The 69,310-nt window shown below is 49.7% G+C and overlaps 3 protein-coding genes across 7 annotated transcripts; 2 read left to right on the top strand and 1 right to left on the bottom strand.

Annotated features, from left to right (window-relative positions):
* Positions 1 to 18,116: 18,116 nt before the first annotated feature.
* On the top strand, positions 18,117 to 35,406 carry LOC111153308 (Rho guanine nucleotide exchange factor 40). 5 transcript variants are annotated; one of them, XM_022512252.1, is made up of 23 exons: positions 18,117 to 19,203; positions 19,808 to 21,053; positions 21,189 to 21,356; positions 21,497 to 21,617; positions 22,202 to 22,298; positions 22,408 to 22,488; positions 22,618 to 22,734; positions 24,289 to 24,384; positions 24,471 to 24,586; positions 24,936 to 25,062; positions 26,853 to 26,975; positions 27,089 to 27,232; positions 27,716 to 28,326; positions 28,447 to 28,681; positions 29,008 to 29,094; positions 29,669 to 29,884; positions 30,598 to 30,768; positions 32,213 to 32,390; positions 33,159 to 33,263; positions 33,498 to 33,641; positions 34,146 to 34,276; positions 34,685 to 34,731; positions 34,982 to 35,406. In XM_022512252.1, the coding sequence occupies exons 1-22, from the start codon at positions 18,949 to 18,951 to the stop codon at positions 34,724 to 34,726; spliced, it is 4,611 nt and encodes a 1,536-aa protein (XP_022367960.1). In that variant the 5' UTR covers positions 18,117 to 18,948; the 3' UTR covers positions 34,727 to 34,731; positions 34,982 to 35,406. The 5 variants fall into 5 exon arrangements, with proteins under 5 accessions (XP_022367960.1, XP_022367961.1, XP_022367959.1 ...); XM_022512253.1 differs by having other exon boundaries at positions 19,808 to 20,525; positions 34,134 to 34,276; positions 34,864 to 35,358; XM_022512251.1 differs by having other exon boundaries at positions 34,864 to 35,358.
* Positions 35,407 to 36,227: 821 nt separating this feature from the next.
* Positions 36,228 to 39,452, bottom strand: LOC111153275 (zinc finger protein 219). The gene is made up of 4 exons (XM_022512195.1): positions 39,325 to 39,452; positions 37,648 to 39,055; positions 37,207 to 37,338; positions 36,228 to 36,971 (listed from the first exon to the last, which is right to left on the bottom strand). Exons 1-4 carry the CDS (start codon positions 39,328 to 39,330, stop codon positions 36,370 to 36,372), a joined length of 2,148 nt encoding a protein of 715 aa, XP_022367903.1. The 5' UTR covers positions 39,331 to 39,452; the 3' UTR covers positions 36,228 to 36,369.
* A 7,443-nt stretch (positions 39,453 to 46,895) lies between these two features.
* Positions 46,896 to 49,868, top strand: LOC111153140 (transmembrane protein 253). Its single transcript, XM_022511930.1, has 7 exons — positions 46,896 to 47,003; positions 47,349 to 47,459; positions 47,551 to 47,607; positions 47,902 to 48,012; positions 48,124 to 48,270; positions 48,635 to 48,711; positions 49,445 to 49,868. The coding sequence occupies exons 1-7, from the start codon at positions 46,896 to 46,898 to the stop codon at positions 49,866 to 49,868; spliced, it is 1,035 nt and encodes a 344-aa protein (XP_022367638.1).
* Positions 49,869 to 69,310: the final 19,442 nt, after the last annotated feature.

The following is a 69,310-nucleotide window of genomic DNA, read 5'->3' as shown; positions in this document are numbered from 1 at the left end:
TGGGTTAAGCCTCTGCCTTTGGCTCAGGTCATGATCTCAGGGTCCTGGGATCAAGCCCCACATCAGGCTCTCTGCTCATCAGGGAGCCTCTCCGCCCCTCCCCGCCCCCAACCGCCTGCTGTTCTGCCTACTTGTGATCTCTCTCTCTCTGTCAAATAAATAAATAAAATCTTTTTAAAAAAAGAAAAAATTTATTTATTTGAGAGAGAGAGTGCACACACTCATGAGTATGGGGAGGGGCAGAGAGAGAGAGAATCTCAAGCAGCCTCCGCACTAAGCACAGATCCTGATGCAGGGGTCATCCCAGGACCCCAAGATCATGACTTGAGCTGAAATCAAGAGTCATACACTTAACCAACTGAACCACCCAGGTGCCCCAGTAAATGCTTTTTAAAATGATAGCTAGAATTCTTAACAATGTACTTATCGCTGAAGCAGACCTTCATGAAATTGTGGTTAGTAGTGTCTCTTTCCTTCTGCTGGTGTGGTACAGCGTGTGCTGACTGGACCCACAAGTAGGGCCGTGTTTAGTACCACTATACCATGCTTGACACCATAACACTCCATCACACTGAATATATTTAATATACATATTCCTCATTCAGTATCATTCTTGCCAAAGTGTATCTGAAATTATATTTAAAGCTTTACATCTGAAATTGACTACAAATACTTTGCAATTGGTACTGCTCCTTCTGCAATTATAGTACTTGAGAATTCTTATAAAATGAGAATATCTAACCTAAGATTGTTTTGCAATGTAATAAACTTTTTATGAGTGCCAAATTTCAAAATAAAGTCAACTTTGTTACTGTGATAACAGGTAAGTGCATATTTTACAGTTGATTTTGGAAGTTGACTTTTCCTGTTTTGGAGAGATTGTAATTTTCTTCCCGGTCTTCAATAGCATAGGCCCTTGAAAACCTCCCAAACCCTAGGCACTGAGCCTCTGGTGCTTAATGGGTAAAAGGGCCCTGAGACTGTGGCAGTTGGGAAGAGTTATGATGATGACTAGGACCAAACACATGATCGAAGGAACCCCTTTCCCAGGCCTGCCTGAGTGGGGTTGGCCAGCTGCAGGCTCAGCATCTACCTGAGTTAAAGCATGTTTGCAACTTAATTGGATTCAGAGCTTACAAAATCTGTGGTCAGTTATCTCAGTCAGCATGGAAAGTTCATGCCAGTCCTTGGCTCGCCCCACCTCCCCCATCCCTCCCATCCCCACCCTCATTCCAAAGCCCAGAGGTTTGGGTCTGCAACTGTTAATGAATAATCACTTGGTGATCCTCCCAAACCCATGGGAGAAGCTCAGCTGAGGGCCTGCAAAAGAGAAATGACTTCTGGATAAATAAGTATATATTTGCTCCCTGGGGCCCAAGTCAACTGTTGGCTGGATAATGTTCTCCTGGGCTCAAAAATCAATGTTTTGTGAGCTTTAAGGGGAGGAACGCATGAAGAGATCCCTGCCGTGGAAAAGGTGAGCTTCGTTGGTGAACCAGGCTCCACCTCGGTGGCAGAGGGACAAAAATCTCAGCAGTTTACCCTCTGGCAACGCAGGTCCTAGGAGCCTCTGTGATTTGTGCCACTTTGAGGAGCATTTTATCTCAAAGGAATGAAGTGATAAGTGTGTAAGTGATAAGCTGTAGCCCAGACCAAGTGTGCCAACTGCAGTCATTTGCTTTGTCCCTTGACGATTGTTACAATATCCCCTCACTGCCGGTCCTGTAACTTACTAAATATATACGTAGGGCGGTCTTTTGGGCATCTGACTCTTGGTTTCCGCTCAGGTCATGATCTCAGGGTGGTGAGGCTGAGCCCCATGTGGGGCTCTGCCCAGGGTGTGGAGTGTGCTTGGGACTCTCTCTGCCCCACCTCTCAAATAAATAAATAAATATTTAAAAGATACATACAGAGAAAATATTTATATCGATATAGAAATAAATCTTTATATAAATATATAAATAAATCTTTAAAAGACATACATATATCTATATATATAAATTCTTTGGTATTTTAAAAATTTTTTTAAGTTTTATTTATTTATTTTAAGTAATTTCTACACCCAACGTGGGGCTTGATCTCATGACCCTGAGATCATGACCTGAGCCAAAGGCAGATGCTTAACTAGTTGAGCCATTCAGGCACCCATTTTATTTTTTAATTATGATATTTTTTAAATTATGATATTTTTTAAGTAATCCCTACATTCAACGTGGGGCTCGAACTCACAACCCTGAGATCAAGTCGCATGGTCCATAGACTGAGCCAGCCAGGAGCCCCAGTATCATCCAGTTTTTAAAAATTCTATCCAGATATTGTTTGCAGCTGAAGACTCAGCCTGAGATCTGTGGTCTCTATTGGAAAGGGGGAGAAAGAATTTACCTCCTTACTCTAATAGACTTCCTCCTAAATGTTATCACAAGATCAGAAGAGAATTACTGAAGGCAATGTTCATGCACCACCCAAGACCACAAACAGAGACCTCACTGTGTGCTCTCCCTATGGGAACCATTTTCTTCCTCCCTTTTCAGCCTGGCACCACACCAAAGGGGTGGGTTAAAGTCAGAAAGCTCTTGGCCCCAGCTTTGCCATTCATAGGTGGCCTCTTTCACAAACTCCAGCTCCTTCAACTGGAGGGAGTTGATTAGGATATGTCTAAGGACTCTTCCAACTCTGACACTCTATCATTCCAAGACTTTCTTCAACAGGGCAAATGTCGGCCACAGAAAGAACCCAATGCACCATGGGGCTTGGCCAGCTGGAACAGGGGCTCCTTTACTGGAAGTGACTGTTTCTCTAGCTTGGGTGAGAAACTAGGCCACAGAACAGGAAGAAATAAGCTTCATTCCACCACCATAACACTGACTCAGGAACACCTGAACTAGCCTGGGAGAGTGAAGTACGGACCCTTAGCCCATTTTCCTTTCGAGATTCGTTTCCCCTATGATCTGATTCTCAGTGCTTGAAAGAAGAAACCTGGGAGTGTGGAAAGAACACAGGGCGTTGGAAACCGAGAGGTGTTGATTAAAATCCTCTTTCTGACTCTCTTTAACTGTGGGGTGATAGGCAATTTCCTTAACTTTTCTGAGTCTCAGTTTGGTCATATGTTAAAAAACGTAATCATACTTGCCTCATAAAACTCTTATGAGAGGGGCGCCTGGGTGGCTCAGTGGGTTAAGCCGCTGCCTTCGGCTCAGGTCATGATCCCAGGTCCTGGGTTCAAGCCCCGCATCGGGCTTTCTGCTCAGCAGGGAGCCTGCTTCCTCCTCTCTCTCTGCCTGCCTCTCTGCCTGCTTGTGATTTCTCTCTGTCAAATAAATAAATAAAATCTTAAAAAAAAAAAAAAAAAAAACTCTTATGAGAGATAAACAATGTAAGTATTTATTGTAGGGCATAAAAAGGCACATTATCTTCTGGGACTGAACCATAAAACGTCAGTGGTGCTCTTAAATGTCTGAGGCCATGGAGGCCCTGCATAATTGCCTTAGGGTACGAAATTCTTGGAGGGGCAAACAGGGTTCCCCCCATGGTATCACACTTTCCCCCTGTGCCATTGCTCCCCTACGAGAGAGAGCAGCCGCCAGAGCAGGATCCCGCCCTCTGCCGCTGCCCCTGCTGCTCGGGCTGTGGGTGCCTGAGGTCCCAGCCAGGGCCAAACTCAGTCACAAGACCTCAGCTTTGCAGTTTGAGACTCAGCACAGAAAGTGCAACCCAGGTCCCATGGATGCAACACAGTGACGGGAAAGGTCAACAAGTCTGCAAGAAGGGCTGTGAGAACTGCCACCTGGGCCAAGGGCTTGTGTCCTTAATTACATGTGAGTTCATTTCAGGGAGGTGTCCAGACCGCTCCAGCAGCTGGCCACTCCTTCCACCATGGCCTGTGTCCCACCACACCACAAGGATGGCCTGGTTCCAGCTGGTAACAATGGTCCCTGTGCCCATGGTAATACTATCTAAAGCCAGGTGTCCCCCCACCATCCCCACCCTAAGCTCTGCAGACTCCAGACATGGCTGCTGAATTCCCTCCCTTGAGTTCTCGACTAATCCTTCCCCTCTTTGCCAATACCACTTCCCTCCCACACACCCAATTTCACATACTCTTAATTCCATAGGGGGTTTTATGGATGCTCCAAGTGATGAGGAAAGAGGAGACATTCTCTTTAGCCCTTCATTGTTGCTTGTCTTGCTTTCTGAGTTTGGTACCATGAAGATCTCAGCAAAGGTGGACCTAGGTTTTGTGGGCCTTAAGGTGTGCATGATTTTGGAGACCCTCTTAAAAAAAAGGAATATAAAATGGCAAATGCCAACCAAGTCAGGGCCTTGGGAGGGCTGTGTTTGGACACTTTAGAGCGATCCAGGCAGGGAAGATTATTTAAGGAAGAAAGGCAGGAAGATCTGCCTGGGTTCCCTGTACCGGCCCAAGGTGTCTGGTTTTCATGCAATAAAAGACTCTGTTCTTCCCCCTCCACCCGCCCCCCTCCCCCGCCCCCGAGTGTGTGTTAACTATCCCGGGGGAAGTACGGAGGTTTGGAAACCCCATCTTACCTGTTAGTCATCAGCTTTTCCTTTCTGCAGGAGGGAAGGAGGGCAGCACCTTGAACAGGCGTGGGCTTGGAGGCACAGCAGGGTCAGCCTCCCACCCACTTGAGAACTGCCTGGTGGTCCCATCTCACTTAGGGGAGAGGAAGGGGAGGAAGAGCAGGTTGTGCCCCCAGACGCCAGTCAGATCTGAGGCCTGACCCCCACCCCTTTGTCTGTCCTCATGCTTCCTTGATACGATCCAGAGCAGGGACCTCAGCTTTCTGAAGTGAGTCTCTCTCCCTTGGGAATTTCAGAATCAGGACCTTCCCAGAATGTTGATCTGATCCTAATTCGTGCTTCTTGAACTATGAGGAAGGAGGAGTTTTGTGTGCAGTCTGCCGCAGACCCACGCTTTCACAAAATACAAAAAAGTGAATTACTAGAAAAATAAAATAGAACATATATGTGTAGAAAACACAAGGCCGAATTTCTTATCATTAGATTCAATTAGCATAAAATTACTCTATCAAATTGGCATAAAAGTGTCTCGATGCTTCCTCTCAATTTCTCTACCTTTCCTGTGAGACACTCAGAGAAAAACATACACATATTATACACATATGGGCACATAAATACTGATATGAGACACACACATCCATACACAGGGACACAAATTCATACACGTGCACATATGTGGCCAACACACACAAGCACACATCAACACACACACACACACACACACACTCAACAGTGAGGCAGCCCCTCTCCTTCCCTCCACCAACTCTGCCTCTTTCCCATATTTAGAAAGAGATTTTCCTACACAGATTAGAGCTCAGAATAAGCCAAGAGTGTTTGGGGAACGTGAAAGTGGCAGAGAAAGCAGAGACTCCAACAGTTCTGACTCCCAGCCCTCTTCCCTGCTTTCTAGAGAAAGAGATTGAATGCAGAGCTCCCCGTGACCTACCACACCCACAGTGGCCCACCCCAAATATAGCTTCCCCTAGACGCGTCCTGGCAGCCTTGCCACACCACACTCCGCTCATCACTGTCGCCGTCTGGCCACCCTCTGTTTCTGACCAAGGAAGACGTGCTGGAAGTGAGAGGAAAACAACCTTCTCCTACCCGCCCTGGCATCTCCCCAGTGTTGTGGGCAGCTCCACTTCCTCTGTCTCCACCTCAAGCGGGTGTTCCTCAGGGGCATATTCTTAGCTCTCTTTTCTTCTCACAACAACACTCCCTAGAGGAACCTGGTGCACGTCCAGGGCTTCAGTGGCCACTTACCTGCTCCCGAGAACATACCTCCCTCCCCCATCTCCCAAGTGCCTGGCCATCTACCTGCCCTCACCAGCCCCTCCATGTCCTGCAGGCATCTCAAGAAAGACACTCAGAACTGAGCTCATGATCTGCCTGCCTTCCAGACTTGCCCCTCCTCCTGCAATCTCCCCACCTTGGTTGGTGGAAATATCATACCCAATCATCCAAGGGCCTCATCTAAGAGACACCTGTATGAACTCCTTTTTCCTTCGTTTCCTTCTCCGGTAATTCACCATCTATCCCAGGTACTGCCTTAAGAGGGCGCACAAGTTCTTGGGTTTTCTGTCTTCCAGATATCCTGGGTTCCTAACGTGAGCCCAACACATGTGACAGCTTTGGAGGGTGCTGTGATTTTGGAGTTAGACAAACACACCTATGTTGTTGCGATCAAGGATTTGTAATCTAGCTTGGGAGACAGATAAAAACGATACCTTTGAAACACCATCTAATGATAACAGAAAGTACTAAAACAGAAAGTAGAGAAAGTACAGTGAAACAGTTTTCTCCCACCTCTTCTAGGGTTTCATTCATCCCAACTAAGCAAACCCATTCTCTGTTAAATAAAAATCCTGTTATATGGGGCACCTGGGTGGCTCAGTCTATTAAGCGGCTGCCTTCTGCTCTGGTCATGATCGCAGGGTCTTGGGATGGAGCCCCGCATCATGTTCCCTACTCAGTGGGGAGCCTGCTTCTCCCTCTCCCTCTGCTGCTGCCCCTGCTTATACTCCCTTGCTCTCCCTGTCAAATATGTGAATGAAATCTTTAAAAAAAAAAAATCCTGTTAAATGTTTCCCCGCATACCCCCAGGGCTATAACCAGAGTCAGGGAGCACCATCCTATAATCTGTAAGAGTGGTGGCCCCAGAAGCTAGAAAAGAGTGTGGAAAGAATTCAGAATAGAATAAACCCTTCAAGAGATTAATTATATCCAAACAAGTTGTATAGCAACCTGGGTAGGAGTTTCTGACTTCCGTGTGTGTAGGCTGAAGAATTAGATGAGTTGTAACTTGAACCTAGGGGGCCTTGGACTGTGGAACCGGCCCATTCAGAGAGTAATGACACAGCATCCATGGAAGAGGGTACCATGGGGCAGTTGGGGGCCTGAGAAGAGCCCCCCAAAAGTCCTGGAACAAAATCTCTGCAGGGTCACTGAGAACATGTTTCCAAAAAGTTACTTGGGAAGGGGCTCCCCAGCCATCTAGGATGACGCAGTTCTTCCTTAGTAGGTAAGTTTGTTTTAACATTCAGAAATTTTTAAATTAATGATAGAAATATTTAAAACAATCAAAAACATAGCATTAATATGTTTGTATTAAGAAATGTGTGCGTATTTGCTATTCTAGGTATTCGCAGTATTTTTTAAAATTTCTCTTGTTACAGTAACTAACAGGTCTTACAATTCTAATTTAAAATGTGTAACTGGGGGGGCGCCTGGGTGGCTCAGTGGGTTGGGCCGCTGCCTTCGGCTCAGGTCATGATCTCAGGGTCCTGGGATTGAGCCCCTCATCGGGCTCTCTGCTCAGCAGGGAGCCTGCTTCCTCCTCTCTCTCTGCCTGCCTCTCTGCCTACTTGTGATCTCTCTGTCAAATAAATAAATAAATAAATAAAATCTTTAAAATAAATAAATAAATAAATAAATAAATAAAATGTGTAACTGGGGAGGCACCTGGGTGACTCAGTTGGTGAAGCCTCTGCCTTCGGCTCAGGTCATGATTCCAGGGTCCTGGGATCAAGTCCCACATTGGACTCCCTGCTCAGGAGGTCAGCTTCTCCTTTTGCCCCTCTCCCTGCTCACGCTCCCTGTCCCTCTCTCTCTCTCAAATAAATAAACAAAAACTTAAAAAAATAAAATGTGTAATTGATTTAGATGTGTGATTTGTCTTGTTTTTAAGATTTTATTTATTTATTTGACAGAGAGAGAGAGAGGCGTGTGCACAAGCAGGGGGAGCTGCAGGCAGAGGGAGAGGGAGAAGCAGGCTCCCCAAACAACAGGGAGCCCAATGTAGGGCTCAATGTGGGACTCGATCCCAGGACCCTGAGAACATGACCTGAGCCAAAAGCAGACACTTAACCAACTGAGCCACCCAGGCGCCCTATATGTGTGATTTGAAGTAGAACTTTCTTCTAAAATGGGCTTTGAGAAAAAAATAAAAATAATAAAATTCATTTGGAAACATTGAAGGAAATAAGAATTGAATCACCATATTTACAAATTGTTTAGATTTTAGTATTTCAGGTATTCAGGAATGTCTTGTTGGTTTGTCAGATGACTGAATTACTTTATAAGGACATGGAATATGTCAAGTGTATAAAATATATTTTTAATGTTTAAAATAGTCTTATTAACTACATTTATAAATAGTACCAAATAATCATCAAATACAATCCTTTAAAGAGATTATTAAAATGTACTTGTTTGTAAGTTAAACATAAAAGCTTAAAGGGGTGCCTGGCTGGCTCAGTTGGTAGAACATGCAACTCCTGATATCAGGGTTGTGAGTTCAAGGCCCACACTGGGGTAGAAATTACTTAATAAATAAATAAATAAATACATAAATTTTTTTAAAAACCCATAAAGGCTTAAGGAAGAACTAGACTTCTGGTTTGCATCCTTACTGTAGGGAACATAAATTTCAAAAATTTAAAAAACCAAAGTCGCCTTCTGAATATTTTTCCTGAGCACCAAAAGGACATTTTAAAAATTCACATTGACACTACCAACCCGGTCTGTTCTCTGCACTGCTTGTATTGACACAATGAACAGTGAGCTTTGATGATTGTATTTGCTGGTGTTCCCACGTTTGCTGGTCTTACTGAGCCCTCAGAAGGGAGGGTGGTCACTGACGACAATGCAGTGACCCAGGCTCAGTCTCAAGGCCTCACCTCTGTGCTCGTCCCAGTGCAGAACCTGGAACCGCATCTCTCCTCAGTGCCCTCCTGCCTCTGCCCTGTGCTGCCTCTGGGTGGGTCATTCTGCTGTCTTGCGTGCTGAAGAAACCTTGAAAGGGGAGCAGGACATCCCCGAGGCCAGTGTGGTGTTGGCAGAGAAAGTCAGCAAAATACACTCCAAGAGAAAATCAAACTCAGAGACTATGGTTGAGTCTTCATCTTCAATAGGGGCTTTTCCTCCCTGGCCAAATCTGGAGTTTTAAGACTACATTTTACTAGGTAGGTGACTTAAAAAAACAAAACCCAAAACCAACAGATTGTTAAACTGTTCCCTTCAATAAACCAGGCTGCTTGCTTGGAAGACAGAGAGAGTAAAAAACACCCAGTATGTTCATTGTGAGGAGGTGAATTTACATTAGTGGAATTAGAAGTGCTATATTCCATCAAATACTCTGGGGACAAAAACTCTTCATTTAAAAAAAAAAAATCCTAACTTTAGGGACACCTGGGCGGCTCAGTCGTTTAAGTATCTATCTGCCTTAAGCTCAGGATCCTGCAGTCCTGGGATCGAGCCCCACATCAGGCTCCCCACTCAGTGAGGACTCTGCTTCTCCCTCTCCCTCTGCCCCTCCCCACCCTCATGATTTCTCTCTCTCTCAAATAAATAAATAAAATCTTTGAAAAAAATTATCATTTTTTTTAAAAATATTTTATTTATTTATTTGACAGATAGATATCACAGTAGGCAGAGAGTCAGGCAGAGAGAGAGAGGAGGAAGCAGGCTCCCCGCTGAGCAGAGAGCCTGATGCGGGGCTCGATCCCAGGACCCTGGGAACACGACCCAAGCCGAAGGCAGAGGCTTTAACCCACTGAGCCACCCAGGTGCCCCAAAAATTATCTTTTTTTTTTTAGATTTTATTTATTTACTTATTTGACAGACAGAGATCACAAGTAGGCAGAAAGGCAGGCAGAGAAAGGGGGAAGCAGGCTCCCCACTGAGCAAGAGAGTCCGATGTGGGGCTCGATCCCAGGACCCTGAGATCATGACCTGAGCCGAAGGCAGAGGCTTTAACCCACTGAGCCACCCAGGTGCCCCCAAAATTATTATTTTAAATGCAGATATCTTCTGGCAGAAATTTAAAAAACAGGACAATGTAACAGTTACTTGGAATCAACCACTTAGGTACTGGGTTTGGCTTGGGAGCCTTCAGAGACATGGCACAGCATAGAGAGAAAGTTCTAGAATAAAGGGTGTTAAGAAACGTGGAATATGGGCAGAGACCTGGAAGTAGACAATGAGCACAGAAAAGGAGCACAGTCACAGAACTGGAGACAAATTTGAACCCACACGTTTAGCAGTTCTAAAGTTGGGGTTGGCACGGAAGCATGACTTCATGTTGTTGTAATTCCCAGACTGCAGGCTCCTGGAGGACTCTGCTGGGAGGCTGCCAACGAGGGTCAGGCTGCCTCTAGATATACCTGGCACATGTTCGGTCTTCATAAGTGTTTATTTAACAAACTTTGTTTTCAGAGCAAAGGAATGGGGCTAGGAAAATACACAGATTGCAAATCTGGAAAGCTTATAAAACAATTTTTTAAAAATTCTCTCGTTACGCTTAAAATTTTCCAGAAGGGAGGAATCTACTACCTGCGGAGACAGCCTGTGCCATTTCCTGGCAGCTTTAAATATTTCAAATTGCCCTATATAGAAACTAATCTACATCTCTGTCACTACAGCAACTCACTGTGAGCCATTCAGAATAAATCCAATTCTTCTTCGCTCAATCTCTTAAGTCTGTTAAGGGAGTTTCGTGACCCTTGCCCTCCAAATATTGCTTCGCCAGACAATAACAAGAGCTATAAAATGGCTCCTACTCTTGGATCCAATAATTCCACTTGGTAACATATGCTAAGTGAAAATATTTCAAAGGGGGGAGGAATAGACGTATGCATATTGTTTATACTCTGTGTAACAGAGAAAAGTTGGAAATAATACGAACTCCTTAAAATTGAGAGTGACTAAACAGATGATGGGTAAGTGCTTAGTGCTTTAACTGAAGAAGCAAGCTACCACTCTGACTGAAGACAGATGTACGAAAAGTATATTGATGCACAACAGGAGTGTGCATGGGGAATGTTCCGTGAAGGAACCAGAATGTAAAACTGTTTTCAAATGAACTACAGCTATGTAAAAGAGTCTCTGGCCTGGTCCACCAATAAAGTCTATAAGTGAATTTGGAACCCTTCTAGAACATCCTCTCCAAACCACGCCTCCTCCAGATTCATCTAGCCCAGTGAAACTACAACTGACCCAGATGACATTTCCATATTTGGTTTCTTTTTTTAATTGAAGTATAATTGATTGCAAAATGATCACCACAAGTCTAGTTAACAACCGTCACCACAAAGAGTTACATTTTTTTCTTGTGGTGAGAACTTTTAAGATCTACTCTTAGAAACTTTCAAATATGCAATTTGGTATATTAAACATAGTCACCATGTTGTACATTACGTCTCCATGACTTATTTATTTTATAATTGGAAGTTTGTACCTTGTGACCCCCTTCACCCATCTCGCCCACCCTCCACCCCTGGCAGCCACCAGTCTGTTCTCTGTATCTGTGTACTCCTGCGTGTGTGTGTGTGTGTGTGTGTGTGTGTGTGTGTGTGTGTGTGTGTGTTTTAGATTCCACATGTAACTGAGATCACATGGTATTTGTCTTTCTCTGACTTACTTCACTTCGTATAATGCCCCTAAGATCCATCCATGTTATAGCAAATGGCAAGATTTATTTTTTATGGCTGAATAATATATCAATTTTATATAGACAAGCCACACTTTCTTTATTCTTTCATCCATTGATGGACACTTAGGTTGTTTCTATACCCTGGCTATTGTAAATAACACTACAATGAACACAGGGGCATAGCTATCTTTTCAAATTTGTGTTTTTGTTTTCTTCAGAGAAATACCCAGTGATGGAATTGCTGGATCATATGGTAATCCTATTTTTAACTGGGGGAAACCTCCATACTCTGTTCTACAGTGGCTGCACCCCACATTTGGTTTTAATTCTATCCTGTGTATTTTCCCCATGCAAATATCAACCACAAACAAAGAACTTGTGAGGGCTAAGTCCAGGAAGAAAGCAAAGTTAAGCAACAGACTCCAGGCATTAGGCCCCACTCGCTCCTGGTTTCCACCTCTCATTTATTCCCACCTCTGTTCCTGTTCTGTGGAGCTTTCTGCTCCCCTTACAGTTTTCACCTGGATTAGGGATATCGTTTGGGACCTGGTCAGACACTATCTAGGATAGAGCAGTGACAAAATAGACAAAGGTCCTCGTCTTCATGGAGCTTATTTTCAAATGACATGTGGTGCCGTGGGTGGGCCTATTATGAGACACAGGACATAACTAACCAAGTACATCATCAAAGAGAGATAAATACTGTGACGACAACAAAACAAAATAACATCATGAGAGGGACAATGGGTGAGAGACCACTTTCGATCAGGTGATCATGGAAGACATTTAAAAATGCAACACCTTTATAAAATTCCGGAAGGATGAGAGTCAGCCCCTGGAATTGTAAAAGGGAGCATCCAGGTGGAAGGAAAAGACAAGAAGTCCCCAAATTAGGAATAAGCAAGGCATGCTTAAAGAACTGAAAGAAGGCCACTATGGCTTTCCCACGAGTGCTCTCTCAGGGGGAGCACTGAGAGAACAAGCTAGAGAGATAGGCAGATCCCTATGCATATGTGAAGCCATTAGAAGAGGTTGAGAGGAGCTGATTGGAGTTGGTTGTTGTTGTTGTTGTTGTTGTTGTTTTAAGATTCGTTTATTTTTAGAGAGCGAGAGCACAGGTGCGGGAGGAGGGGCACAGGGAGAGAGAGATAGAGAGGGAGAGAGAGACTCTCAGGCAGACTCCCCACAGAGCGTGGAGCCCAACACGGGGCTCGATCCCATGACCCCCGAGATCATGACCTGAGCCAAATCAAGAGTCAAACCCTAAACCAATTAAGCTACCCAGGTGCCCCTGATTGGAGTTTTTAGAAAATGCCCTGGGTAGGGTGCAGAGAATGGCTTCTTAGGAGGTAAGAGTAGAACAGAGAAACCAGCATGGGAAGCAATGCACCACCACAGGCGAGATGGTGGTGGCCGTGTGGACTCTGATGACACCTAGCTCAGAGAAAACAAATTGTACACCTTTAAAAGAATATTACCAATAAAATAAAGCCAAAATTAAGAAGGAATTCAACAAAAAATTGAATTTACATATATACTGTATACTGCACAAATTTCTTATCCTATACATAAATAAGGCTTGGCCCCAGTTTCCTTGGAAGGCTCAGGTAACAAGAACATGTTCTCTCAAGTCCATGCCTTCCTGTCTCTAAAACTCTCTTTTGTGGTTCTTCATTAATTCCCCTTGCCTTGAGGCACAGGACCAAAGCGGAGCCCTGGTCACTGCTATGCTCCAAGCGGACAAATAGTGAGCAGCCTACAGCCCCAGCCCTACGTGGAAGGCCAAGTACATCTCTTGGTGCACGTAAGCCAGGTAATAAACATTACAGATCCAAATGTTTCTTCCACCCACTTTCTCTCATGTTTGGATAACACTACTTCCCTAACAAAACCATATTGGAAATTTCTTGGAGATTATTTTAACTATTATTTATTCTAGAACAAGTCCAGAAAAAGAAAAGGATTTTTATTCTCTTACCCACAGGAACATATCTGTCACTTTTAGAAACTCTTTCAGCACTGGCTATTACAAAAATAAACACTTTTTAACGTGATGGATAAGTGGTAGAAAAGGTGCAGTAGTGTTCAAAGTTCTTCTTTTATGAATTCTGACAGCTTAGATGAAACCTTATAACTTAGTGGTCGAGAGTGAAGGCTCTGGAGTCAGACTGCCCGGGCTCAAATTCTGGCTTTTCTACTTACTGTGTAGCTTCCAGCAAGTTATTTAACTTCAGTAAACCAGGATTTTGTCTGTAAAGTGGGAGTTTGGTAAGCTCCAAAGAATCTGAAATCAGTGAAACATGTGAGGCTGGTTTGTGAATGCAAGAGAAGGCTTCTAAGCCTGGGCTGTTCCCAAGCTCCAATTCCTCCCCTATAATCTCTCCCCTTCGCATGTCCCCAAAACATACTCATCAACATACCATCTATCGTACAGACACACACACACTCTCTTAGGTAAGAGCCTGCATTCCGGGAAAAAGGGACTAACTGCTGTAAGTATACATGTCACTTTACTTAATAAAATAAACCTTTCTCGTTTAGTGCAGATCAAAACAACTCCTGGAAAGAAGTAACTGGATCCCAGACCTTGCATCCAAATTCCATCCCCCTCTGGGTTCAAAAACTTTCTGTGGCTCCCATTTTTCCATAGGGGAAAAAAATTATACACTCCTTTTTCTCCAGGAGTTCATGGACTCCCAGAGCCAGCTTAATTTATATTCCACTTCCTAATTGCAGGAACCTTAGATTCTACCAACTGTTTCTCAAGCAATTTGTTTGAGTATAAGGAATGTAAGACTCCATAAGAGAAAGTTCAGGCTCTTTCTCAGCACTGGAAACGGGTGGACCCCTGAGGTGGCTCAGTCCGTTGAGCAACTGCCTTCCACTCAGGTCATGATCCTGGAGTCTTGGGATCAAGTGCCCCATCAGGCTTCCTGCTCAGCAGGGTGTCTGCTTCTCCCTCTGACCATTCTCTTCTCATGCCTGCTCTCATTCTCTCTCTCAAATAAATAAAATCTTTTTAAAAATAGTTTTTTAAAAAACACTGGAAATGGGTTAGCTGGATTTGAAACAAGTGAATAAGATTCATAATATATCCTCTAAGAAAGTTTCCTAAGTGCTGGCCTTGTAACCAGCTACTGGGCAACATTTATAGAGTGGACACCAGGGGGTAGCAAAATCTCACTCTCCCAGTTCCCCAGAACTAATTACAAGGAGGCTAGAGAGCCTCAGTGACTCCAGGGCCCATAGCCCATTGATGAAAAAGAGTTTCAGCTCCCTGCCTCTAACTCTGCTGAGAATCAGAACATGGTCACTGGACATTGCCGTCCTGGATTTTTTTTTTTTTCTTTGACACTATGGAGCAGAGGAATCTTCTTGTCTCCAAGAAGGATGAGCATTTTCCCTCTCTTCTTTTCCAGATCCAGTGGAGTGGAGAAAGGGTGGGCATTTAGCGTTTCGAGGTGACAGAGGAGCCCATCACCTAGGCGACGCCCTCCTCTCCCGCGGTGCCAACGACTGCCCAGAGGCCCCAGCCTCCTGGCCTCACAGGTGCTGCATCCACTGGCAGGATGTTTTCCAAAAGTCAGCCCCCAACCGCAGTGGCACATGCCTTCGCGCCCCTTTCTGGGGACTATCTGGCTTTCCGATCTCCTTCCAAATGTCCACCCTTTGGAAGTGCCACCTCCAACCCTAGCCCCTGCAGGGCTTCTGGTGCCGGCTCAGAGGAGGAACAAGGCATCTCCCGTCTGTGCCTAAGCCTCCCCAGCCCTCCTGGGAAACCCTCGCCGGGGCCCCCGTTACACATCCAGACGCGGTGGAGGATGGGTGAGACTAGAACTTTCTTAACTAGTCTGCCCCGCTTTGTCTACTGCGTCAGATAGCCATCCTCACCGCCATAAGCCCTAGCGACCCTGGGAGACTCTATTGCTACCCCATAAGAAGGAAGGGTCTGGCAACCAGTTTCGAATCATGGGGTCTGACGTGGGGGTGTTGCGGGGGGGTTCTGATGCCTTCCCTCCGCCAGCCGAAAATGGAGACACGCGGTGCGGAGGGGAAGGGGCAGCGAGGAAAGAACTCAGAACACGTCTGCCGAAGTGCACGCCCCTACAGGAGGATTCTGATCCCAAGACCCGGCCCATCTTCAGCCACGACGGTCAACCCCCCCCCCGACCCCAAGCTTTCCCCCCCCCCCCACCCCCCCCCCCCCCCCCGCCACCGCCGCCCGCGCCCTCCCCAGGCCGCACAGAGGAGCCCATTGTCGGAGCCTGAAGGCTTAAGGCCGAAGGAGATGGGAGGGAAAGACGGCGGGCGAACCCCTGGAGGGTGGAAAGAATCCCCTGATTTCCCTGCCCTCAGCCCCACCCGAGTTGGGCAGGGGCCCGGGGGTCTCTTCCGAACTCCAGGTGCTGCCGAAGTCTGGCAACCGCGGGGAGAACAGGTTCCCAAGCGAGTTAGAGACGAGAGGCTTCGGGCCGCCAAACGATCCCAGTCCTCGGTTGGGTACCCCAGAAAATTCACGGACGCCCCGGCCTATGGAGAGTCCCTTGTGGAGGCTAAACTGACCCCGCTGGGAGGGAGGCGGTGGCGGGAAAAGAGGGGCATCTTCGGCAGGGCGGGCGTCGGACGACCAGGGTAGGGGCACCTACTGGAGGGTGAGGAGGAGGAGAAAGAAAGTTGCGGGAGAGCGAGGCTGGCCCGGTGTGGGCGCCGGGGAAGCCGCGGAGAGGCCACCCGCGGTAGAGGGAGTCCCGGCAGGGGGTCCGGCGCGGAGGCGGAGGCGGGCACTGAAGGGCGGGGCGGGGAGGGGCGGCCGTCTCGGCCCTCCCTGGCTGGGCCCCGCGGCCTGGGAGCCCGAGCGGGCCGATCCGCCACCGCGGTCGGAGCTGTCCCCTAGCCAGACCCAGCGAGACGCGAGCGGCGGGAGGGAGGCGGCGGCGCGCCCGGCCCCGCCCGCCCGCCCGAGCGTCGGACGCGGCCCCGCGCCGAGCCATGGTGAGTCCGGCGTCGCGGCCCCGGTGTCCCCCTCCTCCTTCGCGCTGCCAGCCCGGGGCCGCCAGCCCCCAGCCCTTTGCCTCCTGCGCCCGCCTCGGTCTGTTGAGCGCTCTTGAGACTCTCCTTCCTCCCATCCCCCCTTCTTTTCTTTGATCTGTCTGTCTGCCCCACTGTCTGGCTCTGTCCCCACCGGGTATTGCCCTCACTCTTTCTTTCTTCCCTTATTCTCCGCCCCCTCCCCCATCCTCCCTCCAGTCGCTCCCCCGATCCACACACCTCCCCCCGCCCTCCTCTGTCCGGACCTGTGCCTTCCTTTGCAGGATCTTCCCAGCCCCTCCGGGTCCCAGCTCCTTAGCCGCGGGAAACCTCTGCGGGTTGGTGCTGCAGCGGCCCTGGAAGGGGCCCGGCCCCGGGTCATGAGAACTGACCTGCCTGGAACCACCATTTTCCATCCCAGTCCCCAGCCCGGTGAGCTGGGCCCACCCATCCGGCCCTGGGGGACCGGCCGCAGCTGTGGCTGGGCTGGGGCCAGGGACATGGCCAAAGAGGGAAATTCCCGCGGAGAAAGAGGGGCTGCTTCAGGATAGTGGACAGAGTGAGGAGGGGGCCTCACAGTGCCAGGGGGCGTGACGCTGCCAGAGCAGACAGGAGACCGAGGATGGGGGGGGGTGGGGGTAGGGGAGAGTACCCCAGAGGTCTCGCTGCAGGGAACCGAAGCACTGTCTCCGAGTATTCCCGCTGCAGAGGGAAGGAAACACAAGCGGGAGCTCCCTGCAGGAGGTAGGGGACTCTTGGCAGCAGCAACTTAGGACACGGGAAGCAGAATGGCACTGTTAAGGGGGAGTCCATACCAACAGGAGTGGACGCTATTCTGGGAACTTTCACTCCAGAAGTTGTCTCTGAAGAATCACTGCAAGGAGTGGGCACTGCGGGAGAGAGCGCTCACTGCAGGGGGCTGTGGGGGAGGTCCACGGCTAAGGGGGCACTCGCTGCAGAGTGGAGGAGGGGGGAGGCCCTGCCAGGGGGCGCTCACTGCCAGGAGGTGGGGGGAGGAGCACTACCGGGGCTGCTGATCTACAGAAGGAAGGGCACCCCCTGGCAGGGAGACTAGAGCAAGAAAAAAGAGGAACTGGGCCAGGGAGAGCTGACTCAGTCTCAATGGTCTCCTTTTGGTCCTGGCTGACTGGAGGCCCGGTCTCTGTGTTCTTGCCTGCCGCCTCCCACCCCAGACCCCTCCTCCCCTCCTCCCGCTGCAGTTTCCTGTGGCTGAGACTCTTGCTCAGCCATGAGCTCACCGCCCCTAATGGGTTGCAGCTGCCTCGCTACTCAAGCTCTAGCTGCCCCCTCCTGGCCTCCGATCCGACGGCCCACTCTGCCTCCCCGCCCCTCTTCTCCACCCTCCCCCCACCCACTTTCACCGAGCCAGCCGGGTCCCCGAAACACTGGGGGGTCTGTCCGCTCGCCCACACACCTTGGGGCTGGGTCTCCATGCTGACGCACTCAATATCCCTCTCTGGAGTGGCTGCCCTAGTTTCGCAGAGGGTCGGGACAGATGGGCAACTGGTAAAATATGCAGTTTTGACTGCTGGGCAAAGACAGGAGTGGGGGTGGAGGGCGGTGAGAGAGAACTTGAACACTGCAGCGCAGCCCCGTGCCACTGACAGCAAAGAAACCTGATAAAAGAACTTCAGAGCCATCTTGAAAGAGAAATTAGTCTGCAAAGGAATAGCCTGAGGGGGTGCTTCTTTAGGGTCTGAGAAAGAGAAAGAGACCTGATCATGCACTTAGGGAGGCAAATGCAGAAGAAGCAGGGCTGTCTTTTGAGACAGTGGCGGCAGGTGGAGTTGGCAGAGAGGTCCTACTGGAGTTGGAAAAATACATACCATCAAGGCCTCCTCCCTTCCCCACGTGTTCCTTTTGTGACTTTTTCCTCTTTTGGCTGCCCCCACCCAGTTCTTTGTAACCCAATCCCACATGCTCTGGGAGTGGGTGATTGCTCTGAAGCCATTCTGGAAGAGAGTAGGTCGCTAGAAAGTCAGACGGACAGCCCTTCAGTCCTCCTTCTTCCCAGTCCTCCTCCTTCTCACCCAGTGACCAACTCTAGGATATGATTATTCAAGGTGGTGGCATTGCCACCTAAGTTAGAGGTGTCCTTACGCCCGTGGGGTGGGGGGCTGCTTGCAAGTTGGCCCTCCACCCTGCCAACTCTCTCAGCCATTGCTACATCTTCTGGTAGCCCAGAAGACTGTCTCGTCCTGAGGAGGAACTGTGCAATGGTCCCAACTCACAAGAAGCAGGACTGGCCCTAAGATCAGCGACATTCCTGACAAATGCTCCCTGGATCTCCAGGGCCAGAGTCTCAGAGCTCCAGTGTGGAGCCCTGCTGCGTCTGTGCACTCTGACTGCCCCAGCCCCATGGAGGCCATCACAGGCCCCTTCAGCCAGCGTTTCCTGAGGGTCCTCTCTGAACACACACCGTGTGCACAATGTGGTCCCCGGGGCCACGCTCTCTAGGGATCTGCAGCTGGTCTTCTCTCTCCCAGGAGCCCGAGCCAGTGGAGGACTGTGTGCAGAGCACACTTGCCGCCCTGTACCCACCCTTCGAGGCGACAGCCCCTACGCTGTTGGGCCAGGTGTTCCAGGTGGTGGAGAGAACTTATCGGGAGGATGCCCTGAGGTACACGCTGGACTTCCTGGTGCCCGCCAAGCACTTGCTTGCCAAGGTCCAGCAGGAAGCCTGTGTGAGTGGCCCCTAAGATCCACTGCCTCACTCCAGAGACTAGCCAGACTAATTTCCCTCTCACCAGAGGTGCCACCTCCCAACACTGACCCCACCCCCAGCCGAGGCAGAGGCCACTCACGTACTAACACACAGAAAGACACTCGTCTTCCCCCAATATTGACCCCTAAGAAACATCAACTCCCGAAAACCCAGACCCAACAGATCCAATTCCAGATATCCCCCCATAATGATTTCTCAAGATATCTAACTCCCCCAGACATGACTCAACAGAGATCCTTCACTTCTACAGATATAAAGACTCTTAAGAGTCTCTGAGCCCTCCCAGACAATGGCATCTGCTGACCATGTCTCTGTAATGACTCAGTTGTTACTCTCCCACACAGGGAACTCGTTTCCTAGAGAAGCTTCCTACTACCAGAAAACCGGCCAGCCCATTCCCTCCCTCTGCTCCATGAACATCCCGAGATACCCCTCCAGATCCCCAAGGATTATAACCCACCAGGCCACAGGGCAGCACTACCTAGGATGGTCCCGTGCTAACTGCCCTCTTTGGCTGGCTTCCTCAGCAGAACCTGAGCACAACGTTGCACCTCTCTCCCCAGGCCCAGTACAGCGGTTTCCTCTTCTTCCACGAGGGCTGGCCACTCTGCCTGCACGAGCAGGTGGTGGTGCAGCTGGCAGCCTTGCCCTGGCAGCTGCTGCGCCCGGGAGACTTCTACCTGCAAGTGGTGCCCTCCGCAGCCCAAGCGCCCCGCCTGGCACTCAAGTGCCTGGCCCCAGGGGGTGGGCGGGTGCAGGAGTTGCCTGTGCCCAATGAGGCCTGTGCCTACCTGTTCACACCTGAGTGGCTGCAGGGCATCAATAAGGACCGGCCCACAGGTCGCCTCAGTACTTGCCTCCTCTCTGCGCCCTCTGGAATTCAGCGGCTGCCCTGGGCAGAACTCATCTGCCCACGATTTGTGCACAAAGGGGGCCTCATGGTTGGACATCGGCCAAGCACGTTGCCCCCCGAACTGCCCTCTGGACCCCCAGGGCTCCCCAGCCCTCCACTCCCCGAGGAGGCCCTGGGAACCCGGAGTCCTGGCGATGGGCACAATGCCCCTGCTGAAGGACCTGAAGGCGAGTACGTGGAGCTGCTGGAGGTGACACTGCCTGTGAGGGGGAGCCCCACGGATGCTGAGGGCTCCTCGGGCCTCTCCAGGACCCGGACAGTACCCACCCGGAAGAGTGCTGGAGGGAAGGGTCGGCACAGGAGACACCGCGCCTGGATGCACCAAAAGGGCCTGGGGCCTCGGGACCAGGATGGGGCACGCCCACCGGGTGAGGGAAGCAGCACCAGAGCCTCCCCTGGATCACCCCCAGGAGCCGAGGCTCTCCCAGAAGCAACAGCCTTAGAGGTGTCTGAGTTTCCAGCAGAGACATTGGGGGAAGCCTCTGAACCTTGTCCCCTGAGGCTGGGGGAGGCTGGGGGAGGGGCAGGCCAAGGGGCTGAAGGACCCCCTGGCACCCCTCGGAGAACAGGCAAAGGAAACAGGAGAAAGAAGCGTGCTGCAGGCAGAGGGGCTCTTAGTAGAGGAGGGGACAGTGCTCCACTGAGCCCCGAGGTCAAAGAGGAGGACAGCCACCTGGAAGTCCTTGTCACTCTGCCCCCACCAAATGAGCACGACCCCCCAGGATATAGCCCCATCGAGGAGGAGCATAAAGGCTCAGGGAAGCCAGAGTCAGAGCTGAAAGAGGAGCTCAAACCAGCAGAGAAAAAAGAGCCTCAGCCCTCAGAAGGCTGTGGACCCACAGAAGAGACAGCCAGAGAGAAGGATCCGGAGGGGTCCAGTCTGGCAGGTGTGGCAGGTGAGATGACACCGAAGCCAGCAAGGCAAGGGCCAGCATAGACTGGGCCTGGAAGGGGGCTGGAGGAGGAGCTGGGAGCCCCACAGCCAGAACCCTCCCCTCCTCAGGCCCATAGCTCTGCTTCTCTCTGTGTAGGACCCACAGGTCCAGAAGGGCTCCTGCCAGACCCACCAGCACCATCCCTGGAGATGGGGCAGGAAGGGGAAGGGGACAGTGTCCCAGAAGAGGCCGCTCCAGTATCTATCTCCGATGACCCGGATATAGCTTGGGACCTAATGGCGTCTGGATTCCTCGTCCTGACTGGTCAGTGGGCATCAGTTTTGAAGGGACAGGGGTCAAGGAAAGAGAAGTGATCAGGGTGGTCTGTGGAGGGAGGCAGGGTGGATGGGAGGTAGCCAAGGCCTACCCCCAGCCAGGACAGCCTGGCCATTTTTTGTCCTCAGGAGGGGTGGACCAGAGTGGGCGAGCTTTGCTGACCATTACCCCACCGTGCCCTCCTGAGGAGCCCCCACCCTCCCGAGACATGCTGAGCACTGCTCTTCATTACCTCCACTCATTGCTCAGGTAACCGAGGCCCACCACTGGCACCCTGAACACTGACCTCCTGCTCATGAGGGCCCTGACCTCCTTTCTTCTCAGGACACTGACTTCCTGACCTCTAGGATACTGACTTCCTCACCCCTCAATTTTTAAGCCACTGACCACTGACCTTGCTGACCTCTGACCTCCAGGATATCTTCATCAATGTTCAAAATCAACACTGCTGACTTTCAGTATCCTAAGACACTGCCTAGATTATCAGGGTATTGGTTTACTCATTCAGCAGCTACTTAGTGGGCTTCAAGAACCTAGCAGGCACCATGCCATATACTGGAATGGAATTTACACCTTTCCAGAGCATAGTGGTCCTGGTTTTCCAGACCCTGATCCTGTGACTTTGTATCATCTGCATATAGACTCCAGAATGCTAGGGCAGTGCCTCTTGGACAAAAACCCACACTTTGGCCCTTTGCCCATTGCTTCCTGAAAGTACCAGACACTGAGTTCTCCTGAGGACTAGTAACAGTAAAACCAGACCCCGAGCCACCATCCCCTCAACACACACATGTGCGTGCACACTGCCCCCTTGGCTCTTTCTGCCCCTACAGGCCTGATCTCCAGATATTGGGGCTGTCTATCCTGTTGGACCTTCGAAAGGCACCCCCATTGCCTCCAGCCCTCATTTCTGTTCTAAGTCAACTTCAGGTAATCAGCCCTTGACACAGGAACTTCTCCTGACCCTAACTCTTCCCCGGGTGGCCATTCCAGGCCACCCAGTTGCCCACTGTTTGGTGTTATTCTTCTCTGCCCTCAGGACTTAGGAGACCCTCCCCTCATTCAGCGACTGCTGGCTCTCACTCAGGACGATCCTGTGGCTGAACTCTATGGACTTCAGGTTTGAGCTCCTCGCTCCCAGCTAGTCCCCCTGAGTAGTGGAGAGAGAAGAGGATGGCTAGAGCCCCAGGCTGGTCCCCAAACACCTGGGTGGCCAAGCCAGAAATCCCCTGCCTTCATGTGTCTCTAGGGTGCTGAGTTGCTATCAGAGAGTGATCTGAAAAGAGTGGCCAAGCCAGAGGAGCTGCCCTGGGACTTGGGAGGTCACAGGGAACCCTCTCCCAGCTACTGGGTAGAGACGCACCAGGTAAGCTTCACCTCCCCTACCCAGGTTGAGGGGGAGCCAGGAATGACCCAGCTGAGGGCATTCTGGGAGAGAGAGGGCAGATCTGAGACATGACCACGGGGATGGTGAAAAGTGATTTCCCTTCCATTCAATTCAATACATATTTATGTTCACCACCCATGAGCAAAATATTACGCATGTACCGTGGGCTGCTGGGGAGATGAGAGCAGTATATTCCATAAGTTCTTAATACGATGTTAAGCAGCATATGGTTTTTGGTGGGACATAAGTCAGAAGCTATTAGAGAAGAGCATAAGGTAACTTTACTGGGGTTCTGGACAGAGTCAGGAAGGCTGGTTCTAGTTCCATGTGACCTTGAACAAGGTACTGTGCCCCATTTCCAGAGATGGTATCCTTTCTGTACTTGTTCGCTGCACCAACATCCAGGCCTCAGGGTCCTCATCCACAAAGTATAGCAAGTGTGATATAATCTCCGATTCTATGAATCTCAGTACATGAATATTCAAGAAAAGATAAATGAACATGATCTGAGCTAAATATTAAAGAGGGTCTTTAATACTTATGTCAGGGGCACCTGGATGGCTCAGTCGTTAAGTGTCTGCCTTCGGCTCGGGTCATGATCCCAGCATCCTGGGATCAAGCCCCATATCAGGCCCTGCTCAGCAGGGAACCTGCTTCTCGCTCCCTCTCCAGCTCCCCCGTGCTTGCATTCCCTCTCTCATTATCTCTCTCCATCATAAATAAATAAAATCTTTTAAAAATAAATAAATAGGGGCACCTGGGTGGCTCAGTGGGTTAAAGCCTCTGCCTTCAGCTCAGATCATGATCTCAGGGTACTGAGATTGAGCCCCACATCCAGCCCTCTGCTCAGTGGGGAGCCTGCTTCCCCCCCTCTCTCTGCCTGCTTCTCTGCCTGCTTGTGATCTCTGTCTCTGTCAAATAAATAAATAAAATCTTTTAAAATAAATAAATAAATAAATAAAGGGGGTCTGTAACGTGGTCTCTAAGCTATACCTCAAAGGGGAAGTGGATCTGAACAGGCAGAGAGGAAGGCTTTACAGGGTGAAAACCTAGTGCAGACAGGGGGAAAGGAGACTCACATTTACTAAGCGTTTAATGTGCCAGTCCTTACTAAGGGCTTACCTGGCATCGTCTCTTTAAACCTCACAAAACTCTCTGTATCTTTTTTTGAGAGAGAGAGCGTGCATGCGGGTTTGGAGGGACAGAGAGAGAATCTTAAGCAGGCTTCACGCTCAGCGTGGAGCCTGGTGCGGGGCTACATCTCACGACCCTGAAATCATGACCTGAACCAAAACCAAGCGTTGGATGCTTAACTGACTGCGCCATCCAGGCACCCCAAAATTCTGTGTATCTTGTCCTGACTTTACAGTGGAGCAAACTGAGGTTCGGGGAGGTTACTGGGCTTGCTTAATGTCATACAGTTAGTTAGTAAACAACAAAGTCAGAAGCTAACCAAGCATTGTCTGGGGCTGTCCCCTCTCCATCCCCGTGTGTGTGTGTGTGTGTGTGTGTGTGTGTGTGTGTGTGTTTCAGGACGTGGCGAGGCTGTGCTGCCTGTGCCAAGGAGTGCTGTGCTCTGTGCGGCAAGCCATTGAGGAGCTGGAGGGAGCCGCAGAGCCAGAGGGAGAGGTAGGACATGAGACCAGATAGAGGGGATGGGGTGGGATGGGGATTCTCTGGTGGAACCCCTACTGTCGACTGCTCCCTGCCCCTAGGAGGCTGTAGAAATGCTTGAGCCCCTACAGAAGGTGTTGGCAGATCCCCGGCTGATGGAGCTGCAGAGGGACGGGGGAGCCATCCTGATGAGGCTGCGTTCCAGCCATAGCAGCAAGTACGGGGGCGGGGTGGGTGTGCGGGGGCAGGTGGACAGGGCGCATGGAGACACAGCAGAGAGCTGTCAATAAACCTCAGCTGCCAGATCGTTCTTCCTGAGCATACCTCTACACAGGAGATCATGTTTTCCACCTGCTATGACCTTTGCATAAGGGCCCTAGGTAATCGTTATGATTACAGACAGGCATCTGGAGAACCAGAAGTGTTAAATGCCTTGGCCAAGATTAGTCAGTCGGTGGGAGAGTCAGGATTCAAATCCAGGCCTGCTGTGCAAGGATGGAATGCGGTGGGGTGGTGGAAAGGGGTTGACAAGGGCAGTAGGTCATTCTGTCCCTTTCTTTGCCCAGGCTGGAGGGCCCGGGCCCAGCTGCGCTGTACCAGGAGGTGGACGAGGCCATTCACCAGCTCGTGCGCCTCTCCAACCTGCATGCCCAGCAGCAGGAGCGGCGACAGCGACTGCACCGACTCGAGCAGGTGAGGCAGGACCCCCAGACCACTCTTACTTGGCCTGGGAACCTGGCCTCCAGCCCTCCTTTACTGCCGATATCCACAGCTGATGGCTCGATCAGGTGGCCCTCCCTCTTGCCTCACCCTACCCTAGAGGCTGGCCTGGTGGGTGAGATTCAGCAAGAGGGAGAAGGCATCTTAGCCCCAGCAGAGAACCCAGACCTCCCCTACCCCAACAGTGATCAAGGATCCTTAGAGGTTGTGAGATTAGAAGAGATGCTTGGGTGCCCTAGGGGATTCTGGGAGGAATTGACTCTGGGGTGCCTATAACTTAAAATAATAAATGTCTATTGATGCCAGTTTTTTAGCTACATTGCCATCCATGTTCCCTCAACTCTTTCTATGATGTCCTCCCCAAACCTAAAGCTGGAAAAGTCCCACCTTCCTCCACCTTGGAAGGAGAGGATAATGGAAGATGCTAAGGCCTCTTTGTGGGGAAGATTCGGGGATAAGGCTGGCTTCTCTGAACCTTGATTCTTCTCTCCTGGGGTTAAGAGCCCCACAGGGATTATCCTAATATGTGGGATAGGGGAACAGGGGGCTTTGCAATCTGATTGTTCCCCCAGAGCCCCAAGCATGGTGAATGAGTGCCTTATGGACCTACGTGTGGGCGTCAGGGCAAGGGTCATCTCAAGGTCAATGTCAAAGTGGAGGGCAGGGCTCTCTGTTTTCTGGGGTTTCTGCATATTGGCTTCCTCCAACCCAGCATCCAAGGGATTGTATCTCTTACTCTTTGCTTGCTTGCTTATTAGCTGGTGTTTCCCTTTCAAAACCGTTAACACAGGGACGCCTGGGTGGCTCAGTTGGTTGGGCGGCTGCCTTCGGCTCAGGTCATGATCCCAGCGTCCTGGGATCGAGTCCCACATCGGGCTCCTTGCTCAGCAGGGAGCCTGCTTCTCCCTCTGCCTCTGCCTGCCATTCTATCTGCCTGTGCTCACTCTTGCTCTCTCTCTCTGACAAATAAATAAAATCTTAAAAAAAAAAAAAAACCGTTAACACACAGGATCGAGAGTCTACGGTTCTCAGCGTGAGTTCTAGCTCTGCTGGGAGTGAGATGTTGGACAAATCTTGAAGCATCTCTGAGTTCCCAAGTCCACATCTGTAGAATGGAATCATAACGACACTTAGCTCGCAAGGGTGTTAGGATAACCAAATGAATTCAGCAAAGGACTGTACACATGTTTATGGTCAGACCCTAATTATTGGGAACATTCTCAAGCTTCTCGTCTGCAGGCTGTCCTACCCAGTTTCCAGCCTTAATTCAGAGAAAAAAAATTACCATCCCCTTTTGGTCAAATATCCCAGAACCAAAATGAGAGTCCTTATATCACCATATTAGGCAACTAGAGCTGGGAACACACGCACACCACTGGGTTGTCTCTTCAAGCTAGGTCCCTGAGACCTCTGCCCACCCATCAGTGGACACAGTGAATGTGAAATTTCTCCTCCTCAGTTATCCAGACAGTCCTCATACTGCCTCAGGCTCACACCAGCTTTATCTATGTCCCCTCTGGGCCTGGGCCTGGAACCCTTGCCCGCCTCCCTCAGTGCTTCCTGCCAGCCCAGCTTCCCATTCTGGTGCTTTCTCATTTGACCCTTGAGGAAACTACTACCGACCACATTACAGCTGCATGAAATGGTTTGCGCAAAGGTCCATAGATCAGGGTGATGGGGTTGGACCTGGATCTCAGCTTTCCTTCCCACAGCATGGCCTCCTTCTCCCTCATGACCCTGCTGTCCTGCCCTGTCTGCCTCAGGTGCTGCAGTGGATCTCAGGCCCAGGGGAGGAGCAGCTGGCTAGCTTTGCTGTGCCCGGAGACTCCCTGTCTGCCCTGCAGGAGACAGAGCAGCAATTCCGGGCTTTCAGCACTGAGGTTCAGGTGAGAAGGAAGAGAGGGGCAGGGGAGAAAAGGCATGGAGCAGGGGTGGAGAGTGGGGGCGGGGAACTGATTGGGACCAAGGACCAGGTCTGAGTACAGCCTTCCTTCTCCAGGAGCGCCTGGCCCAAGCACGGGAGGCCCTGGCCCTGGAGGAGGACACTGCCTCCCAGAAGGTTCTGGATGTCTTTGAACAGAGGCTGGAGCAGGCTGAGAGTGGCCTCCATCGAGCCCTGCGGCTACAGCGCTTTTTCCAGCAGGTGTGTGCAGACCCTCTTTCTTCCATGCTCACCACAGCCCGGCTTCTGCCTGGGGAAGCTGACCAGGTGGTTGCTAAAAGCAGGGACTCAGGCAGCCATCTCTTTGGATTCTTGGCTCTGCAACCTACTTGCTGAATGACCTGGGACAAGCATGCCTCCATAGGCACCCCTTCACAGGACTGCCAGGAGTGTAATATAGGTCATATATAAAAAGCCCTTAGTACAGAGCCTACCATTGATCAATTCCATGTAAGTGTTGGCTCTTCTTTCATCCAGGCCGCTCTGTCTCCATACCAGCTCAGAGTGACAAGGTCAGGCAGTGGCGCTGGGATAGGAAAGGGGATGTTCTCAGAGGACTGAGAGGGTGTTGGGCTCTGGGAAGCCATCAGCTAAAGAGGACAGGAGCTGTCATTGGGCAGCATGCATGAACAGTACTGGACCTCACTCTTTCTCTACCCATCCCCATCCTCTCTGGCCCGGCAGGCGCATGAATGGGTGAATGAAGGTTCTGCTCGGCTGGCAGGAGCGGGGCCAGGTAGGGAGGCAGTGCTGGCAGCCCTGGCCCTGCGGCGGGCCCCGGAGCCCAGTGCTGGCACCTTCCAGGAGATGCGGGCCCTGGCCTTGGATTTGGGCAGCCCTGCTGCCCTGAGAGAGTGGGGCCGCTGCCGGGCCCGCTGCCAAGAGCTGGAGAGGAGGATTCAGCAGCAGCTGGGAGAGGAGGCGAGTCCACGGGGCCATCGGCGACGGAGGGCAGACAGCGCCAGCAGCGGAGGGGCCCCCCGGGGCCCTCACAGCCCCTCACCCAGCCTTAGCTCCCTGATGCTCCCCAGCAGCCCTGGGCCACGCACAGCCCCATCCCATTGCTCCCTGGCCCCCTGTGGGGAGGACTGTGAAGAAGAGGGCCCTGACTTGGCTCCAGAAGCAGAGGGTAGACCTCCGAGGACTGTGCTGATTCGAGGCCTGGAAGTCACCAGTACCGAGGTGGTAGACAGGACGTGCTCGCCCCGGGAACATGTGCTGCTGGGCCGGGCTGGAGGTCCAGATGGGCCCTGGGGAGTAGGTACCCCCCGGATGGAGCGCAAGCGAAGCATCAGGTGAGAGCCTAGGCCAATTACTGCCCAAGAGGCAGACCCAAGTGCCCAGCAGGAAGGAATACAATATTGTTGGCGGTCTTGGGCCCCAGCCTCCTTTGACCCTCCTTGTTGTCCCTGCAGCGCCCAGCAGCGTCTGGTGTCAGAGCTGATTGCCTGTGAGCAAGAGTACGTGGCCACCTTGAGCGAGCCAGTGCCGCCCCCGGGGCCCGAGCTGACTCCTGAACTAAGGGGCGCCTGGGCCGCAGCCCTGAGTACCCGGGAGAGGCTTCGCAGCTTCCATCGGACACACTTTCTCCGGGAGCTTCAGGGCTGTGCCACCCACCCCCTGCGCATTGGGGCCTGCTTCCTTCGCCATGTGAGTGACCCCAAACACTTCTTCTAGGTCCTCTCCCTTCTTACATCTCAGCCCCAGTCACCCTGTATTCATTCTCCGTATCCGTTCCCCGTCCCCTTGAAAGTGTGCAGTCCAAGACTCTGAGGCCCCTGGGCCCCTCTGAATCCACTCAGCCTGTGTCCTTGTCCTCGAGTACTGTCTGACCTTCACTCTCTGCATGGGAGTCTGTCATTTCCTGGGCAGCCTGAGCAGCCGGGCTCTCCTTTGCGCTGTAGTGAGGACATGAGGAGGAAAGGGAAAGGCTTGTCTCTCCCCAGGTGACGGCTTGTCTTTTCCCACTGGCACAGGGGGACCAGTTCAGCCTTTACGCCCAGTACGTGAAACACCGACACAAACTGGAGAATGGTCTGGCTGCACTTGGCCCCCCAAGCAAGGTAACCTTTGCTCCAACCCCCATGAGAAGAAGAGGGGGCAGAAAGCCCTAAAACACACCCCCCCTCCAAGTCTCTCAGGGAAGAAAAGCTTTCCTGAATGTGTCCAGGAACCTCTCCCACCAGTAATCTCCCCGAAGTGCTGAGGGTGGCACAAGCACTGGACTAGGAGCCAAGAGAGCCTGAGTTTTGGTCCTGAGGGACTTCGGGCAAGACTCTTGATTCCTCTGGGCCTCTGTTTCTATATCTGGTAAATGGGGGCACTGTCCACTCTATCTAACTCACAGAGTGCTGTGAGAATCAAAAGACTTTATGTGAAATGACTTCAAGAGTTAGAAGCTAGAGACTGTAAGGGGTTATCTGTATTCCTCTTCCATTCTCCAAGATTCAGAGGATGGTGGAATTCTGGCAGACCCCCTACCCGCTTTCTTTCTGAGGGAAGTTTCACCTTACCTTTGGCAGTATCTGGGCTTCCTCTACCCCCAAAAGCCTGGCCTACCACCCACCTTCCTGGCAGAGCTCAGCCCCTGCTAGCTCCAGCACCCCCTTCATCCCTGTTTGTCTCCTCCCCAACCAGGGCTCCGCGGAGAGTGGCCCTCACTTGCCCCAGGCGTTGCAGCAGCCCTTGGAGCAGCTAGCTCGATATGGGCGGCTCCTGGAGGAGCTCCTAAGGGAAGCTGGGCCTGAGCTGAGTTCTGAGCGCCAGGCTCTTGGGGCTGCCGTGCAGCTGCTCCGGGAACAGGAGTCGCGTGGCAGAGACCTGCTGGCCGTGGAGGCAGTGCGTGGCTGTGAGGTGAGGCCATGGCTCGTCACTCCAGTTCCTACTGTCCAGCCCTGTGGCTTCAGAAAGCAGTGTGGTTAGTGACAAGAGGACCAGACTCAAAGTCAGAGGGCCCAGGCTCTAATTTTTAATAGCTAGATGGCCTTGGTCGAGTCACTGAACTTCACTGGGCCTCAGTGTCCTCATCTATAAATAAAGAAACTATGTCCTGCCCAACATCCCATGATCCTACCTCTGGCTGTGCTTTCCTGTTCCATTCCCAGTTCTTCTCTTTCCTTATCTACTCTGCACTTCCTCAGGCACCTCAGCACCCAACACATACCTTATTCTCCCTTACTTAGTCTCTTTCTAGCCCAGAAAGTCCAAAACAGGTGGGGAACCTGCCTCCTCTGTGATAGACTCTTTCCCCTTTGGCTGTTTGCCGATTCTCTTCCCGGGTCAGAATGGTGCTTCATCTCCAGTGTCCACAGGCTTCCCCATGCAAGCCTACAAACGCTATTGTGGAGCGTACCTTCTGTCTAGAGATGCAGGACTATGTGGCCAGGCCAGGTGTGCTGTGCGTGGTGATCGGTGGATGGATTGTAGGCCAAGGCCTTCCCTGATTTCCTAACTCAGTCTGAGAACTTGTACATTAGGCCCCTTGCCCTATAAATCCCATTTTTACTCCCCATAAAATACACCCAAAGGGTTCCAGGGCCAATTGCCTTTCCTTTTCCTTTCCCCAGACAGATCTGAAGGAGCAGGGCCAGCTCCTACACCGGGACCCCTTCACTGTCATCTGTGGCCGAAAGAAGTGCCTTCGCCATGTCTTTCTCTTTGAGCATCTCCTCCTGTTCAGCAAGCTCAAGGGCCCTGAGGGGGGGTCAGAGACCTTTGTTTACAAGCAGGCCTTTAAGGTAGAATGCTGGGACTTGGCCGGGCAGGGGGTGGTGGGGGCCAGGAAGTCATGTTGTTCTCGAGAACTCAAGATGTTCTGGAAATTCAACTCCAATCCAGGTTCAGAATCTGAACCATCTAAAACAGGTTTTGACCTTAATCACCTATCAGGTTAGGATGCCAGAGGTGATAGAAATTGCTATTATTGTCATTGGGGTTTTATCATACATGTGGGATCCTCACAAGGCATTCCAAGCCAGAATGGAGGACCTTTCCCATTAAGAATATATGCTTTTTGAGTTGGGGTGGCTCATGGGATGACAAGAAAGGACTCTTTATTTATCTATCAGTCTATCTAATAGATTAAATTGATGGAACCAGTGGAACCAAACCCAAGAGGAGGGAGGCCTTTCTTCAGGGAAACTACTTTGGTATCCAGATAAACATTAATAGAGACCTATAGTCCTAGGGGCACCTGGCTGGCTCCGTCGGTTGTGTCTGCCTCTTGATCTCAGGGTTGTGAGCTCAAGTCCTACATTGGGTGTAGAAATCACTTAAAAAACAAAATCTTAAAAAAGAGAGAGAGAGAGAAAGACCTATAGTCCTAGATCAGGCAGTATGGCATGATTCTAAGAGTTTCTTTTTTTTTTTTTTTTTTAAGATTTTATTTATGTATTTGGCAGCGAGAGAGAGAGAGAGAGAGCAAGCACGAGCACAAGCAGGAGGAGTGGCCCGTAAAGGGAGAAGGAGAAGCAGGCTCCTCACTGAGCAAGGAGCTGGATATGGGGCTCGACTGGATCCCAGGACTCTGGGATCATGACCTGAGGCAAAGGCAGATGCTTAACCAAATGAGCCACCAGGCACCCCCTAAGGGTTTCTTTTTTTTTTTTTTTAATATTTTTATTTTTTTATTTGACAGAGATTACAAGTAGACAGAGAGCCAGGCAGAGAGAGAGGAAGGGAAGCAGGCTCCCCCCTGAGCAGAGAGCCTGATGCGGGGCTCAATCCCAGGACCCTGGGACCATGACCTGAGCCGAAGGCAGAGGTTTTAATCCACTGGGCCACCCAGGTGCCCCCCACTAAGGGTTTCTAAACTTTGTCTGCCTACATTCGTTCCAGCTCCTGGGCTGGGTGGGGGGGCAGGGAGCGGGGGCGGGGGGCGGAGTACAGAATAGAGAAAAAGAAGCCTAGGTTTGGAATAACGTAGACATGGGTTTGAACCCTCTCTCTCCACTAAGCTATGATAAGCCCCTGGGCAAGTTACTTCGTGTCTCTGGGCATTCCCCTTCTGTAAATTATGGTTGTTAGGAAGGCTAAATGTAGAACACTTGGCATATGGTAGGTGTTGAGCAAACATTTACTGAACATCTACCAGATGCCAAGCTAAGTGTAGTGCTTTTCCATGTGGTGCCATCTAGCCAGGACTCACTCTGTCTTCACCCACTCTCCTCCGCTTTTTCTCAGACTGCTGACATGGGGCTCACAGAAAACATCGGGGACAGCGGACTCTGCTTTGAGTTGTGGTTCCGGCGGCGGCGCGCTCGAGAAGCATACACTCTGCAGGCAGCCTCACCAGAGATCAAACTCAAGTGGACCAGTTCTATCGCCCAGCTGCTGTGGAGACAGGCGGCTCACAACAAGGGTGTGAGCCGGGGCCGGGGGCGGGGGGGGGGGGGCGGTTAGGGTCCAGGTTACAATGGGAGGTTAGCGTGCATGAAGACCATAGGGTGTGGAATGGAAAAGGAATGACTTAGGAGATGATTCCAGATCTGACTGGAGAGAGGTTGCTGGCATAGAGATTAGTCTAAGGTATACCGAAAGGAAACAGGCAGCTACCAATTTCAGAAAAGCAAGAGCAAAGGGCAGGGCAAAAGAGAGTGAAGGAGTGCTCACTAGACCCTGGTTCCAGAATTTACATGCTGTGACCCGGACTAGTGTTTCTGTGTGTTTTGTTCTGTGTTTTGGGGGCTGGGTTGTTTTTTTTTTTAATTCTCTGAACCCCATCCCACTGATCTTGAAAAAATGGAAAGTGACAGCTACATCTTCATATGATAGGGATGGTGAAATAGGTGATTATCTATGGAAGCACTTGATAAACTAGAAAGGTGTGTAAGAATGAGAGGTTTGCTCTTAATGCCCAAGTTAAAGGGCAGAGGGTGAGTATTAGAAGTTAGATGGCTGGGATGACAAATGGGCAGGGTGCAACATGTAGGAGACAAGAGACAGGGGTCTGAGGAGGTGGTTAAGGGCCACCGTCACCATCCACATAGTGACAGTTGACAGCAAGGGTAACAGGAGATACCAGATGAATGAGAATTGGCAAGAGGCAGAACAGTCCACCATGATAGTGCTGGGGCTTGGAGCAAAGGGGGCACTGAAGGAGGTTGGTAACAGGGTCTCTGTTTCCTAGAGCTCCGAGTGCAGCAGATGGTCTCCATGGGCATTGGGAATAAACCTTTCCTGGACATCAAAGCCCTTGGGGAGCGGACGCTGAGTGCCTTGCTCACTGGAAGAGGTGAGGGCCACAGTGCTGGGGGGTGGGGGCGACTCCCAGGAGTCAAGACCTTGAGAGTGAGGGCATAGTGGGGAGGCATGGTAGAAAAGTGAAGAAGGGCAATGAGTGGACATGTCTTCCCAGAAATTGTGGGACTGACTGGGAGGCCCTCTGTGAGACTGAGGGTCATTTCAGAGAGCCAGGAGGGCTTTCCCACACCAGCACCCCCCCCCCCCCCCCCCCCCCTCTCTGCAGCCGCCCGCACCCGGGCTTCCGTGGCCGTGTCATCCTTTGAGCATGCCGGCCCTTCCCTTCCCGGCCTCTCACCGGGAGCCTGCTCCCTGCCTGCCCGCGTCGAGGAGGAGGCCTGGGATCTGGACGTCAAGCACATTTCCCTGGGTGAGGCACCTCTCAAGGGGTGGCCCCCAACAGCTGCGTCATCGTGGTGATGTTCAGGCTGCTTGCTGCTAAGCAATTCCTTTTTCTAGCCAAGTAGCCCAGTTGCCATGACAACTATGTACAGCTTCCCCATTGCTAAAAGAGCCTTCCATCTGGTTGCTAGGATAATGCTTACAGCAGCCTGTTGCTAAGCAGCACTTCCTCTGTACCTCTCTCTCTAGCTCTCCTTGGGTTTCTATGGAAACTGCTCAGCTTCCTGTTGTACCCTCCTGGTTCACCACAGCAATCCTTATAGTTTCCTGTCGCTTCTTCCCTCGTTGCTCTAATGATGCTGCTGACAATTTCCTGCCTCTTGGTAGGGGGGTTCTCTTGCAACTGGATTGCTATGGTGACTCACAGCTTCCTGTTGCTATGGAGCTTTTTCTTCCCTGATGGAGCAGCTTGGTTGCTTAAGGTAATCTAGAGGGGTTCTATACCCTGCTCTCACCCTAGCTTCCCCTCCAGCCCCAGAAACACTTGACTCTTCTGGAGATGTGTCCCCAGGACCAAGAAACAGCCCCAGCCTGCAGCCCCCCCACCCTGGGAGCAGCACTCCCACTCTGGCCGGTGGAGGGATCTTAGGGCTGTCCCGGCAGGTAAGTCCCTATACTAGGGCTGAAAGTGGGGTGATCTCTTCAGCCACTTTCTGAGTGGGCTATTCTCATTCAACCCATGGGGGCAGGGGGAACCAAGGAGCCTGTGTTCCCAGCAAGACCACAGGTTGGATATATTGTCTAGTCTGCCTTTCTCCTCTATCCCTAGACCTGGGGGAGAGGCATCAAGGTCAGAAGTGAAAAGGAATCTTTAATAAGGTGCATAGTGCAGGAGTGGATGGAAAAGTGGGGGGGATGCCAAAAGTATCTGGACTTGGATTAAATTAGCCAAATTGAGGAATCTGGGGGAGGAAGAAAGAGAGGTGAATTGGCAGGCTTGGGGGGGGTGCGAATATAGGAAAAAGGACATTTCCTTACCCTTTAAGTTCACTGCAGTTCATCTTTTTGCAGAGTCATGCCCGAACCCTGAGTGACCCCACCACTCCTCTGTGACCTGAGTGAGTCAGTGCCCCCTTCCACTATATCCAACACTCCTACCTCCTTGCACCAACTGCCTTCCTTCCCCAGCTTCTTGCAAGTCAGCTTCTTCCCTCTCCCAACCCATCTCCCTCTTCTCTCCTGGCTTCTAGAGAAGATGGAGAACTTGGCTAGAGGCCTTCCTCTCAGCACACTTTGGGCCGTGATGGCAGTGGGACATAGTGGAGGACTGGAAGAGCACTGAATTCCTTCCTTCTGCTTTCTGGACAGAGAGGAGGTCACAGGACCAGCATGTATCCCTGCTGCTATCTCTGGCTCTCTCCAGCCGGCTGCCTTCCTGCAGGAACCAAAGTGTCCACTCTTTGCTTGCCTTCATGCCCTGGAGGGGGAGAAATGAGCCCTCATCCGGTCCTTCCCCATCTTGGGCCACTGCATTCTCCCAGGACACTGCTCCGTGTTGGCCCTCCCCCAACAGCCTGCATTCTCCCCTTCGTGTGGTGCCACCCAGACTCTCCCCTTAGAAGACTCATCTCTGCCAGGTCAGCTGTGGTTCCTGGTGACTCCACTCTGGGTTGTCATAGGAAATGGAGCTTTGCAAATCATTATAGGAGGGTGGGGGATTGGGGGTACTACAAACTTTATACATGTAATTACTGTTATTATAATACTATTGTTATATTAAACGTATTTACTCATATTTTGTGTTGGAAGAGCTAGAGCAGACCCTGGGTTGAGGTGATGCTGCTACCTTGAGCACTTCCCCTCACCCATTAACTGGAACACAGAAAATAAAACCAAGGCTTTTGGTACCCCTTCCTGGCCCCAAACTGGGCGTGGGTGCGGGAGAATGCCCCTCCGCCAGTGGCTCTCGGAGACTCAATGCACTCTGCGAAGTTCCACCTCTCCCACTGCACCCAGTTCTTGAGGCTGAGGGGTCACCCTTAAGCTGGGATCCAGCAGTTCTCAAAATGAGGTCCTCAGACCATAGGGCATGAGAATCCCCTAGGCTACTTGCTAAATGCTAATTCCTGGGCCCCACTCCCAGAGCTACTGAAGCCGAAGTCTGGGGGTGAAGCCCAAGATTTCTCATTCCTTATTAAGCTCTCTGGGTGAACACTAAGTGCCCCAAGAAGTATTTCCGGACAAAACGGCCCAAGTAGGACAGGACATAGGCAGACAGACACAGCGCCCTGTGCCTCAAGACACCTGTTTATTGGGGACACAACTCTGCGACAGGGATGACAGGAATCGTACCAAAAATAGCGACGTCTACAGGGCCCCTGAAGGGGCTAGAAGGGTACAGTGCCCCCCACCCCCACCCATTGTACAAAAATAAACTCTCACGCCTATGGACCAGCAAAGACTGGCAGAGCGGCTCCTCAACAGGGACACAACCCTCTGCCAGCCCTGGGACCCCGTTCTTTGATCCTCACCCCTGCCACTTCTAAGGCACTGTGACTCTCCCCTGGGCTGGGTGGGTAGCGCCCGCCCACCCTCTTACGCCCTCCACCCCCTCCACCTCCTCTACCTCTGGTCCGCCTGGGGCTGGGATATGGGTCCCACGCTGCCCCCTGCTGGCTGCTCTACCCAACTACCTCTAGCGCTCCCCCGCTCCTGCGGGGTGAGCTCACTAAGCTAACCGCCCCTAAGAGGGCTCCCTACCGTTCTTGTCCCCCTAGCCCCGCCTCTCCCGCTCTCTGCAGCCCGGGGCCTTCCTCCCCTTCCTGAGGAGGACTGGGAGGGGTCTCTCCGCATTGTGCAGGGGCGTAGGGCGGGGACGCGTCGGCCTGGGGCGGCCTGCGGCCCCGAGCCCTGCGGCTGTGGTGCACTTGCAGGTGCAAGGCCATGAGCTCAGGGGCTCCCGTGGCGAAGGGGCAGAAGAGGCATCGGTGGAGGGCACCCCCCGGCCCAGCCTCGCCTCCCGGCCCCGCCCGCAGGGACAGGTCCAGGGGTTCGGCCTCACCGCCTCGCCCGTTGCGCAGGGTCCTCCCGGGACTGGCGGGCTTCCGACGGGAACCCGGCGCCGCGCTCGAAGGAGGCCGGGGGTTCGCAGCGCCCTCCACCCAGGTCGCAGGCTGCGGAGCTGCCTTGGCTCCCGACTGCTGTGCTGCACTCCGCTGGGAAGGGGGCGGCGGCTCTGGGGGTGGTCCGGGGCCCGCCCCACTCCTCTGCTCTCGGTGGTGGCGCTGCAGGTGATACTTAAGCGAGCCGGATTGGGTGCCCGCGTAGTCGCAGTGCGGACATTTGTAGGGGCGCTCGCCTGGAGAAAGGGGTGCGACAGGGTCACAGAAGCACGATCACGGCCGGCCCCACCCGCATTTCGCTCTCTGTACAGGCCCCTCTGGACCAGAAAGACACACCCCCACCCTCTCTCATTTAACAGAGCAGCATTCCCCCAACCACCTCAACTGGCCAAACTGCAGGCTGCCTTTCAGGCAGCGCTCTCTGTTCCCGCCCCTCAGTTCCCTCCCCACCACAGAGGCTGTCCCCCTCACCTGTGTGCACTCGAAGGTGCACTTTAAGGTGATGCGCGGAGCGGAAAGATTTTCCACAGAAGGGGCAATCCTTTCCTGTGGCTCCCCGGCCCCCTTCAGGCCGGGTCCCTCCAACCAACAGCCCGTTCTCTTCTGCAACGCACACGTTAAGGGAAGTCAGAAAGGCCCTTTGCCCTATCCCTATCAGAGCCACGCACCCCACACCCACCCCTTAGGATTGCTTCCTCTAAGTCTCCAGAAGGAAACAGTCTATTTGAGGGAAGCTGAAGGGTTGGATTTGTTGTGAGTTGTGCTATGTCCCTCGAAAAGTGGCCTCCAGGAGTGAAAACAATCGAGAGTAAGAGACGGGTCCCTTTTAAAGAGAAGGGGAAGGAGGGCGGTGGTAGCGTCAGAATGGGCCCCGGATGTGGAAATCTTGGAGGGAAAAGACCCCTTACATACCCTGCGTGGCGGTGGACCTTGCTTGGGTCCCCGCAGCAGACGCAGAGTGCCCTGGCCCCTCGCCTGGGCGCGGGTGCACTGAAGCCAGAGGGCCCAACGCCCTGCTGCGGGCCCAGGTCTCCTCCTCTGCCTCCACCACCTCCTCTTCCTCCTCTGGCTCTTCTGCGCGATGCCGGCGAGCCCGGGCTGGGAGAGCAGAGGGCAGTGGGCGGAAGCTTCCGAAGCCGCGGCCGGCCCCAGGCTCGGCACCCTCACCATTAGGCCGGGCCTCGCCAGCTCGCAGGCTCAGGTAGCCCAGGAGGCTCGGAGGCTCACGGCGCTCGGCGGGAGTGGGAGCCGGGGCCAAGAGGAGCGCGGGGCCCAGCGGCTCATAGGTCAGCAGGCCCAGGTCGGGAGGCTGGGGGGCCCGGGCAGCACCGGAACCAGCCCCCGGGGCGCGCAGTGGCCCCAGCTTGCTGGCATGCACCTTCATGTGGTTCTTAAGGAACCAGGGCTCCTTGAAGCAGCGGCCACACACGGGACACGCATGATCGAAGGAGGCCTTGTGCTTGCGCATGTGGCCCTTCAGAAACCAGGACTGCGTAAAGCTCTGGCCACACACTTGACAGCGGAACTCCGGGGGCGCGGGGGGCTCCTCTGGAGCGGCGGGAGCGGGGGCAGGCGCTGCCTCACGTTCAGGCTCCGGCTCAGACTCTGGGACTGATCTCGGTTCAGGTTGGGGCGGAGGCTGAGGCTGGGGAGCAGCCGAGCTGGCCGCCAGGGGACGCTCAGGAGCTCCGTGGGCCGTCAGGCTGTGATGCAGCAGCTCCTCCTCCTGGCTGGAGCCAAAACTGCACAGGCCGCACTTCCAGGGCCTGTGCAGGATGTGCAGGTGGCGTTCTCGCTCCGCCGCGGTGCGAAACTTGCCTTTGCAGAAGGGGCAACGGAAGGTGGACGACGAAGGAGCCTGGGACCGCGCCAGGCCCTCAGTGGCAGGGGTGGACTGCATGCCCCCAGAACTTCGGGCTCTCCCCAGCCGGGCCTCGCGCAGTAGCGCGCGCTCCTCCAGCTCCAGCAATAGGCGTGCGGCGGGGCTACGCGGAGGCTCCGGCTGGTGCGTGCGCAGATGTGAGCGCAGCAGGGCCCGCTGCGCGGCACGGTGGCCGCAGTGCGGGCACTGGAAGGCCTGGGCGCCTGGGTGCGCCCGCAGGTGCAAAGCCAGGATAGAGTTGAAGCGGAAGCGCTTCCCGCATACAGGGCAAGGGAAGCGTCTTTCCCCTGCGCGACTCTCGGACCAGCCCACTGCTCCCATCCCTGGAGACCCGGCGCTCACGCCTGGCCCGTTGGAGTAGCGCTGCAGATCCAGTTCGCCGTCGAAGGCGGGCGGCGAGGGCACTAAATGGCCGCCCGGAGCACGGGGACGTGAGCCCTGTGGAGAAAGACCTGAGTAGAGCAAGGGGTGGAGAAGGGACAGCTGTGGGAAAAGCAAGGGCGTGGAAGGCCAGAAGAACTCGAGGGAAGGTGGGTTGGGGCCTGAATCAGGAATACCGAGTGCCCTTCCCACTCACCCTAAGGGAAGTGGGATATGAATGGGAATTGAGCTGTTGGGGCCACAGTCGTAACTTCTAAGAGAGGTAGGGCAGGGAAGGAGTATAATCGGAAGTACTTGCAGGTTCAGGCCGGAGCTTCTTCACTCACCTCCATGGACCCCCTTCACATTCTTTGGTTCTGGGGAGTGCAGGGAAGAGAAGGAGGAAGAGCTGCTAGTGAAGGCAACAGGTGCTGAAGAGCTAAAGCAAGAGAGACAGGTTTGGAGGGAAAGATGAGCCCTGGTTTTCAGCAGTGGAAAGAGGCACCCACAACCCCATACTCTTAGCAGCCCGTACTCTTGCAACCTATCCATTACCCTTCCTTGCACCCTGAGACAGGAAGGGGCTGCTGTCTTCAAAATTTTTACTCCTTGATTTGCCCAGCCCACAGGCTCCCTAACAACCAGGATGTCTTCCCCCAAAGTATTAATTTTAAACTCCTAGTCCCAAACCACCGCTACCATCGTTACCATCACCACCATCACCACCACCATCACCACCCCCTGGTGGTAGAAACCATCACAGTATACCCCTCTCCCATTTAAGTCAGGCTATGCAGCTTGATGAGCAAATGGGGTGGGCCTACCATGCCCCCCAGTTATCTAAGTGAGACCAGTTGCTCTCAGACCCCTAACTGACCGATCAGCCAAACATCCTTCCACACTCCACAGTCCTTCCTTCTGCCCTTATCCTGTCTTTCTGTCTTTTCCCCCTCGTACTCCCTCCCTCCGCCTGGATTCCTGATCCATTCATTTCCATTCATTACAGAGACTCATTCATGCATGGGAGAGAAACACCTCCCAGCAGCGGAGAGTCTGGAGACAGACAGAGGGGGAGGGGCATGAAGGGGGAGAGAGCCAGAGGGAGAGGGAATGAAGAGAGAGTTGGGGGAGGAGTGGAAGTTAAGGGGCGCTGCTGGCCTGGGGAAGGGGTTAAAAACTACAAATACCGCATAGAATTCATTCCCATGTTTCAAACCTTAGAGCCTGCAGTTTGATGGGGCATCTCAGCCCCTTTGTCCAGGGCTGTTCCGAGGCAGGCTTTCCTTCTCTCTGCAGGGGAGAGGCTCCCTCACACAAGAGGAGGATTACACTGGCTCTGAGCTCAAGAGGCTGGAGTGAGGGACGGGGGGCGGGGCTGGGCCATCTGCACAGATAGGGGCTCAGCACATGCTCTGAGCAGGAAAGGGTTAAAATTCTCCAGGCTGAAATTCCCTGGGCCTGGGATGTGCAGAGCTCCAGTTCTGAGGAAGGAGAAGAGCACTGAGAAGAAGCTGGGGTGTGTGGGGGGGTGCTCTCCTGATTCTAAGCTGCAGAGGTTAGTTAGCATTAGGACTTAGAAGCAACCCCAGAATTAACATTCATGGAAACAGGCCTGGGGAAGATGAGCAGAAGTCAGCCAGCCTACCTTCCTGCTTACATATAGAATTGTCTCCAGTTGAGGCTGGATGAATGTGGGCCTAACCTATTTTTTTGCCTGAGATAGAAAGAATATTTGAGATATAAAGAACTTCCATACAATAGGCATTGTGAAACTGAAATGGGTTACTGAGAAAGAAAAGGACTCAAGCATTACTTTGCTTAAGGTTCTTTAACAGAAGAGAACTGGGCCAGGAGTCAGCCCTGCTCATCAGCAAAAAGAAAAGGCTCTGGAGGTCCAAGCCTTCTTTAATTTTTGACATTTAATGAATGTGAATGTGATAAGACTCCATAAAGGGGCAGGTACCTGTTACATGTGAAATCTGGGTTAAGGGAATTTTATTAACAGGAGGTTGACTGACAAAGTGTCCTTATCCAAGGGTCATTAAACAACCTCCACCACCACATTTAACATTTGTATTTCTGTAGCTCCAAATTAGGGCATCCACCATCATCTTCTGGATCCTCCAAACAAACCCCTTTCCTGGGACCAAGAGCCCAGCTAGGCTCCATGCGTAAGTGTCACAAAAGGTGAATTAAAGAGTAGGACTGAGGAGTGCAAGGCTATTGTGGGCCCAGTCTGACTATTAATAGTCCTGCAACCTTCAGTAAATCACTTAACCTCCCAGTTTACTCATCTGTAAAATAAGGAAGTTGGACTAATTTATATTAATGGTCCCATCCAGCTCAAAAATTTGTGGTTCTGAGTCACAGGACTCTTCTGGACCCCAGAGAGATGTTAAAAACAAATGGTCATCCCTTCAGTACCATGGAGAGTGCAGTGGGCTACCAGAGGAGCCACTTTGGCCACCTCGGTACCATAGAAAGAGTTGGAAGTGCTAGAGGGGCCACATTTGCCATTTTAGCACCACAGATAAAGCACTGAAAAAAGCTAGAGGATTTTTTTTTAATTCCTATCTCGGAACTATGGGGGGGTGGGGAACACTGGTACCAGAGGAATTATTTTGGCCTTTTAGATGTCACTGAAAATAGATAAGTGTAATAGAAAATAGATGTAACTAGAAGAATTTTAATTAGCTATAAGGAGTGTCCTGACAGTTACAGTTTGTACATCCTGGAATGAGTTACTGAGGCATCGTATTTGGGTCCATCACATTCTGTTGCTCTCCTGGGGATTCCCGGAACATCCTGGTGTACAGCCAATCTGGTATATTCAGAGGAAGCAGATGGTGGGGGAGGAGGGGGGGAGGCTGGGAATACTGCATGGTCATAGCTGACTAACCTATGGGCACATATTCTGATTCTGAGAAGATTCTAGGGCCCCTAAAATTGCCTGTAGCACAGCAAGCAAAATACCTCATGGGAGGCTGACCTCATATATGAAGCAAGTAGAGTAGGAACAGGACAAAGCTTCCTCCACCAAAACAAAACAAAAACAGAAGACCTACTTTACACATAGCATTTTCCAGGATGGAAAAAAGTGATATACAAGAAGGCCTAAATTGAAGCTGAATTCCCAAACAGGGAAAGTTTCCCTAGAGGGTAGCCTCAAATCAACAAAACCCACCTGGACACCTTCTTAGGCCCAGTCAAGACCTCCTGAGTCATCTCCACACCAAAGGAGGCCCCAGGCACCTGATCCCACTAGTGTTTTGTTTTGTTTTGTTTTGTTTGTTCTCAACAGAAAAGAGCACTAACAGGGTCAAGAGCTATGAACCAGCTTGGAACCCACAGCATGCACGTATTGCCTGTGGGCAATTATCACAGAGTTTTCTATAGTTAGGCCCTAAACACCATCCACGAGATTTGGCCAGACAGGAGTACTGACCTACTTTCCACCCTCACTGGGAATCAGGGGTTATCTGGCCCTTATTTGGGTTCTATAGGGATACAGAGCCAGGGATAGGGATCGGAAATCGTTCCAAAGCAACAGGCCAATTATTTTTGTGTGCTAGGAAAGCTGGTGGGGAAGGGCGTGTGGACCATCAACCTTATTGCTTTAGGGAGGGCTGGAAGGGTTGGTGAGAAGACTTAGAAACAAGGACAGGTACACAGAAGCATTTGCTGCCTGAAGGACCTCAAACCCGTGGTTCAAAAGTTTTTAGGGTCAAAGTGTAAGGGGCAAGGATTCAGGACTTCTGAGGTATAGTTGTGATGAAGCCTCTGTCACTGGTCTTTTCTAATATTTGATGCTCTTCCCCCTGTAGAGAATCCCACACCTCTGAAGTCTGCTACCAATTATGATTAACGCCGCACAAGATGAGGTAAGAAAGAAAAGGGGCTTCTTAGGTGGTCTAGAATCAAGACCACTCTTATCGCAAGTACATGCCAGTAGCTCACTTTCATGGTCTCCTATCCATGGCCCTCTGAACCTCACTGCTCAGGGAGTTCCTCTAAACTGACCCCACATCACAGCACGCCCATCTTTTACACTGAGTTCTTGGTAAAGCCTCCTTCCTCCATCCTCACTGTCCTGATTTGGGGGCATGGCACCTCAATCATTGACTCCAAATGTGCAGCAGGAGACAAGAGGAAGGTACACCTGCCACCCCACCATGGCGAATCTTATTTCCCAGGCATGTCCCAACTTGACCCCTCTTCTGAAAGTTCTACAGGACCTTGATTTGGGGGAGGGGGCATGGCGCCAGCCCTAAGTCCCCTTAACTGGAGCTGACCCTAGAAAGGTCAGAGTCTTAGCACCCATATGAGTCTCAGTCCTCAGATTAGGGGGTGGGGGTAGGCAGGAGAGCCTCTGGGAAAATCTCCCTCCCAGAAGTAGGTTGGCAAGTAGGGCAGGACCTGTGATCCTGCAGAAGAGATTCTTCCAGCAGCACCCCAGTCCCCTCCCGGGGAAGATAAGCTAGAAGGATGATGGGGGGCAGGGTTGGGAGACTGGGAGGCCAAGGCTCAGCTACCCCGGCCGGGAGAACAAAAGCTGAGTTGCAGCCGCCTCCGCCGCTGCTGCCGCCGGGCCGAGCTCTTTGTGACACTTTGTTTGGGACGCAGAGAGGGAAGCACCCCCCATCCTCACCCCTCCCCCATCCCCGCTCCGGGAGAGTTTAGGTCCCTTCCCCCTCTTCCATCAGCCCTACCTGAGCCGGGGGGCGCTCATCCACTCTGGCTCCCGGCTCGGCCGCCTTGCACCCCCAGGCCCCTCGCGCCCTGCCTTCGGGCCCCTACAAAGACGTCCGCACCCCCCCCGCTGGCCTCTCCCCTTTGGTGTGCGCTTTCCCGGCTCCCCCACCTGGCCCCCCCCTCCCTCGAGGCCCCCCAGCTCTCCCGGCTTCCGAGGCCGCCGCCCCCACCCCGCCCCCCCAGGAGCTCTGGGCGAAGTTTGCTTGGGGCCGAGCCGGCGCCCCTCCCCCGCCCCCGCCCCCTGCACCTGCTCCTAGCCGGGCGCGCGGAGCGGGCCCCCCCCTCCGGGTGGGGGTGAGGGGGCCGGGGGCGGGGGCCGGGTGGCGGAGGGGGGGGCCGGGAGTGGGGGGAGCGGCTACTCACGAGCCCCGGGCGGGCGGCGGCGGAGCGGGCGGCGGCGGCGGCGGCGGCGGGCGGCGGGCCGGCGGCGCGGGCGTCAGCGTTACGTGGGGCCGGGGGAGATGCGCCGGGCCCCGGCCCCCCCGCCCCCGGCCCGGCCCCCGCCCCCTCCCCGGTCCCCCGCCCCCGGCCCTGGCCCGCATTGTGTGCGGCGGGAGGCGGCCCGGCCATTAGCATGCGGGGGGCGGCGCGGCGGGGCTGGGAGCCGCGCGGGAGCGGGAGCGGGGCTCTGGCTCCGGGGACAGGGAGCTGGGGACCCCGGGAGCCGCGAGAGGCGGCCGCCAGGGGCGGGGTACGGGCAGTTTGGAGACGGGGGGCGCTGTCGGAGGGAGGGAGGGAGGGAGCGGGGGTGGGACGCACAGACGGTTCCTACAGGAGACTGGAAGAGATTTTGAAAGGTCATCTCGTCCTTCCCCCAGCCTCCAAGCCGGACTGCCCCTCCCACCCTAAACCCGGACATACCAGGGAAGGAGTTGGCTCTGCCGCTCTTTCTGCCCCAACATGCACAGACTCGGGAAGTTCTTCCTGGGGTTTTATCTCAAAGCCTCTCCCTTACAATTTCTGTCTCTCTTTTTGGGGAGGAGGAGGAGGGGCGATTATAGAGATAGTTAATGTCTGCCGTATAAGAAACATTATTAAAGTTACTCTTCGGTCCTTTCTGTTCTTGATAAACAAATCCTACTCCTTCCTCTCGAATTCTCTTTCCCATTCCTTAAGTCACTTTAATGGCTCTTCAATACAACAAATATTTACTGATTGCTTACCGAGTACCAGGCACTATGCTTAGCACTGGGGGATGAGCAGATGAGGGGCTTGTAGATCCTTCCCATGAGCAGCTTGTAATCTAGACAGGGGCTACAAATTTGTAAGTAGTATACTCAGGTTTAATCAATATTGACGGAATGCCTGCTCACATATTGAATAGTATAGAATCCTTACAATAACACTCTGAAATATAATCAGTCTGCATTTACAGGTAAGGAAAATGAAGCTAAAGAGTCTCTTTCCACTGTCCTACCAGCTCAGGGATCCTCAAAGCAAGCCTAACATTTCACATTCTGTCAGGCCACTGCTTACCAAATAAAATTAATGCACATGGGGACTGAGGCAGGAATAGACCCACAATTTTTCCGGATCCCTTTAAATGTGATTTGCACTCCCCAGGAAAGAAGAGTAGACACAGTGATCAGATGAGTGTTGGCCCAGCAGTGAGCAGAACATAAGTGTCTTTCAAAGGACCACTAGACCCCTGCCTGTCAGTACTAACTCCCAGGAGTCTTCTGGCTCAGTCTTCTTCTACCATCAGTAATAAATATTATAAGAGTTACTAACAATTATTGAGCAAGTAGGTGTTAGGTACTGGGCTGAGCTAGTTCTTTGCATTTTCTCTTTTAATACTCAAGGTAACCCCTTGAGTATTGTATTGAGATCAGTATTATTAACTTCCCTTTATAGATAAGGTAACAGAGATTAAGTAACTTGCCCAAGGTCATTCCAGTAGATCTGGGATTTGAACATAAGTCTGGTTTTCTCCAGATCTCAGGCTCTGCACCTTTCCTATTTTTGATTCATAAGGTATATTCGGGCCCAGCTAGTTCTGCTCCTTACTGTAGAAACAAATGTCCCAGCTTAGCTTTTAAGTAAGCCTTTAGTATATGGGCCTCATGCACATCAGTGTGACTGTATCCCACCAGCGATGGCTATTAAGTGCCCACCATGAGCCAACAACCACTCACAGTCATATTATTAGCCCCCTTTTTATCACTCAGTTTGGGCAAACTGAGGTTTAAATAGGTAGAATATTCAAGGTCACACAGCTGAGAAAGTGACAGAGCTGAGATCCTAGTCCAGGTCAGCCTGACTGCAAGGCAACCTGTATCTCTCAAAAATGTTCTTTGGTATGGTAGTGTCCTTCCCAAGACTGGCCATTTGGGGACTATTTTCTATACATATCTAGCAGCAAATTAACACTGTAACACTAAAAAAATCCCTGCTATAAGTAGGGATCCCCATCTACTTTAGTGTCCAATCCAGAGTAAATCCTTTAAGAAAGGAAGAAGAGAGGAGAAACTGTCTAGAAAGTGAGACAGGAAACCAGGGGAATTAAACCTTGCCTGGTCTTGAGACAACACTGCAAGTGGTAATGACAGGGGACCAATTCAGACAGTAATATGGGATATCCCTATATTACAGGTAATTTGAGGAGGAAGCAAAAAAAGGAGAAAGATTAGATGGAAATGGGGGGAAACTTGGACCCAGAGTGGTAGTGTCCACTGGGATGAGGTGAGCAATCAGAAGAGGACCCTGGATGGGCAGAGAGGGCAGCAATGGGAAATGGGAACAACAATGAACAAAAGGCAGCAATGGGAAAGAGGGACAGAGTAAGGTAGGGTGGGGCATCTTGTAGAATGAACTGAGGCTGGTCTGCCCATAGGCACTCCCTGGATCCTGAGGCACTCTGGGGACCTTTGCCCCATCACTCCCGGCCCTGACAGCCCATCTCTGCCAAGACAAGTTTGTCGTCCTCGTCGTCTGCTCTGAGCTACTGCTCCCTGCCAGGAGCTCCAGGCCCGGCTGGGTCCCATCCTTTTGGAGTAGCACCTTCAGACTAGGTAGGTCTGAGGCCCTGAGCCTCAATTCCCCGGATTTTGGAAGCAGATAAAGGGACAGCTGAAAGAGATGTTGCTCCATGTTCTATCTCCTGATAAGTGCCATAATGCATTTCTCCCAGCCTAGAAAGCACCGAACTCCAGTGGTCAGCGGAGCCATGGAGGAAAGAGCTGCTCAGCGGGAGCAGGAAAGACCTAGTCTTCGTCTGGAAAAGCTACAGCACTGGGCAAAGCACAGGCAGAGCGGGCACCTCTTGGTGCTGGCGGTGAGGCCAGGCTGTCCCACCCAAAGCTTCAGCATGTCCAGTTGTAACCCAGTTCAGTTCTATTGAATTAGGGAGCACCCACCCCGTGCCTGAAACTGCCAGCCTCTGAGTGGGAGGAGGGTGGAAAAAGCATAGGATAATGAAGCAAGACCCTTAATCCCCAGTTAGCTTCCATTATGTGGGGAAAACACATAGGTAAGTAACCAGACTTGGACATGAAGCAGAAAAAGTTAAATAATACCCCATTCCTTCACTTTACCTTGGTTGACTACTTCCCACCAATGGGCATTCCTCCCAATTGCTGATCTCTAGATCCCTTTCAACTACCCTGTGTCTGGCCTCCAGGTGAGCCAGCTATGGCTGGCAGTGGCTGTGGTGCCCTTTGCTATCTCCGTTGCCTGCCTGAACTCTGCCTGTCACATGGCCACAGCATTGCCACTTGGGCCTGGAGCATTGGTAAGACACAGCACAAGGAAGGGTGGAAAGAAGGTCCTGGAGGCCCTCCTTAATGGGCCAGAGTACATCACTTGCCTTTCTCACCATTCAGGGTCTCCTCACTGCGATTGTCACTCTTGAGCTGCGCAGAGCACCCCGCCTCTGGAAGGTGAGAGGGGAAGAGAATGCAGCACTGTTCTCCCACACACACCCCAACACACACACACACACACACACCCCACTCAGCCCAGGAAGTGACTAAATGTTAACCAATCCTGTCAGCTCCCTGCCCCTGACTGGCCTAAAAAACTGAGGAGGGAAAGCAAGATATTAGAAGGCTCATGGTCCTGCTTGGAGGTGGAGGAATAGGAGCTGAGTTTTGTTTTGGGGCTTGGCTGTAGGTGGGGCTTGGAGCGGCAATCAGTCCCCTAGGCTGGGCAGGGCTGAGCTGGTTCATTGGCAGGTGCAGGCCATGATGATACTCAACATCTTCAGTCTGATCTTGGGCTTCATCGTGGTGGTGGTCGACGTGATGAAGACAGCCTTGGGGGCTGCCTCAGCTGCCCCCTCCCAGGTATGGGTGAATAAAGGAGAAGGTAGGAGAATTAAGAGATGAAGAGGGAAAGGGGCAGGGGTAAACAGGTGCTGGGTTCCCTGTAGCATCCTCATTCCTGTCTACCTGCAGCAGGCTGGCTTGCTGGCGGTGGAGCTAGGCACTGAGGCCTTCACCCTAGGGGGAGTGCTGGTCTCGGCATACTCACTATTCCTGCTGAACCAGAGGAAGCCAGGATGCTGCAGGAACCGGAGTCTGCTCTACCAAGAGCTGCAGGAGGTATTCAGGGCAGGGAGGAAAGTATGAAGCAGTTCATTAACAGCTGATTTTTTTACTGGCTATACTGGTCAGTGGCACTTAAGAGAAAACAGGGTTGGTGGGGGCTGAGGGGCAGAAGGGGTCGTAGCCAGAAACTGATTGGTTTTCTGGTTTTAGATATTTATTCCCCAGTGTTGAGTAAGAGGGAACTGGGTATCTAAATGACTGAGATTAGAAATGTGGGAGAGCATTAGGAAGCTGCCTAAATATTGGAAGAACTATGGGAACAAGAGTAAATGGAAGAAAAGGAGTAAGTTGTTTCTGTGTGGGATTCCTCCTTTCTCACCCTTACAGTTTGCTCCCCTCACAACTGTCTGGCTTTTAGGGTCTGTCTGAGTTGGAGGAAGTTGCTGCTTTGGAGAATGGTACCACCGTGGCCAGCACAGCAAATGCAACAAATGAGTGAGCTACAAGGGCAGGCAAGCAAGTCCTGCTCCACTAACCTGGCAAAGGGCGTTGTCCAGGCCCTCCTGCCCCCCACCCCACAAAACTCAGAAGCTAGATGGAGTCCTCTGAGACCTAAATGAAGTCCGGTGGAGTGCCTTCAGTTTTCACCCAGACTAAGCCCCTTGCTCTTCCCTTCCCCACAAGAGGAAGCTATACCTAAACCGGAGCCTTCCCTCACCTCACTGCCCTGAAAAGCTGCCCTCCTGCGGGACATCCTTAAACCAATTTTCAGCTGTACCCACTTCCTTCCATCTTTCCCCTCCATACCCATCGCCTCCCCATACAGCTTCACATCTGCCTCGTCTCACTACTTTCTCTTCTTTCCACCTCTCACAATCCCATCCAACTCCAAGCCCGGGGTCCCGCACAAGCCCATTCTCAGAAATCAGTTCACGGGTGCTTTAGTTTTCTCCCTTCGAGCCTGTTCCTTTCTACTCTAGCGAAGACTACAAGTCCCGGGATGCCCCGCTGCCCCCGTGGCCTGATGGGAAATAAAGAGCCTTCCCTCCGGGATGGGGGCGGTGTGCATCTGCTGAGTGACGCGAGGCGCTGGAAGTCGGGGCCTAGCCGAGAGTTTCCTCGGACGCAACCACTGGCCCCGCGTGCGGGGAGGCGCCAGGCGGGTTATCCTGCGTTGGGGCGCCGCCGCCTCACCCACGGCAACTGATCGCTGACTGTGGGTTCACAGGCCTCCCTCTGGCAGCTTCGGGGACCGGCAGGGGCTGGGGCTGGCCCTTGGCAGAGCTGGGTTTCCCAAATGGTGTCGCTGCGCCCCCTCCCACAGAGCCCAAATCCAAAGTCCTGAGACTTGGAGCGCGCGCGAGAAAGGGGTTGGAGATGATGAGTCAGAAGCCCGGGGCCCTTCTCGTCCCCCTCCCTCGGGGCCCAGGTGCCGGACGAGGACAGGCTCTCTGGGCAGACGGGTGGCTGGGGCAGGAAGAGGAAGGGACGCGGCGACCCGAGCTAACACTTTCCCGCCTCTTGCGAGCATGCTGGTGTTACGAGACCGCGTTGCCGCCACCCTTTCTCTCCCAAGGCGGGAGCGGGACTGCGCAGGCTCAGCCTCTCGGCTGCCCCGCGGACCTTTGATCCCGGCTGCGGTCTGGTTCTGAAGCTCTGGTTGGGTTCAACCCCCACTGTTTCTGACCTTTGCACGTGTGCAAAGATGACAAGCTCGAGTGGACTTTAGAAAAGCCCAGGGAAACTGGGAGACCCAGTAGCACCAGCCGGGCAGCTTACTAGCCGCTAGAGAAACTAGAAATGGACCACAGCTGGAGTACTAAGAGAACTCACCCCAAATTCACACAGGGCCCAGGATGGGTGTGCGCCTCACACTCATTTTTGTTCCCACTTGAGAAGGCTTCTTTCCCTAGAGAGTGCTGCTTCTCCGGACTTAGCCAAGCCCAGGCATCAGTGAGGAAAGAGCGCGGCCTGGCTGCCTTGCCCTGACATTGCAGTGGTGCCAGCGGCAGAGCTCCTGTTTGTGACACCTTGGGAGTGGTAATAGTCGCCCTATGACAAGGTTGTATGAGTACTAGTGGGTGGAGACAGTTCTGGAATTAGGCTCTTGAATGGAGAAAACAAGATCTGGGCCTCCCCCTTCTCCTCCCAGTCTAACTGCCCGAATAATGCAGAGCTTATGTGTGCAAGACTCAGAAAATAATTTTCTTCAAAGTGGGAAGTTGGTGGTGGATGAGGAAACGGGGGTAAAAATAAATAAATAAATAAACAGTTCACTCCGTCTTCTAGATAGGATCAACAGCTTATAGTGATATGATCAGAAATCTAGGAATTGTATTCTAGTTCTTGGAGAAGTTCAGTGACCCTACAAACGAACCTTATCAGTCAGGTTAGGTTAGGCTATGCTTTGGTAACAATGCCCAAATCTTTTTTTTTCCCCCTTAAGTTAGCTCTGTGACCCACATGGGGATTGAACCACAACTCTCGAGATTGAGTCACATGCTGTACCTACTGAGCAATCCACGCCCCTTAACAATGCCCAAATCTTAATGGCTTTACATCACAAAGACTGGTCTCACAGTACATGTCTAGAGTAGTCCGGCAGTGGACTCTGTTCATTATAAGTTATTCAGGAACCCAAGCTGGTGGAGCGCCACCATTTTGAGATCCTACCTAAGTCACCAAGAGGCTTAGAGTCCCCACCCCATGTGTGAAGTAAGCATGAATTGTTCATGAGCTCTTACATGCTTTTGCCTCAACAGGACACATAGCACTTTCATTGGCCAAAGCAAGTCATACAGCCACACCCAACTGCAAGACAGCTACAAGGGCATTCTTTTCAAACGCCTAGAGGAAGGGAAGCAGAAATATTAAAAGAAAAAATGTTAACCATTTGTGGTGATTCTTGAAAAGTTTGGCAGTTGAAACTCATCTTTTCCAGCACTTATGCCCATATATACCTCTTTAGTTTTTCCTGAACCACTAAATGAAGTTGTTAATAGAAACTTTTCCGGGGGCACCTGGGTGGCTCAGTCGGTTGGGGGTATGCTTTTGGTTCAAGTTATGATCCCAAGGTCCTAGGATTGACCCTTGCATCAGGCTCCCTGCTCAGTGGGGAGTCCGCTTCTCCCTCTTCCTCTGCCCCTCCCCCTGCTCATATGTATGTGTGCGTGCGCTCTCTCTCTCTCTCAAATAAATAAATAAAATTAAAAAAAAAAAAAAAAGAAAAACTTTTCTCTAAAAAATAATAGGACTAGGAGTTGGGAAATTTAGGCTCTGGTTTTGTTTTGTAGGTTTGAGGAAATCAAACTCTCTGAAGTACATTTTGCTTACATGGAGATTATAATCATAGTATTTATTCTCTCTACCTTACTGGAGTACCAAGGCTAAAATAAAATCACACATGGGAAAATACCTTGAAACTATCAGGCACTTCAGAGGTTGAAAATAAATTGCCTGCAGAGATGAGGAGTAGTGTAAATGAGTGAAACAGATTGGGTATGATGTAACAGAGATTGGTGGGAACCGTGGGAAACTAGAACACACACATTCGACTTCAAGACTTTACCCCCACTCAACTCCACCCAATTATTGCCATGTGGAACTGTGGGCCTGGTATTGACATAGTTCCAATTTTCCTAGACAAGTCAAAAGTTCTGACTTTTTAAAAATTTGTTTATTTTTAAAAGATTTTATTCGTTTGAGAGAGAGAAAGAGCATGAGATCAGCAGGGAATGGAGAGAGGGAAAGGGAGAAGAGACTTTCCCACTGAGCAGGGAGTCCCATGTGGCTCAATCCAGGATCCCAAGACCATAATCTAAGCTGAAGGCAGACACCTAACTGACTGAGCCACTCAGGGGCCTCAGAAATTCTGATGTTTTAAATGAGAACTCTTCTGATTTTAAAATGTTGAGGACAAATTTTTCTTAAACTATGGACCAGATCCAGCTTGTTGTCCTTCAATTATAGTCTCTTCCTTATTCAAACATATGATGGGAATTCAGGTTTTGGGTGTGCAAGACTTCTTGTAGGCCTTTGAGGCCTCTCTTGAAATTTAAGAGTTTTGGAGAGATTTAACATTACGTTCTTAACCTTTTTTTTTTTTTTTTTTAATCAATATCGTTCTATGGCATTGATTCTTTGAGAGGGGGCATTTTGCCCACTAGGGGTTATTTGGTGATGTCTTGAGATATTTTAGGCTGTAACAACTGGGTGTTGGGGTGGGGTGGGATTTATAATGGAAGGACCATTAGTTGATTAAATGACAAGTCATAAGGTCAGAGATTAAGTTCCAGTGCCGCTAATGCCCCTTCCCTATGCATTATCCTCTCCCAGTTGCGAAGCAAAGGTTGTCTGATACGTCCTGTGGTCTTCATTATCTGCCCCCACCCCTGCCTATCGCCAGCGTCCCTGACCGCTCCGTGAAAGCAGCGTGCTCTGCCGCAACTCTTCCCAGAAACCACCCTTATCTGTCCCTTCATCAGTTTGGCAGCCTCTGTGGAAGTCACTCATATTTTACTTGAATTATAGCCGATTGGAACTTCACAGAAAGAAGTGACTGTGACAAGTTTCCTGCTGACGTCAGTGTTTCAAGTCCTTGACCCATATACCTTGCTTTAAGCACTGGGGAAATATCCGATTCATACGTGGCTTCACGTGCAGCTGAATTCTGTGGCGGCTGGGAAATTCTCCATGTTGATGAATTTTGCCCTCGTTTCTTTGAAATTCAGTCATTTATTCTGGCCTTGAATACAAGATTATAGGCAACTGACCATCTCTCTCTAAGGAAAGATCTGCTTTTGCAAATGGCTCAGGGCTGTGTCCTCTGCTGCCATCTCGTGGCCTCTCGGCTGCCAGGGTCGAGGTCTCACAAAGGGCCTTCCTGCAAGGTAATGGCGTGTGGCTGTGGTTCAGTGGGAGGACCTCTGCACGCTGCGGGCGGCGCCCCAAATGCCTCCCCTGCGGTGGGTGCACCAGGACCGAGGCACACACTGCGTGGCGCGGAAGCTGGCCGCGGTGGGCAGGCGGGAGGCGTCGGCCCCTCCGCGTCCCCCTCATAGGCCTCAGTCTGTTGTGCAGGCCCTGGCTTGACTTACCGTCGGTAAACCCAACCACCCAGGAGCAATCGGAGCCTGCTTGGCCTGACAAATGCTCTGCAGCGCCCTGCCAGTGCCACCCAGGCCTGGGATGTTCTTCAGCTCAGCGAGAAGAGATTACCTTGGGGGACGCCTGGATTCCTTTTTCTTGTGTAGGCCCATTTTGGGTTGCTTTGTGTTCACCGCCTTCATCTTGGCTGGCCCAGTCCACAGCTTCTTCAAGTTTGATATTTGGTTTTGGTTTTGTTTTTTTAAAGATTTTATTCATTTATTTGAGAGAGAAAGAGAACATGAATGGGGGGTGGGGCTGCACCTAGGGAGAAGCAGGCTCCCTGCTGAGCAGGAAGTCCCATCCCGGTCTGGATCCCAGGACCCTGGGATCATGACCTGAGCCAAAGTTATATGATTAACTGAATGAGTCACCCAGGCGCCCTCAAGTTCAATATTTGATTGATGGGTTGAGCAGGACAGTGGCAGTGTGCTCCCAGTGAGGCAGTGTATCCTATAAACACGGCAAGATCTGTGGACTGTACTGCTGGGAGGTCGGTCTCCAGGGTACCGGGAATCTGGGTTACTGGTGACTGAGCAGGGACTCCACAAAAGGGGAAGGCAGAAAACATTTTAATTAGCGTTTGTTTTTTTGTTTTTGTTTTTGTTTTTTTTTTTTTCATTACAATACTGTATTAAAAACCTAGTTGCCAAAGCAAATTTATAGAACTGTCCCTAAGTTGTTAGCCCCTCCCATATACTTTCCATACATTCACCTTTTCATGGACATTACCCCTTACCCCTAACCCCAGAAGAGGAGGAGGATGAGGAGGAGGGAAGAGGAAGAGGAAGAGGAGGAGAAACCACCATCCTTGATGCTTATTTTAACTAGCTTTTCCCTGCATAAAAATTGGGTAGGTGGGGGGCACCTGGGTGGTCCAGTTAAGCATCTGTCTTCAGCTGAGGTCATGATCCCAGGAGCTCCCTGCTCAGCAAGGGGTCTATTTCTCCCTCTTCCTCTGCCTGCCCCACTCCTTCTGCATGCATACGCATGCTCTCCCTCTCTCTCCAATAAATAAATAAATTAAATATTTTTTTAAAAATTTGGGAGGGAGGGCCTCCTTGTATAATTTCCTAGGGCCTCAAACTGGGACTAACTTGCTACTAAACCTGTGTGTATTACTTCTCTTTAAAATTCAGATGTTGGGGCACCTGGGTGGTTCAGTCCTTAAGCATCTGCCTTCAGCTCAGGTCATGATCCCAGAGTCCTGAGATGGAGCCCCATATCCAGCTCCCTGCTCAGCAGGAAGTCTGCCTCTCCCTCTCTCACTCCCCCTGCTTGTGTTCCCTCTCTTGCTGTGTCTCTCTCTTTCAAATAAGTAAATAAAATCTTTTTTTAATAAATAAATAAAATTCAGATGCTATTTACTTAATGAGAGTTGTCTTCTGTTTCTTCTGTTTTTCCTTCTTTGTATATATTTTTCTGCCTTATTTCATTTGTATACATTTTTTTTTAGGATTTTAAAATGAGAGGCGCCTGGGTGGCTCAGTGGGTTAAAGCCTCTGCCTTCAGCTCAGGTCATGATCCCAGGGTTCTGGGATTGAGCCCTGCATCAGACTCTCTGCTCAGCAGGGAGCCTGCTTCCACCTCTCTCTCTGTCTGCCTCTCTGCCCACTTGTGATCTTTGCCTGTCAAATAAATAAATAAATAAAAATCTTTTTTAAAAATTGTAAAACGGGGTGCAACAGGCAGAAAGAGAAGGAAAGCAGGTATGTGGGGCTCCATCCCAGGACCCTGGGATCATGACCTGAGCCCAAAGCAGACACTTAACCAACTGACCCACCCAAGGGCCCATCATTTATATTTTATATTGCATGTTATTCTTGAGTCTACTTATCATCTGAATCTTTGGTTTATTTTTTTCAGAAACTTTTTTTATAAGGATTTATTTATTTATTTGACAGAGAGATAGAGAGAGAGCACAAGTGGGCAGAGCAGCAGGCAGAGGGAGAAGGAGAAGCAGGCTCTCTACTGAGCAGGGAGCCCGAGGCGGGGCTTGATCCCAGGACCCCTAGGATCAAGACCTGAGCTTTGTGAAGGCAGCCGCCTGACCAACTGAGCCACCCAGGCGCCCCATATTTTTTTTCAGAAACTTTTCCTATGTTCTGCCCAAAGTTAATGAGTTGTCTTTGTTGACAACTTGGCTGTTCTTCCTTGCCTTTATAAAGTTTTCTTTCTTTTTTTTTTTAATAAAATTTCCTTGTTTGAAGTTTTCCCCTAAGTCCCCAAGATATAATTTAATTTGTTTTGCTTCTTTATAATTATTTGTTTCCTTTATGTATAAAGAAAATGCTATACACACACATTTACAGTTTAGATAAAACTAGAGGACTTGAAGTCATGGCCTAGGAGAAAGAGGATTGATGTCTTTATAAATCTCAAAGGTTAATTATGATGAAGAGAAACTGTTCTTTGTGAACCTAAGAAGCAAAGCTGGGTCCAGTGGTTACTTTTTACAGAGAGTCCAATTTTAGATCAAAAAAAGAGAAAAAACTGAACACTTTTTAAAAAAATGAGCTGCTTTGGGATAATTGGGTGGCTCGGTTGGTTGTGCATCTGTGTTTGGCTCAGGTCATGATCCCAGGGTCCTGGGATCAAGTCCCTCATCAGGCTCCTTGCTCAGCCGGGAGCCTGCTTCTCCCTCTGCCTGCTCATGCTGTCTTCTCCCCGCTCCCCCACACCCAGACAAATAAATAAATAAAAATCTTTTTTTTTTTTTTTTTTTTTTTGTTTTTTTTAATGAGCTCCTTTGAACTTGGCTCTCAACCTCTGGATACGTTAGAAGTGTTCTATGTACCTCTGCACTGATAGATTATTGAAGTAACTATTCAAATATCAGCTGAATAATCAGATTAGAAGACTTTTAATTTCTTTTCCAACAGTAGGATTTGGCTTTTCAGCAGGGATGATGTTTTTTAATTGACCCATCCATACCCTCTCATCAGAATGACTGGCCCTAGGCACAGTTGTCAAGTAAGGTGTCAAGTACTCCTGTAGTCCCTAGAACAGAGTTTATCAACCGTGGTGCTACTGACTTTTGGGCCAGATAACTCTTTGTTGTGAAAGGCTATCTTGGGAAATGTGGAATGGTTTACAGCAGCCCTGACCTCTAACCACTAGATACCAATAGCACCCCTCCCCCGAGTCGTGACAATCAAAAATGTTTCAGATATTGCAAAATGTCCCCTGGGAAGCAAAATAGCCTTCTCCTTGAAAACCAATCCCTCAGAGGGTAATAAAGATTTCATGAACTTAATATCTAACTTCTCCAAGATTCTTATATTGAAGGAGACCTATAAAGACCTACATGAACCATAGCGCACATCCCAAGCCTGAAATCCTACCCTCATTGTCTGCCTCTTACTCCCCCTTCTGACTTTTTTTCCCCTTCTGAATTTTCTCTTCTTTTTCCCCTGAATTTTCTTTCTTAACTGGTATTTCTACTTGGTCACACAAGCTGGATGCTAAGCTCTTCTCCCTCATTTCCTGTAGCCAAATGATCACCATGCTCTATAGATTCTCTTCCTGCTTGAATCAGTTTTCTCCACCACCACTACCTCACGTCAGGCCCTCACTGTCCTTCACCTAGACCACAGGAAAAGCTTCCGAAAGAGTTTCTATGTCTCCAGACTTGTACTTCTGTGATATGTCTTGCACGTAGCCATGAAAATGTGACCACATGTCTTCCCTGCTTAAAACCCCTTCAGTGGCTCCCATCACCTATAAGATCAGGTCCATGTTATTTATTTTTTATTGTGTTTTAAAAATATTTTATTTAAGATTTTATTTATTTATTTGTCAGAGAGAGAGAGCACACACAGGGGGAGCGGAAGGCAGAGAGAGAGGGAGAAGCAGGCTCCCTACTGACCTTGATCAGACTTGATCCCAGGACCCTGAGATCATGACTGGAGCCAAAGGCAGATAGGTGCATAACCAACTGAGCCACCCAGGCACCCCTTATTTATTTATTTATTTATTTATTTACTTAAGAGAGAAAGAGAGAGGGCATGAGCAGGGAGAGAGAGAGGGAGAAGCAGACTGAGTAGGGAACCCAATGCAGGGATCAATCCCAGTACCTTGACTTCATGACCTGAGTCAAAGGCAGATGCTTAACTGACTGAGCTACCCAGGCACCCTATAAAATTTAAAATATTAATATCAAAATTTGTATGCCTCTTCTCCTGTTAATTTTTTTAAGATTTTATTTATTTGACACAGAGAGAGAGAGAGAGAGAGAGGGCGCGTGAGCACAAGCAGGGATGCAGAGGGAGAGGGAGAAGCATACTCGTCACTGAGCAAGGAACCCATAACAGGGCTCACTCTCAGAAAACTGGAATCATGACCTGATCCGAAGGCAGATGCTCAACCCACTGAGACACCCAGGGCAGCGGCTCAACCCAGCGAGCCACCCAGGTACCCCAGAAGGAACCTTAGAAGACATTCTACTCAACATACAAAGTCCCATGCAGTATTCTGCCTCATTCAGTCTACTAAAACATTAACAATAATGGTGCCACTGGAGAAAATCATTCAAATACGGCAGCTTCTGCCATAACAAATTCATGGTCGCAAACTGCAACAAGATCTTGAAGGCTAGACCATGATACTCTTACTGGCAGCTCTCAGTTTCAAAACTGCTACTTCGAGTTTTTCACCTTGTTCTCAATAGTTACTATAAAGTGCATCTGGAAGAATAAACAAATGATAAGGAAAGGAAGGAAGGAAGGAAAAGAGGGAGGGAGGAGAGGAGGGAAGTAAAGAAGAAAAAGAAAGAGAAAGAGCCTCTAACAAGAGTACTAAGTGAGACTTGGTCTATCAGCTATTAATGTATATTAGAAAGATAAGAAATTAAAATAGTATGATATTGGCATCAGAACAGACAGATTAATGGAACAGAATAGAGTGAAAAATAAAGCTCAAGTAGTCATGCCTGGCTGGCTTAGTTGGCTGAACATAAGACTCTTGATCTTAGAGTCTTGAGTTCAAGCCCCATATTGGGCGTAGAACTTACTTTTTAAAAATTTGAAAAAGATGGGGCACCTGGGTGGCCCATCTAGTTAAGCATCTGCCTTTGGCTCAGGTCATGATCTTGGGGTCTTGGGATTAAGCCCTGCATCAGGCTCTGTGCTCAGCAGGCAGTCTGCTGGAGATTTTCTCTCCCTCCCCCTCTGCCCCTTCCCCCTGCTCTCTGTTTCTCTGCCTCTCAAATAAATAGATAAATCTTTAAAAAAAGAAAAAAAATGAAGGGAGGATGACAAAAAGTGACTTATAGCTAAAAGATTGATAGTATTAATATTGAAAAGAACTTAAAAATTGATAAAGACAAAACAACCAATTTACCAAAAAGAAACAAATAAATTGTTTCTTTTGGTAAATAAATAAATTGTTTCATTTGGTAAAATGGCCAATAAATCTATGAAAGATTATTTATATGTACAGTAGTTAAATCAATGAGATTTAAAACAGTAAGATGCCATTTTGCGCCAATCACGTTATTAACATTATTACATCCATATAACCCATTGTTGATAAATACACAAGGAAATAGACACCTTCTAATGCCTCTGGTAGGGCTGTAGGTTTGTACAACTAGAATGGAAAGCAAGTTAACACGTTTTATCTACAGATTAAGAATTGCCTACCCTTGGCTGAGCAATTCTGTTTCAAGGAGTTTTTCTCAGGAATACTCTTGGACATGTGTAAGGAGTCACCTATTGAAATGTTCACTACAGGGGCGCCTGGGTGGCTCAGTGGGTTAAAGCCTCTGCCTTCGGCTCAGGTCATCATCCCAGGGTCCTGGGATCAAGCCCCTCATCGGGCTCTCTGCTCAGCAGGAAGCCTGCTTCCTCCTCTCTCTCTCTCTGCCTGCCTCTCTGCCTAGTTGTGATCTCTCTCTCTGTCAAGTAAATAAATAAAATCTTAAAAAAAAAAGAAAGAAAGAAATGTTCACTACAGCATTAATTAAAAAGTTTAAAAGTGCAAACAGTCTAAATATCTAATGGTGGGGCACCTGGGTGGCTCAGTGGGTTGAAGCCTCTGCCTTCAGCTCAGGTCATGATCCTGGGGTTCTGGGATTGAACCCTGCATGGGATCTCTGCTCAGGGGGGAGTCTGCTTCCCCCCCCCCTCTGCCTGCCTCTCTGCCTACTTGTGATCTCCCTCTGTCAAATAAATAAAATCTTTAATAAATAAATAAATAAATATCTAATGGTAAGTTAATTGATTTCTAACATGTAATAAACCTAGAGAATGAAATATATTACATTACACTGGTACAAAAATGATAAAGAGTAAAAATGCCCCTGTTGTATTTCCTTTCTTTTTTTTTTAAAGATTTTATTTATTTATTTGACAGAGCACAAGTAGGGGGAGAAGCAGAGGGAGAGGGAGAAGCAGACTACTTGCCAAGCAGGGAGCCCAGTGCGGGGCTCCATCCCCGGACCCTGGGATCATGACCTGAGCCGAAGGCAGCCGCTTAACCAACTGAGCCACCCCAGCACCCCAGCACCCCAGCCATGATGTATTTCTAACTAAAAGAAAGAAAAAGAAAAAGAAAAAAAGTACATTGCATCTGATTAAACAATAGGTAAAAGACTTGGATAAACATTTCTCCAAAGAGGATTTCCAAGTAATAAGTGCATGAAAATGAGGTTGAGTATCATTAGTCATTAGGGAAATCCAATTCAAAACCACAGTAGGATGTCACTTTATTGCTTCCCACATACTGGAATAGCTATAAAACAACAATAAATGGAAAGCAGCAAATGTTTGCAAGGATGTGAAGAAATTGGAACTCTTACGTACTACTGGTACAAACAGAAAATGCCTCTTTGGAAAATAGCTCGGTGGTTTCTCAATATGTTAAACATATAAAATACCATATAATCCAGCAATTCCATTCATTGATAGGCAAATCCATAGAAACAGCTTATTAATGGTTGCCAGGAGCTGGGGAAAGGAGAGAATGGGAGTGACTGCTTAATGGCTATGGGGTTTCCTTTTGTTAACAGTGAAAATGTTCTGGAACTAGATAGTGGGGATGGTTGCACAACATTGTAAAAGTACTAAATGCCACTGAATTGAACACTTTAAAATAGTTAAAATGGTAAATTGTATGTTATGTGAATTTTACCACAATAAAAACAAGTACATTACAAAATAGAACGTATAGTTGGTTTTGTTTTTCTAGAAGTACATGCATAGAAAAAAAAGTGTGGAAAGATAAATATCAAATTACTCTGGTTGTCCATTGATGGCCATTTAGAACTAATGTTCTAATTTTTCTATCCAAGTTATCTTGGATTACTTGAGTCTTTTTAAAAACATATTGTAGGCTGTTGGCTACAGCCTGGATGGCTCAGTCTGTTAAGCATCTGCCTTCAGAATAGGTCATGATCCCAGGGTCCTAGGATGGAGTTCCAAGTCGGGCTTCCTGCTCCTCCCTCTGCCTGCCCCACTCCCCCTGCTTGTGGGCACTCTCTCCCTCTCTCTCTCTGACAAATAAATGAATAAATAAAAATCTTTTTAAAAATACTGTAGAATTAATATGTAATGAAATAGAGGAGTGTTCCTCACATATTTATATACTATCAAACCAAAATAGTATATTGAAATGGTCCCACTTATTATAAAAATACACCTATTGCCAAAAAAAAAAAACTTTTTGGAAGTACATATGCCAACATATTAACGGTATTATTTCAGTGGAGTGCTTATAGGTGAACTTTATTTACTTTTTTAGAAGTACATTTTCAGGGGCACCTGGGTGGCTCAGTGGGTTAAGCCTCTGCCTTCAGCTCGGGTCATGGTCTCAGGGTCCTGGGATCGAGCCCCGCATCGGGCTCTCTGCTCGGCGGGAGCCTGCTTCCCCTCTCTCTCTCTCTGCCTGCCTCTCTGCCTGCTTGTGATCTCTGTCTGTCAAATAAATAAATAAAATCTTTGAAAAAAAAAAAGAAGTACATTTTCAGCACTGGGTATTATACAGAAATAATGAATCATTGAACACTGTGTCAGAAACTAATGGTGTACTGTATGTTGGCTAATTGAACACAAAAAATACATACATACATACATTTTCAGAATTCCTCCAGTGAATACACATTACCTTCATAATCTGGGTTTTAAATACATTTTTCAAAGTTTTCCTTATACTGAGCCAAAAACTCTCCTTGCTTGTTAAATGAAACTTTAGTTGAGGAAAAATTGAAAGATAAAGTTTTTTTGTTTGTTTCTTTGTTTTTTAAAGATTTTATTTATTTGAGGGACGCCTGGGTGGCTCGGTTAAGTGACTGCCTTCGGTTCAGGTCATGATCCCAGAATCCTGGAATCGAATCCCGCATCAGGCTCCAGCTCCATGAGGAGTCTGCTTCTCCCTCTGACCTTCTCCCCTGTCATTCTCTCTCTCACTCTCTATCAAATAAATAAATAAAATCTTTAAAAAAAAATAGGTTTTATTTATTTGACAGACAGAGATCATAAGCAGGCAGAAAGGCAGGCAGAGAGAGAGAAGGGGAAGCAGGCTCCCCACTGAGCAGAGAGCCCAGATGTGGGGGCTCTGGGGCTCTATCCCAGGACCCTGAGATCAGGGCCTGAAGCTGAAGGCAGAGACTTAACCCACTGAGCCACACAGGCGCTCCGAAAGATAAAGTTTTAAAGGGAAATAACACCAATAAACCTGGAAACTATTAAAAGGAAAAAGGAAGAGAATATTCAGAGATGAGCATGAGCTTAGAAAGAAAAAAAAAAACTTTTGTACAGCTAACTAACAGACTCAAAAATGTTATTATTGTAAGGGAAAAGTACCTTTTTCTAAAAGAGAGAGGCGGGGCGCCTGGGTGTCTCAGTGGGTTAAAGCCTCTGCCTTCGGCTCAGGTCATGATCCCAGAGTCCTGGGATCGAGCCCCACATCGGGCTCTCTGCTCAGCAGGGAGCCTCCTTCCTCCTCTCTCTCTCTGCCTGCCTCTCTGCCTACTTGTGATCTCTGTCTGTCAAATAAATAAATAAAATCTTTAAAAAAAAATAAAATAAAAGAGAGAGGCAAGCAAAGAAAATGAGGATGCAACCAAATCATACTCAGCGGTAGAGACTAGAAATTGCTTTTGCAACAGTATGTGACAAACAGCACCCGGGGATTTAAAAAGAAGTCAGAGAAGGAGTTAGAAAACTGTAGTCCAAACCCATGACCTCTGACAACAGCTGGCCACTGGGTTGCAGATCAGATGTGCTGTAAGTGTGGTTTGTGTCCCTGAGAAAGCATTCGGAAGTGGCCTGAGAACATAGCAGTTATGAGCAATCATGTAGCATTTATACTAGGACAACTCCTACTTCTAAGGATACCTTCATCTAATAACAACGTTTACGTGTACCTTTGTCCTGCTTACTGTGTGCTTGAGGCTGTCCTAAGCACTTTACGGTGTTTCAGCTCACCGAATTCTCACAACATCCCTAAGAAGCAGGAACTGTTATCCCTGTTTTATAGAGGAGAAGGAAGCACAGGAAGGTCACATAGTGTCACACATTAATGTTACGCAGCTAGTGAGTGAAAGAGCCAATTCATACCCAGTCGTCCTTATTCTAGAGTTCATGTACTTAACAGTGATGTTTTACCAGTCCCATGGCCAAAACATCCCGTCCAGCAGTGGTTCACTAAGGGTAGGCTTTTCAGGAAGTCCAGGAGGGTAAAACTATTTCTGTGATAACGCTAAGTTTTTTTTCTCACTCTCTTAAGAGTATACAGAGTTTTCTAGAGGCTATAGGAAGTGCAATGATGTCAATTTTCTTTTAATTTTTAATTTTTATTTATTTATTTTATTTATTTTTTTGAGAGAGGTTTTATTTAATTTATCTGAGAGAGAGAAATTGAGAGCAGAGCTGGAGGGGGCGGGGGAAGGAGCAGAGGCAGAGGGAGCAGACTCCTTGCTGAGCAGGGACCCCAGTGTGGGGCACTATCCCAAGACCCTGAGATGGTGAACTGAGCCAAAGGCAGATGCTTAACCAACTGAGCCACCCAGGCACCCCAATGACATCAACTTTAATACCTAATAAAAAATGTGTTTGTACAGTCTTGCATTTTCTAGGATTTTCTAAAGGCAAGCTCTTTGGGATCCTGAAATCAAAATGTTTGAGATTCATTGCCTGACCTAAGGTAAAGGGAATATGGTGTCTGAAGGAATTATCAAGGCTGCTTGCCATAATTCCTTCCTTCCTTCCTTCCTTCCTTCCTTCCTTCCTTCCTTCATTCATTCAATCATTGTTGAGCGCTACATTGCAGGTATTGTGCCGGGTGTGGGGACTATGGAGGTGAACAAGAGTAGCACAGTCCCTTGACTCATGGAGTTTGGGGCAATGGTCCTAAAACATGAGGGTGCATGGAAACCCTTCGATCAATTAATTACAAGTGCAAATTCTGGGGCTTTCCCCCAAGAGATATGATTTAGTTTTTAGACAATAGGAATCAGGAATTTTCTTTTTCTTTTTTCTCTATCTTTTTTTTTTTTTTTAGCTGAAAAGTTGACTCTGAAGCTTTAGCTAACCACACGTTGAAAAACACTGGTTTACTGGTTGTTTAGCTTGAAAAGAAAACTTGCAGAAATGAAACTGAGGACCATATACAAACACCTGTGTGACTCCAGAAAGTACAAAAGATACCAGTAAGTCAGAGCTAACCTGGTGGCAGGTTTCCGTCTAATATTAGGTAGGAAAGGTCAGTCAGGTGAGATGGAATTCCCAGTCAACTGCAAGTCTGAGTTGGCTAGAGTGCCATACTACTGACATTGTCATAAGGATTCTCACATTCGGCGTGACCCTTTTTTTTTTTTTTTGACAGAGCCAAAGAGCATGCACGAGGTGTGGAGGAAGGGGCAGAAGAAGAGGGAGACTCCCAAGCAGGCTCCCCACTGAGCATGCAGCCCAACACAGAGTTCGATCCCACGACCCTGAGATCATGACCTGAGCCAAAATCAAGAGTTGGTCTTGTAACTGACTGAGTCACCCAGGCGCCCCCAGCATAACATTTTTCTGTAGACCTCTAAGCATGAGAGAATTGTACAAGAACCAAAAGGGAGGGTTGATAAAAGGCATAACTGATTTAGTGCACTCTTTTAGCCACTTATTTTCTCCAGCAAACTATGTCAACTCAGATGATAATACAAATTCCAAAGTGACCACTTAGGCTAGGACAGACTACAAGGGTTGGCCAAAGTTCAAGGACTTGGAGGATGAGAGAATGAAGACTTCGAGAATGAGGACAAAGTTGAAGCAGCTTCCCAATCCTTCCCTTGTTTCTCATGGGGCTGCATCCAGAGTTCAGTGACCTCAGCCAAGAACAGTAGACCTTTCTTCCATTTTGAACCTTGGGAGAGAATGTCTTTGTCCCAACTAACACCTGAGTTCTAGATTCATGTATTCATCCTGTGCCGTAAAAATATAACCCAGTCATGAAATCCACAGACAGCATTTCCTACAACTTAGCTACTTGCAAGTTTCTTGTTGTGCAATTAGGTCTCCCAGAGATTTCAGTGCAGCAAACCTAGCCATGGCCTATGTACCGTGCGTGATCTACATCCATGCAGATTAACCCTTGGAAGCTACACTATTATTATCCCCAGCTTACACATAAACTGTAATTAATTTCATGACTCACTTCATACTACATTGAGAAAATAGAAGAGCCTGGTTGAAAACTACTTCTTCCTCACCAAAGCTACCAAGCTACCTGGGCCTGTACCTGGGTCTGCCTTCGCTCCTTACGATGGATGAACTATTCTCACTACCATCGAAAGCCAATCCCCTCATTGGTGTACTGGACTCCAGTCCCTTTTCCTTCCTCACATGCTTTACTCATGTATTATACCGTCTCTCTTCCGCATCATCGATTTCTTCCTCTAAATAATTATTCTCACCAATATATTATAGTACCTCCCATCTTCAAACACACACACACACACACACACACCCTGAAAAGAAAACTTTTGTTTCTGTCAGTACACTGCCTCTTTTCTATGCTCTCCTATGTCAGTATGATTTAGTTTTAGTCACACATAACAGAAAATTCAAATTAGGGGACATTTGGATGACTCAGTCAGTTAGATGTCCTGTGATCAAGCCCCGCACGGGGCTCCCTGCTCAGTGGGAAGTCTGTTTCCCCCTCTGCCCCATCCCCTGCTTATGCTCCCTCTTCCTTTCTCTCTCAAATAAATAAATAAAATCTTAAAAAAAAGAAATATCTAAATTAGAGTCATGTATATAAGGGTTTGTTTTCTTTTATGTGAAGGAAGCTCAGAGGAAGATATTATGGTTCCTTGTTGTCATTAGGGACTCAGGCACCCTTTGGCTTCCTGCTCTGCCATCTTTAGCACAAAGCTTCCATTCTCAAATTCACCTCATGGGGCACCTGGGTGGCTCAGTGGGTTAAAGCCTCTGCCTTCAGCTCAGGTCATGATCTCAGGGTCCTGGGATTGAGCCCCACATCAGGCTCTCTGCTCCGCAGGGAGCCTGCTTCTTCCCTCTTTCTCTGCCTGCCTCTCTGCCTACTTGTGATCTCTGTCTGTCAAATAAATAAAATCTTCGAGTTCACCTCATGACATGGTATGGCTACGATAGTTTCAGCCATTTTATCTAGGTTCCAGGCAAGAAGAAAGAGAACATTGGAGGGAGGGAAAAGGGAAGCAAATCCCAGGCTTTTCTCCACACTGCTGTATGAAAACGCCCTTGCCAAGTTCACTGATTACTTTTATCTGTTCATATCTCACAATAAATTTTCTGTTCAGCTTACTGAACTCTTAGCAGCATGTTGACATATAAATCTCTCCCTCCTTTTGGAACAGTGCTTTCTTCTGGCATCAGAGACTCCCCATTCTCCCAGTTTCTTTGTATTTCATGGGCTGCTTCTTTCTCATTTCCTTTGCTGAATCCACCTTTTCTTCCCAACATCTAAATATCAGTTGCCTCAGGCTTCATTTTGTGGTCAATTACATATATATAATATTCCTAACAGTCTCATCTGGTCCTATGACCTTATTTTTTTTTAGAAGATAATTTTCTTTTTTTTTTAAACAAGATTCTTTTTTTTAAATTTTATTTATTTATTTGATAGAGAGAGAGAATGAGAGAGAGCATGAGAAGGGGGAGGGTCAGAGGGAGAAGCAGACTCCCCACCGAGCAGGGAGCCTGATGTGGGACTCCATCCCGGGACTCCAGGATCATGACCTGAGCTGAAGGCTGTTGCTTAACCAATTGAGCCATCCAGATGCCCTCTATGACCTTATTTTTTTAAAGATTTTTTTAAAAATTTATTTGGAGAGAGAGAGAGAGAGCATGAGTGGGGGGAGGAGCAGAGGGAGAAAGAATCACAAGCAGATTCTAGGCTGAATGTGGAGCCCAACACAGGGCTTAATCCCATGACCCTGAGATCATGCCCTGAGCTGAAACCAAGAGTAAGATGCTTAACTGACTGAGCCACCTAGGAGCACCAGTCCTACAACTTTAAATACTCTGTTTGCTGCTGATCCTATAAGTTTGTAGTTCCAGACATGTCCCTGTGTGAAGGCCCAAACTCATATATAATCTCCACTTGGATGTCTAACAGGAATCTGGAGTGGAGCATGACCAAAGCAGAACTTCTAATATCCACCCTTAAAAATAACCTTCTCCCTCAGTTTTTCCTGTTTCAATTAATGGCACTACCAGCCAGTCATACAAGTGTGCTGGCCAAAAACCTAGGAGTCATCCTCGACTACTTTGTTTTCCTCCTCTTCCTTATCCAGTCCTTTAGAAAGTTCTGTCTCCTTTATATCCAAAATATATCTCCAATCCAATAACCTCTTTTTTTAAAGATATTATTTATTTATTTGACAGACAGAGATCACAAGTAGGCAGAGAGGCAGGCAGAGAGAGAGGGGGGAAGCAGGCTCCCCGCTGAGCGGAGAGCCCGATGCAGGGCTCGGTACCAGGACCCTGAGATCACAACCCGAGCCAAAGGCAGAGGCTTTAACCCACTGAGCCACCCAGGTGCCCCCCAATAACCTCTTACTCCTCCAACATTCTTGCCTATACCGACATCACCTCTCATCAGGTTTATTATAATAACGTCCTGACCCTTTCTTTTCTTCCAGTCTTGTTTCCACTAAAGGTCAAAGTTAATAGTTAAAAACAGCAGAAAGTAAATGGCTTATTTAAACAGAAAAAGAGGGGTGCCTTGGTGGCTCAGTTGATGAAGGGTCCAATTCTTGATCTCAGCTCAGGTCTTGGTCTAAGGGTCATGAATTCAAGTCCCATGTTGGGTTCCACATTGAGTGTGGAGCCTACTTTAAAAGTAAACAAAGAGAGGCGCCTGGGTGGCTCAGTGGGTTGAGGCCTCTGCCTTCAGCTCAGGTCATGATCCCAAGGTCCTGGGATCGAGCCCCGCATCTGGCTCTCTGCTCAGCAGGGAGCCTGCTTCCTCCTCTCTCTCTGCCTGCCTCTCTGCCTACTTGTGATCTCTGTCTGTCAAATAAATAAATAAAATCTTTAAAAAAAAAAAAGTAAACAAAGAAACAAGCAAACAAATAAATAAATAGAAAGAAACAGAAACAATTTGAGGAAATAGAACCGTGGCAGCGAATTTGGAGGCAAACTGGTGCGCAGCTCTAGTAGAGAGGATCCATGGAATAACCAATAAAATCATGGAGTACTGTGCATCTGTTAGATACAACTCCTGTGGGTACCATCCCCAAGGGTCTAGGATGCGGTCACTTGTTTTACAGTGAAGGGGCAGGAATGACTGTCCCAAAGCAACTCTGCAGAAAGGCAAGAGCAGAACTTTTTTAAGAACTATTTTATTTATTTGAGAGCAAAAGAGAGCAAGAGAGAGCATGAATGGGGAGGAGAGGGAGAAGCATGCTCCCTGCAGAGCAGAGAGCCTGATTCAGGGCTTGATCCCAGAACCCTGGGATCCTGATCTGAGCCGAAGGCAGACACTTAACTGACTGAGCCCCCCAGGCATCACCACAAGTGAATATTTTCAAATTTATTATTAAGTATAGCTGACATACGATATTATATTAGTTTCAGGTGTACGACAGAATGAGTCAACAAGCCTATACATTACTCAGTACTCACCACGATAAGTGTAGTCACCATACAACTCTATTACCATATTATTTTTATTTTTATTTTTTTTTTAAGATTTTATTTATTTATTTGACAGACAGAGATCACAAGCAGGCAGAGAGGCAGGTAGAGAGAGAGGAGGAAGCAGGCTCCCTGCTGAGCAGAGAGCCCGATGCGGGGCTCGATCCCAGGACCCTGAGATCATGACCTGAGCCAAAGGCAGTGGCTTAACCCACTGAGCCACCCAGGCGCCCCTCTATTACCATATTATTGACTATGTTTCCGACGCTGTACTTTTCCTCTCTGTACTTTATTTTATAATCTGGACGTTTGTACTCCAGAGAAGAACTTTAGGAAGTTTTTCTCCACCTACTCTCTCACTGCTACCCTCTTCCCAGAGTATAGCCTGCTGACTCTGTATTCTCCACACCCAAACCCCATCTTCTCCCATCTCTTCCCACATATTCCAGTTCAAGACAGACTGGTTTCCCCAGGAGTTTCTCACAGAGAGAGTGGGTATGGTGATTCAATCCTGGATTCTCTGCTTTCCTCTTACTTTATATTTTCCCCAGGAATGATTTTCAAGGAAGGAGCCACAACCTGAGCTAATTTGCCATCTGAGTGGTTTCTGGTGTATTCTGGTTCTTTACAAGTTCCTGCAGTTACTGGTGGAGATTACTGCATTGTTATTGAGAGGAAGGGTTGGCCTGGAGATATATATATTTTTTTAATTTTATTTATTTATTTGAGATAGTACAAGAGTGAGAGAGAGATAGAGAGCACAAGCATGGGGAGCAGCAGGCAGAGGGAGAAGCAGTCTCCCTGCCGAGCAGGGAGCCTGATGTGGGGCTTGATCCCTGGGC

This window comes from Enhydra lutris, unplaced genomic scaffold, assembly GCF_002288905.1.
Source record: "Enhydra lutris kenyoni isolate GAN:26980312 unplaced genomic scaffold, ASM228890v2 scaffoldscaffold31, whole genome shotgun sequence".
NCBI lineage: Eukaryota > Metazoa > Chordata > Mammalia > Carnivora > Mustelidae > Enhydra > Enhydra lutris.
This window is presented reverse-complemented; position numbering and strand designations above follow the sequence as displayed.

Bases quoted from the DNA above. Each gene is read 5' to 3' on its own strand.
- LOC111153140 (XM_022511930.1), top strand. From the start codon at position 46,896: ATGGAGGAAAGAGCTGCTCAGCGGGAGCAGGAAAGACCTAGTCTTCGT. The intron at 47,608-47,901 runs GTGAGAGGGGAA...GTTCATTGGCAG, and splicing joins GAGCACCCCGCCTCTGGAAG to GTGCAGGCCATGATGATACT. The intron at 48,712-49,444 runs GTGAGCTACAAG...GTGGGTTCACAG, and splicing joins ACAGCAAATGCAACAAATGA to GCCTCCCTCTGGCAGCTTCG.
- LOC111153308 (XM_022512250.1), top strand. From the start codon at position 18,949: ATGTGGTCCCCGGGGCCACGCTCTCTAGGGATCTGCAGCTGGTCTTCT. The intron at 22,299-22,407 runs GTAATCAGCCCT...CTCTGCCCTCAG, and splicing joins CTGTTCTAAGTCAACTTCAG to GACTTAGGAGACCCTCCCCT. The intron at 33,264-33,497 runs GTGAGGGCCACA...CCCTCTCTGCAG, and splicing joins TGCCTTGCTCACTGGAAGAG to CCGCCCGCACCCGGGCTTCC.
- LOC111153275 (XM_022512195.1), bottom strand. The intron at 37,339-37,647 runs GTATGTAAGGGG...TGTGCGTTGCAG, and splicing joins AAGGTCCACCGCCACGCAGG to AAGAGAACGGGCTGTTGGTT. The intron at 36,972-37,206 runs GTGAGGGGGACA...CCCTTTCTCCAG, and splicing joins GCACCTTCGAGTGCACACAG to GCGAGCGCCCCTACAAATGT.